General features: G+C 45.8%; 10 protein-coding genes across 16 annotated transcripts; 4 read left to right on the top strand and 6 right to left on the bottom strand.

The window, feature by feature from the left end:
- The first annotated feature begins 2,808 nt into the window (after positions 1–2,808).
- On the top strand, positions 2,809–4,618 carry LOC129596097 (uncharacterized). The gene has a single exon (XM_055493276.1). It carries the CDS (start codon positions 2,977–2,979, stop codon positions 4,279–4,281), a length of 1,305 nt encoding a protein of 434 aa, XP_055349251.1. The 5' UTR covers positions 2,809–2,976; the 3' UTR covers positions 4,282–4,618.
- Positions 4,619–5,067: 449 nt separating this feature from the next.
- On the bottom strand, positions 5,068–9,666 carry LOC129596096 (4-hydroxyphenylpyruvate dioxygenase-like). Its single transcript, XM_055493275.1, has 13 exons — positions 9,409–9,666; positions 9,169–9,195; positions 8,420–8,482; positions 7,862–7,966; positions 7,762–7,804; positions 7,386–7,468; positions 7,227–7,316; positions 6,629–6,735; positions 6,222–6,299; positions 5,853–6,087; positions 5,656–5,772; positions 5,472–5,594; positions 5,068–5,388 (listed from the first exon to the last, which is right to left on the bottom strand). The coding sequence occupies exons 1-13, from the start codon at positions 9,649–9,651 to the stop codon at positions 5,314–5,316; spliced, it is 1,389 nt and encodes a 462-aa protein (XP_055349250.1). The 5' UTR covers positions 9,652–9,666; the 3' UTR covers positions 5,068–5,313.
- A 1,220-nt stretch (positions 9,667–10,886) lies between these two features.
- Positions 10,887–17,279, top strand: LOC129596088 (transmembrane channel-like protein 7). The gene is made up of 11 exons (XM_055493261.1): positions 10,887–11,761; positions 12,481–12,623; positions 13,114–13,451; positions 13,839–14,059; positions 14,602–14,749; positions 15,021–15,197; positions 15,402–15,725; positions 15,799–15,896; positions 15,994–16,165; positions 16,354–16,484; positions 16,706–17,279. Exons 1-11 carry the CDS (start codon positions 11,367–11,369, stop codon positions 17,013–17,015), a joined length of 2,457 nt encoding a protein of 818 aa, XP_055349236.1. The 5' UTR covers positions 10,887–11,366; the 3' UTR covers positions 17,016–17,279.
- Positions 17,280–17,392: 113 nt separating this feature from the next.
- On the bottom strand, positions 17,393–21,213 carry LOC129596095 (N-lysine methyltransferase SMYD2-B-like). Of its 5 annotated transcripts, none has more exons than XM_055493272.1 (7): positions 21,142–21,213; positions 20,255–20,608; positions 19,938–20,072; positions 19,403–19,759; positions 19,225–19,338; positions 18,720–19,060; positions 17,393–18,016 (listed from the first exon to the last, which is right to left on the bottom strand). In XM_055493272.1, exons 2-7 carry the CDS (start codon positions 20,453–20,455, stop codon positions 17,707–17,709), a joined length of 1,458 nt encoding a protein of 485 aa, XP_055349247.1. In that variant the 5' UTR covers positions 20,456–20,608; positions 21,142–21,213; the 3' UTR covers positions 17,393–17,706. The 5 variants fall into 5 exon arrangements, with proteins under 5 accessions (XP_055349247.1, XP_055349246.1, XP_055349245.1 ...); XM_055493271.1 differs by lacking the exon at positions 21,142–21,213 and adding an exon at positions 21,053–21,132 and having other exon boundaries at positions 20,255–20,656; XM_055493270.1 differs by lacking the exon at positions 21,142–21,213 and adding an exon at positions 20,831–20,904 and having other exon boundaries at positions 20,255–20,656.
- A 1,591-nt stretch (positions 21,214–22,804) lies between these two features.
- On the bottom strand, positions 22,805–25,959 carry LOC129596094 (uncharacterized). Its single transcript, XM_055493268.1, has 7 exons — positions 25,456–25,959; positions 24,920–25,072; positions 24,555–24,673; positions 24,216–24,474; positions 24,032–24,145; positions 23,524–23,864; positions 22,805–23,379 (listed from the first exon to the last, which is right to left on the bottom strand). The coding sequence occupies exons 1-7, from the start codon at positions 25,654–25,656 to the stop codon at positions 23,076–23,078; spliced, it is 1,491 nt and encodes a 496-aa protein (XP_055349243.1). The 5' UTR covers positions 25,657–25,959; the 3' UTR covers positions 22,805–23,075.
- Positions 25,960–34,612: 8,653 nt separating this feature from the next.
- Positions 34,613–37,203, top strand: LOC129596092 (uncharacterized). Its single transcript, XM_055493266.1, has 7 exons — positions 34,613–34,967; positions 35,129–35,290; positions 35,386–35,498; positions 35,562–35,820; positions 36,081–36,194; positions 36,276–36,625; positions 36,815–37,203. Exons 1-7 carry the CDS (start codon positions 34,764–34,766, stop codon positions 37,122–37,124), a joined length of 1,512 nt encoding a protein of 503 aa, XP_055349241.1. The 5' UTR covers positions 34,613–34,763; the 3' UTR covers positions 37,125–37,203.
- Positions 37,204–37,383: 180 nt separating this feature from the next.
- Positions 37,384–40,433, bottom strand: LOC129596099 (uncharacterized). Of its 3 annotated transcripts, XM_055493279.1 has the most exons (7): positions 39,895–40,433; positions 39,448–39,606; positions 39,101–39,213; positions 38,755–39,023; positions 38,421–38,534; positions 37,986–38,330; positions 37,384–37,917 (listed from the first exon to the last, which is right to left on the bottom strand). In XM_055493279.1, exons 1-4 carry the CDS (start codon positions 40,084–40,086, stop codon positions 38,759–38,761), a joined length of 729 nt encoding a protein of 242 aa, XP_055349254.1. In that variant the 5' UTR covers positions 40,087–40,433; the 3' UTR covers positions 37,384–37,917; positions 37,986–38,330; positions 38,421–38,534; positions 38,755–38,758. The 3 variants fall into 3 exon arrangements, with proteins under 3 accessions (XP_055349254.1, XP_055349255.1, XP_055349253.1); XM_055493280.1 differs by having other exon boundaries at positions 37,384–38,330; positions 38,416–38,534; XM_055493278.1 differs by having other exon boundaries at positions 37,384–38,330.
- Positions 40,434–41,716: 1,283 nt separating this feature from the next.
- LOC129596093 (uncharacterized) lies at positions 41,717–44,450 on the bottom strand. Its single transcript, XM_055493267.1, has 7 exons — positions 44,139–44,450; positions 43,792–43,941; positions 43,327–43,439; positions 43,001–43,262; positions 42,719–42,832; positions 42,305–42,654; positions 41,717–42,235 (listed from the first exon to the last, which is right to left on the bottom strand). Exons 1-7 carry the CDS (start codon positions 44,337–44,339, stop codon positions 41,923–41,925), a joined length of 1,503 nt encoding a protein of 500 aa, XP_055349242.1. The 5' UTR covers positions 44,340–44,450; the 3' UTR covers positions 41,717–41,922.
- A 209-nt stretch (positions 44,451–44,659) lies between these two features.
- Positions 44,660–49,834, top strand: LOC129596091 (uncharacterized). Its single transcript, XM_055493265.1, has 7 exons — positions 44,660–44,997; positions 45,165–45,326; positions 45,615–45,727; positions 45,810–46,065; positions 47,695–47,814; positions 47,907–48,256; positions 49,267–49,834. The coding sequence occupies exons 1-7, from the start codon at positions 44,794–44,796 to the stop codon at positions 49,574–49,576; spliced, it is 1,515 nt and encodes a 504-aa protein (XP_055349240.1). The 5' UTR covers positions 44,660–44,793; the 3' UTR covers positions 49,577–49,834.
- A 944-nt stretch (positions 49,835–50,778) lies between these two features.
- Positions 50,779–55,866, bottom strand: LOC129596090 (uncharacterized). The gene is made up of 7 exons (XM_055493263.1): positions 55,392–55,866; positions 54,844–55,005; positions 52,437–52,549; positions 52,107–52,380; positions 51,783–51,899; positions 51,354–51,703; positions 50,779–51,187 (listed from the first exon to the last, which is right to left on the bottom strand). Exons 1-7 carry the CDS (start codon positions 55,590–55,592, stop codon positions 50,878–50,880), a joined length of 1,527 nt encoding a protein of 508 aa, XP_055349238.1. The 5' UTR covers positions 55,593–55,866; the 3' UTR covers positions 50,779–50,877.
- Between the last annotated feature and the right edge of the window lie 10,399 nt (positions 55,867–66,265).

Below are 66,265 nucleotides of genomic sequence, written 5' to 3'. Positions count from 1 at the left end.
TTTATTAACCTTGTAGTGTGTAGTGTAGTGTCAGTGTTACGCAGTGTTCCCGGTAAGGAAACACTAAATCGGATGAACTATAATTTATTGCTTTTGTCGGCCTAATACAATATAATGGGCAATACGTATGACTAAATATAACTAAACAGCAATACATATGACCAAATTCGGCGCGTTACATGAGCACCATGTACAGCCGCAAACGTTAACCCCAGCCGGCTGACGGCAGCGAGTACAGGGCACAGGGAAGGGTGAGCTCGGCCTTTGAAAGCCCCTTATATTGGTGTTTAATTACCACGTTGTACAAGTATTATGTACCTGCATTAAAAGTGCTTCTTCCAGGTTTTGACAGCTACTCATAGTAAGTCTCTCGCTTGATGGGTTTGATGCTTCGATAATCCGGTGCATTTATTTCTCAATGTGTACAAGGCGAGCTTCACTCAACAAAAATGATCAAATGAAGCATTTGTCCAAATTAACATGGGAAGGGACTGTGCACAATACACTCGTAGCATTAATTATATAATATGAGACAGAACCATCAATATTTGTATAAAAGAAGAGAAGAGTAAAAACCTGTTGTCCCAATTGCTTGCAAAACGCTGCATGTACTGCGTTCGTAAAGATAAAAATTGGGAATGTCGGAGAATATTACAACATAATAAGCAAACAACTCCGGAGTTCATTCAGTATGCCGATGTAAGCGTTCCAGGTTTTACCAATAACATCCGTTTTTCGATGGCTCACCCAACCGATACCAACGCTTGGTGCCATCCAGATGGAACAAATCTGTTCCCGACAAAGGGCATCTTTATTTACCCGTCCTGCACGTGTTGCGCACCATTTTGTCATACCTGCAAAATCAACCACCACTGTCCCGAGAAACTCGTCTCTGGATGGATGGTTCCAGTTCCACACTGTAATGTGCAACGTTTTATGGGTAATCTCAATAGGATCGATTCCCTGAAAGATAAAGGTTTCCATCCCACGGGATCCAGAGCGTGGCTAGTGGGACGCGTTCGGCACTTGTATTCCCTATAATTATAGAAAACCGAAATCACTTTTCCTCTTTATGTGGTAAAATCTAGACCCTATTAGCGTACAATCGTCCCGGCGCAAGGCAGAGTTTGCAGTAGATTTTGGGAGACCCGGGCATGTTGGCCGGGCGTAGATTGCGAGCTTGCAGTACTTGTACGCTGAGAGTGCAGCTGTAGTAGAGCATGCGCAGAAGAATGTCTCCTGTGGCCGGCAGAACGGAGGTTAATGACGGCAACTGCAAAGCATGCAGGGTATTTAAAAACATAATTTCGATGTTGCTCACTATTCCCTAGTCACTTTTTCTGCTCGGCAACGCAACGGCAACGGTTACAGTGTGCAAAATCACACACGACAGCATTTGCGCATACACCACCAAATAAGGCACGGATACAACGAACGGCTTCGAGCATACATTGCTAGCAGCGTTATCGATCCCGTTGTCCCCGACGACTAGCCCGCGTAGTACGGAGCGGCGCAAAGAGTAAGACTATGTCAAAATGTGAATCTGTGCTTATGTGCATGCCGGTTAAATATAATGAATTCATTCACTAGATGAATGAAAATTATTAACAGACGTGTGAGAGAAAGCTGCTATCCAGCATGCATTTACAGGTGCAAAGCGAAATGCAAATACTCTAACCTCCAAAATTTCCGTTACGACGATCGACTATTGTTTATAAACGAAAATGTATGTGTTTTGTGAAGCTCTGGAAAACCGTGTTAATCTCTTTAGTATTTATTGGTTTGTAATTATTTCTCTTTGTGCAGAAATTTTCTTTCAATAACACTTCAAAGGAGTATCTATCTTCTAATGATAAATTTTACTGTACGAGGACATTTGGGTGCTGTGAACATACCCTGCACGATTAGGCTGCGATGAGCAGCCGGGCTAAATTTATAGCCGTTTGCATTCAGACTGTGATATCAGTAGCGTTGCGAGCTACGGCTAACCAGCTGTTCATCGCAGCCTAATCGTGCAGGGTATGTTCACAGCACCCAAATGTCCTCGTACTGCAAAGCGTATTCTATAATTTTCAGGTATGGTGCACCTCATCTGCCCCTTTGCTAGACTCAATAGCTGGCAGTTTAATTATCCATATTCTACTATCTAGCTAGAGCTGTACGTAATACTAATATATATTGTACACGTCGGTCATCGCCATTTGCTGCATAGCATCTACCATGGTCCACGTATACCGCCAGGCTATTAAATGGCTTCCCTCATATCGATTGTTTTTGCTTTTTTTTGGAAATCTCAGCGTTAATATGCAATAGGCGTACAGGCTCCAATTGAGTATAATGTTAGCAATAATAGTTTTTTTATGAGAGTCTAACAGTAATTATCAAATAAGTTCTAATAGTATGAGAGTCCACAATGCTCGTATATACTAGTAGATAACTATATGTACACACAAGAGAGTAGCTTTTGTGGTGTCAGCCTGCAAAGCTATAAAAAGGCAGTACAATAAACAAACGTTTCAAGGTTGACAGATACAGTTTAGTAAACAGTCGCCATCGTTCAAACTGAAACGTGACAAGCGACTATTGCGCATCGCAGTATTCGCAGAGGTATTCCTATGAAGGACGGTTACCTAGACCCTGGTTATCGTTATCTTGGACAAGCTATCTTTGATATTATGTGTACAGCTTTTCCCACCCAGAGTCTAGATCATTCAAAGCAAAAAATACTTCTTCCCATTTCCGTGCATCGTGATAGTTATTAGTCATGGACCATGCAGTAAGAGTTAACACGTGATGTGGTTAGTTTTCTTCGATGCACATCGCCATGGTACGACAACAGCAATAAAATAGCTGTCCTTGGTACACTTATGGTTAGAGCGCCCCGCTGGTAAACGACACGATAAAAATTCGAGTTTTTTGCCGATAAACCTCAACCTTTTTCTGTCAATTACCGCCCAGCTCGTTGTCAACATAAGAATGTTTTCTCTTGTTCCGCTAAAGCTTCAGAGATTCTTTTTTGAATTAAAGTTACGTAATGGTAAACTGGAGGAGCCGTGTATGTGTCTTAATTATCAAGTCAGCGACCTCGTGAGATGCAGTAATACGTGGAATATCGATTGTCACCATTCACGGACGCATATCGTCAGCTGGGTAGCACAAGTTGCCAGAAATCTTGGAGGAAAACTGCAAGATCTGGTAATCAACTGTCACGGCAACGATGGCTATTTTGTTCTGGGCGCCGAATCCTGGCAACTGGACAGCAATGGAGAATGCGGTTTCTTATTGCCATGGAAGGGCTTAATTGGAACCATATGGATAATGTCCTGCTCCGTAGCTGCAACGGAAAAAGGTGAACACTTCATGCGCAAGATAGCGAAAACAGTAAATTGTGATGTGCTGGCTGCGGTAACTGATCAACCCATGACGTGTAGCGGAAAGATGTACCCTCGCTTCGTCCGCCCACCGTATACAGGCAGCATCAAACTGGCAAGACCTCATGCGGAGAATATCATTGCCCGACCCAATGCGACGGAACGCTTCCACTTTGTCGACTGTTTTTGTCAGGCTCCTGCTTACCCGCTGGAAAACTTCGTCCCATGGACGGAAGTGAGACGAGAACTGACGAAATCCACAACAACATACCGGTTCGACGATAAGATTTCCCCGGATGGCCGTATGGTGTCCATCGCGTCACCGTCATTTGTGTGCAACTCGGGCAACCGTGTGGCGCTCTTTGCACACCAAAAGCTTGAACCTCCCGCGGATTGGTCGCCAGAGCAGTTTATTGAATGGGTCGTCACCAAAGCGCAGGAAACACCGCGGGGAAAATTTCGAACGCTGGTTTTCAACTGCGATGCTGATTCCACTGGGTGTATTCGTCTTGGAGCAACGGGCTTCGACATTAACAACGTGTATCTTTTTACAAAGCTACGAGGGTATGTCGATGTCATCAGAATATTGGTGGAACACTTTGCCCGCTTTGAGCACTATGGATCGCGGGGATGGGAATTTGCCGAAAGTGTTAGCTCCTATTCAGGATGTGTTGTTGTACTGAACAATGATGGCTTTAAATCCCCCAGTGCCGATTGTGCGGTGCACCGCTATATTCATCGCTTTATTCCAGCTAGTTTTGGAGACTACATATTCGTTAGTGGCAAGCTTAAGGCTTCTCCGCTTCGCTCTGAATACCTTGTAAGGGATCAGCTGCAAGAGTATTTAGAGAATCCGCAAATGATTGACTACCACCAGGGTAATTTTCTCAGCATTGGATTCGAAGAATAAACTAGAACCGAATGGGATTTTAGCCTACGATAAACGATGCACCTGCTTGACCGGCAAATTCATACTCCATAATAACACTTTACGAGCGTGTGTCGCCTTCCTATAAAGAGTTTTCGTAAAGGAATGGGAATTTCTTTTAATCTCATGCAGTATGTACCACTACTACCATTTCGAATATAATGTAACATTGTAACCGTAAAATCAATGTTCCTTTTATAGCTATAGCTTCCGGTTTTATAATCTTCTGGGTGATTAGAAAGTAAAAAAAAACTTCGATCGGCTACATAACATAAAATGACTTTATTCTCTGATTACCGATTTTTTTTACTTGCGATTGAATCCTGTCAAGTTGCCAACTGATGAATTTGACACGCAATTATGTTCAATAAAATGCCATCCCAACATACTGTAGATAAATATTAAAGAAAGGTACAGCTTGCGCGCTAAACGCCGCGCGGGATTTTAAGTGAGTACAACTTGAACTGTACATACAGTTTAGGTTTAGGTTTGAAAACGACCTTGAGTTTCTTTGCACTTCAACGCGGAAATGCGATATGGGCTCTTGTATGTTTATGTAACTGGCACGCTTCCTGCCCTAGATAGTACACAGGAAATGTTTTTTTGTGAATCGCTGCTTTCTTTTTAACCGCTTACGATAAGTACATGCTACATAGCACAGAAATTTTCGCATCATGGTGTCTGCCTGTTAAGGAAATACGGAAATGCAGCATAATACGTGACGGAATAACAGTGAAGGAATTTTGGCTAGCGCGGAATTAATTGCGGTTTACAGTAGTAACAGCTATTTATTATGCTTTCTAGTCATTCGGTTCGTTTGCCAAAATCTTCTGATTAAATACACCAACTATAACATCTTTTTTATAATCAAGTCTCCAAAAGCTACATTTGCATATTAAACGGATCCAAAAGTGTAAATAACACGCTAGCCGCGCATACGCATATAAGACAGTAGCACGGTAAGGTTGGATTCCAATTAAGCAATACGGGAACAGTTCTTGTGGCGGGTGCGATTTATAAGTTACCGCGAGCATCCTGATCCGCCTCGATGGCCTCGAATAAGGCCTTGAAATTTCCGGCTCCAAATCCCTGTAAACCGAAATTCTACAGTCAGTTCTAAGATGTATACAAAGAAATGAAATGAATAAATATTTATGCTAAATAATTCTTACACTGTGATTATGACGCTGAATGCACTCGAAGAAGAGGGTCGGACGATCCTGCACCGGTTTGGTGAAGATTTGCAGTAGATACCCATTATCGTCATAATCAATTAAGATTTTCAGCTTTTCCAGCTGCAGACAAAGCAATGCATGCGTGTGTAAGTCGGGCAGCACATTGTATATCGACCAGTACCTTGTCCAAATCTTCGGTGACCTTTATCTTCGCAGATTTGAGGCGTTCTCGCAAGTTATCGTAGTAGGATTTCGGCACTTCCAAGAACTGTAGCCCCCGTGCTTTGAGATTGGTTATCTACCGGCAAAAAAGTGTGCACGTGATAAAATTCAATTTATTTTCATGCGATCTCTGGAAAATTAAAAAACCATTCTTACAGTAGCAATGATGTCGGACGTGTTGAGCGCAATATGCTGCACACCAGCTCCTCCATAGTAATCCACATACTCCTGAATCTGGCTCTTCTTGAAACCTTTAGCCGGCTCATTAATCGGCATTTTGACGGTCTCCTCGTAATTTGCCACCACGATGGAGCGCAGGGCGGAATACTGGGTGTGGATCTGGCTGTCGTCCACGGACCAGAAACGATGGAACTGCAGCACCCTCTCGTACCTGGATGAACAGCAAACGGGACGTTAAGAATGCGGCATAGTTATTTTACACCTGGTGTGGTTGCGCAACATTGCGCTGAATTTAATTACATAGTAAATTATTAATATTGTTATGCTGGTTCTGCGAATACTTACCATTCGGCAACCGGGGTCATTTCTAAATCCGGCTGATTGCCCACGACATGATCCACGAAATCCAGATGACCTTCCGGACTGCAAACCGGCACACAGAAACGTTAATCGGTTTTACACGTAATTAAGGTGTTGCCGCTGTAAAATTTTATCGCTTATCATTATGCTATTATCCAGCAATAGGTAGAAGTACTTATACAACAGTGACACAACAACCAGTCCGCTTTTATATCGGCGCGTTCTATCTCTGCAGATTTCTGTTACTGTGTAATTGCTCACTTTCAATTTTCGTAAGAAAAACTAGTAGAATAATTATTATTATATATAATCGTTTCTAATTTTAGTTATTTGCTACTTAATTATTTTTTTCTTGTTAGATTTTGTTATATAGCACATATTTAGTCGCTTACAGTTGTCCCAGAAGAGGATCGTTGGCGATCGGTGAGGGAGCGAAGCCGGGAAGGAAGGTACCTTTGTAATTCCCCCGTTCAACTAATGTGTGCGTCGTGTCTCCATACTAAAGTATACAAAATAATTTTGGCTTAATCTGTGTCATACAGCAGTATTGTTTCTTCGGTAGAAAATAATACCGTGTGTCGGTAAAGCATTACTGTAGCTTAATGACAAATAGAGTGATTATAACATAACCGAAGAACGGGATGAACGTAGTGCAGTGACAGAACAGTGTGTCAGGGCTTCTAGACAGAAATCTCGTCAAAAGCTGGCGAAAATAATCGGCAAGTACTGTATTCGTGTAAGTACGTTGCCATTTAACCCGCGGGCGGAAAGAGATTTTGGTTAGTTTTTAATGTTCAAATTTTAACTGTAGAGTAATGTGCCCGCGCTTGCACTTTTTGTTGTTTTGGCGGCTACTGCCCAATAAAATTTATATTCGGCAATACGAAGTAATAATTGGCCGGCATTCGGGTAGTTTATTTTTTTTTATAATTGGCATTACCCGGCATTTTTAATCTAAATTGGTGTTACAGGATTTATGCTACTTCTTACCGTTTGCACCGTGGCGAACCGCACCGTGCCGTATTCGTCGGATTCGGTCCAGATATCTTTGACGACGGTACCACCTCTTTCCTTGGCTTTCTGCCATAGTGAAGCGGGTTACTAGCGGTTTTCTGTGTTTTATATGAGCTTAATTTTATTGATGCTCACTTGAACAATTCCGTCCAGATCCTCGACAGCAAATGCGACATCCTTGGCGCCGTCGCCGTGTTTGATAAGATGCTCTCCATATTCTGCAACCGGCACTCGCATAATCAATACCGCTGCTGCTTATCAATTGGTACTGTATGTCTACGTTATGTTAAACAAATTAAGCATATTGTGATAAATAAATTAAGTCTGTATGCGAATGCATGGTGCGCCTAATACAGTACATTTTAACTGATTTGTAAAATAATAAATATTTTATTTCAGAACAATTACCTATTTAAAGTTATGTTAACATGTTTCAAGTTATTTCGTATAATGTTTTAAGCAAATTATGAACACGCTTGTTTTGTATAATTATTTCCTATTTGGACATTACCTTGATTTCCGGGATCATAAGGCGATATAAACACTAGACGAATCTATCAGATAGAAAAACGTATAAATAATTATTTTCTGATCATTTCAATCATTCTGACCTTGTTCTGCTGGACAACATGTGCTGCGATATCCCGAGAGCCCGTCTCCAGACCTTTGTAGCCCACCGGTTTGAATCCCATGCGGGTGCAGTAGAAGGTGGCCGCCTATGTACATACGCGGCGGTTTAAGTAACTTAATCGCTTAGTAATAATGCCTGAGAAGATTACTTCCCAATCGTAACAATAATCGCGATCGTGTTTTATTGGAACTAGTGAGTAATATAAAAAACAGAAGCCACCAGCGCCCGACCAATTTATAAATGTTAGCGAACTGTGTAGCTTTGCAATAAATACGGCAAACATGGTGCATTAGACCTGAGCAGACGAGTGCTAACTGCACAAAACCGTACACAGGTACCATGCATGAGTTATGATGCATTACACAGAATAGTAATTAATATTACATACAATGATCACGTATAAAAATTAACTATTCCGATCAAAGTCATTGTGAAAAATTAATAAGAAAAGCCTGAGAAACCAAAACATAAGAATAACCCTTGGGAAAACATATACGGTAGATGAATTTTACTCCAGTGGAAGACGGAGATTGCGTACCTGTAGCGCATTGCCGACCCAGAAGGAAATGTGGTCAAAGTTCAAGAATTTTCCTTTTTCCGGCTGCAGAAAAAAATTTCATATTTTCAATGGAAAAAAGATTAGCCAAATCCAGTAAAATTTTCATTATTACTTGCACTTTACTGTAAGTGCGATTACTATGGCTGCATGTGCGTGCCAGTATTCTACGTCCATAGTCCATAATTATATGGTATGTATCTGTACAAGCCGGTCCGGAGTTAAAGCACGACAGAGAACAGCTAACGCATAATAAGCGCGATGTTAGCATTTAGTACGATGGCCACTGCACTACGTCTACCGCAATGCGTAAATGCGCTCCGCAGTTAAATTGTCCCTTACTGCACCGACTGTTTTCTAGCCACCTTCCGCCAGGCAATTACGATTATACTCATTAAAATATACGGCGTGCACCAAGCCACCAGCCAGCCAAAAGCATGTTACGTGGTTAAAGTGTGTGGCGTGTCGTGGCGTAGTACGTTGTTTGGCGTAACCCATGAATTTAAATTGTTCGCTGTTCTCTATCGTGCTCTAACTCCGGACCGGCTTGTACATACCAAAATCGCAGGTTTTTTCTGCACAGCAACGCCATGGTTTTTACAAAATTAATATTCCCGCTTAAGTTAGCCATGCAGAACTGAATTGTTTGCATTAGAAAAACAAATTCTCTCAAATGAATCTACGACGATATAAAAACCAACTCTGGTACGAAAATCCAAAATTAAAATCACCTTTGGTCCTTTGTCCGTGTAGGTGGTCTGTAAAAATGCAAAAAAAGTAACGAGCGGTTTAGAGAAAAATCTACAGTTTTTAAATAAACCCAAACAGCATACGATAACTTATGGAAATATGGAAATTCATAACAACAATGCACGTTATTTAAACAAACCACAGCAAAAATATGGATTACGGTATCACCCGAGTAAAAACAATAAAAACCAGGTAAAAACCAAGTGTATAACAAAATTTACCATTTTCAAAATAAATTGTGATGAACAGAAGTGTTTCCTCTCAATCAAATTCAACAGCGGAATAAATGATACAGGATAAAGGTCACTTGCAGGAAAATTCTCCTCCACTACACTGCTTAAATAGCCACACTTCCGGCTGTACCCGCACCGTTCAATGCTGTTATACAGTGAAGTAGCTGCGGCGTGCAATGAGCGCGATAATGCAGTTTCACGGAAAAATGAGGAAATCCAGCATGTGAGCATTTTGGTTGATGCCGATAAACATCAGTAAACCTCGATTGGATCAACTGGTGGGAAGCGTTGTACAAGTACGGCTATACCGCACCGCTTATCGTTAGCATAAGTATGTGCAACCGGAAGTCAGAATGATTAAGCAAAATTAGTTAATTTTCAGCTTACTGAGCGTTGTGGTGTTGGTGCTGCTTCATTTTCTCTAATTGTAAGTAATGTGTGGTTGCGGCTGATGTTGCGTTTGATTATATTTATCTTGATGAAATGAACTGATTATTTATCTGTGCTTTTCGGTTCGTAAATGTGGAAGACATTCAAACAAACCCAATAAAAGGCGCTTCGAAGGCATATCTTATAAATAATGTGAAATTTAAATGGTCTTAATAATCATCCAAACAAAAAGAAATGTCCACTTTTGTTATGAATTTTTATTAATTATTTTTTATTTAAAAGAATAATGATAATGATTAACAGAATGATAATACCATAATAGTTACTAAAAGTGGTCCTTATTGCATCTTGTAGCTAAGGAACAAAATTCAAATAATAAAAATGTGTGCACGTTGGTTTATACACAAACCGTATCATTGTGCCGTGCAACGCTCATCACAGAGTGCATTCTCAATTTAAAGCAATTTCCTCTGGCATCGCGCATTGGTGTATGACAGTACTCTGACACCACAATACTCCCTTAAGTTTCGTGGGATTTATTTTATTTAAGATTGTTTGGGTGTGGTTAGATCAGCTATTTGTGCAGCGAAATTTTTGTAGATTGTGTATTACTATCGCTATTTAAGAAAATAATAACAAACAAAACTAATGAAACGACAACAATTTTAAAATGAAGAGAATGACGTAATGATTAGCACCACCGACCTATAATACGTACGTTACTATACATTAACATACGTACATATAGGGGGACAAACAAGTCTACTCGGCCCGGTTCCCTGTACTGCTGCCGTCACCCGCCTGGAGTGTGACGTTACGGCAATACATACGGTTAAATCAGGCGCGGTACATAAGCGCCACGTATAGCCACAACGTAAAACACCAGCCGGCTGACATCAGACGTACAAGGGACTGGTTCGGATAGACTCATTTTTCCCCCTATATACGCGCTAAGCTATCAAATGTATTTTCTTGATTAGTGGTTGTTTCATCAAATCGGACAATTAAGTAATTATGCCGGGGAGATACAGCAGCAGCGATAAGATTATATTCTGTTTCTACAATACTCCGTTGACGACAGCACACACACATATCGGCAAAACATATACACAGCTCATCGAAGCGACGCTTAACATCAGGTACCACCAATTACACGGATTACTGCAGCGCGCGAACTACAGCATGGAATTGCATCTGGATCCAAACAGAAATATATTCCCAGCTCCTTGTTTAGAGCAGCTGACATCGGAATAATTTGGCTAAAAAAATGTGTCCTTCGTAATGCCATTTACATTAGCATGCTTTATAACTGACTGTAATTTTTGCGCCACTTCAAACTCGGAATAAGTTCTTGCTAAGCCGCTTTACTACGTCACACGCTGTTTTGTTTCATCCATTGCGACGGTGCAATATGATGAATCAAGCCAGACTCTGATCCTCACTAATCACTTTTTATTATTTAATTCTTTATCCGGGAATATTATTGGATTCCGCGACTGTTTACCAATCGTTAACCACCCCGATAAATCACAGCGACACATGCACCGTCATAAAACATGGCGGTAAACATTCCCCTACAGCCAATTCGCAGCGGCTTTATCAACGCCTACGATCACCAACAACCGCCTGTTAACGACCGGCAGGATACCGGTGAAACGTATTCCGCCGTGTCCAGTATCCGCTCCGAGGCGGTGTCCGTTCCCAGCCTGCGCTACCGTGGGAACGACGCCATGCTCAATGAGAATTACCGCTCGGACGAGGAGGACGATATGGAGGAGTTGGATGAAGCGGACGCGGGGAAATTACCGGTGGAGGAAGTGGAGGAGCGCCGGGAGATCCGTCACCATGTGCGGTTGTACGGGAAACGGCAGTGCTGGGCGAAATACTGTTGGGCGGATCCCAGCAGTGAAGCAGCGCATGCGCATCCCTTGGAAACGCTCAAACAGAACCGGTAAATACTCCATGGGTCATTTTGTTTAAAAAAAGGAGGTAATACCAAAATGCCCAAAAACGATACTGAATTATTATTAAAACAATATTAAAATATTTAAACTATTAAATTGGTTTATTATATACCGCAACGCTTTTTTGGCGGATTCTGTGGAAGCGCTTATTATGTTTTTATTGTCATAATAATTGTTTTAACGATAAATTGACGACGTTTTGTTCAATTAGCGTTAAAATCAGCAAAAGTTATTGGGGTAAACTGGAATAGAATATAGAGATATAAATGAGAAATCATTTTGAACTGATTTTTTTAAAAAATGGGTTTCTTTATTTTTCTGCTGTCTTATTTAATTTACCGTTGTTTTCTAATGATATCGTGCCTAGCTGGTTGTAATATGTATAATGAAGTATTTTTTAACATAGCTAAACAAGCTGGCGTTTTAATTTTACGCTTCTTTTAATATTTTTTCTGTTTCGTGCTTTGACCATAAGCAAAAGTATTATTGCTACTAAAAAATATTCTCAAACCAGTGCAACCGTGCGCCTTGAAAATATGGTTTCATGAAGTGCTTGTTTTCATTTTAAAAATACGAGTATAACTTTCGTACACGCTTCACGCCGCAAGTGGTACTTCTTGAATACTGTACTGTATTTATCTGAAGCCTAGGATGCACTCGAAACCGTTGCACTACAATTTCTAGCAATTTTATTTCTTCGTGACAGGGTAAAGTTAATGGCCCAAGGCGATACTGAACAGATGATTCGACGGGGATTTGTGCGGCGATTTACTTATTCCATCGCCGATACCGGAAAACGTTTAATGCGCACCGTCAATTTTTATGAACCTGTTTACCAACGTATCCAAGGTACACACTTCAGTATTTAAATATCGTACCTAATATCGCACCTCGTAAATGAGGTACGTAGAAATATCGTACCTCGTAAATGAAGTAGAATTGAGGAAAATGTAGATCAACAAATTTTGCTGATCTACGTTTTCCAGTTAGGTAAAATATTATTGTTCACGTAATATAACCTTATCCGCATATTATGACCGATACAATTATAAAAAGTGTACAAAACTCATCGTAAATTTACAAAACCAAAGCAATGGTGTATGTATTCAGGGGCGTATAATAACAATAATGTGTTTTTACAGTTTTACAAGGGTACTAACATAATTATTTTGTACTCGTATAATTATATTTTTAATAGCATCTGAGCATTGTTCTACAAGTATGTACAAAGGATATGTCAAAACAAGAAAGGAAAATAATTTACCTGTATTTACCTGCACAACCTAGCCAAATAACTTCCAAAGTTATTTTTTAATAAATGATAAGAAATTCTGTACAGGATATTTCGGTAGCGGTATCGCCAGCTACGTGACCTTAATCAACCGTCTGCTGCTGATCAGTGTCACCATGTTCGTGCTGGTGGGCGGTCTGTTCATAGCGCCGACCATTGTGAACGACTTCCGCTACCAGCATATTCTCCAGCTCAACACATCCGTGCACCACGCTAGTATACTCGAGCAGGAAGTGCTGGACATTGTCGCCAGGGAATCCGGGCTGGCCGGCGCTGAACTGAACGCACAGTATTTGGCCAAATTCGCCTCTGTGGACGCCGTATTCCTAGGCCAAACGCAGACCGAACAGTATACCACGGCGGCATTCCAGTTGCTACAGGGAACGGTCAGTACTCCGGAAAACTGTCAATTTCCAGTTATTTCTTTAGGAAACTAGTTCGGTTATTATAGTACTGGAATAAAGGCAAATTTATATGCAGTTTTCGTGTGCACCACTAGAACGCCACTGCAGGGCTAAGTGCAATCTAACTAACAATTATCGTAGTGCACTGGCTTAAGAACGGTCGCTTAATTGGGTCACTATGTTAAGTAAATGGCGATGGTCGTTTAAGTGGACCACCCAAAAGGTTCAGTTTAACACTGGATTTTCTTTTGCTTTTCTCCTTCATCCGATTAAACAAGATGTACCCCTTACAAAGTACTTGGAAATTTTTAAAAAATTGAACCGATCTAGATTCGTTCGAGACTTTGATGGGAAACGTGGTTTTCGTAGGGTTGGCTGGAAGCGTCCTGGCTGTATTTGGGGCAATACGTTGACCGTCTAGAAATGCTTAATAAAACTCGAAATTCCACCTTCTTCGAGCACCGACCAGCCGAAGCGCTCAGCCTACTGAAGTCATACTTGGATGAGGGATTTCATTATCGGTTGCCCTTTGCGTTTCTGTCCAGTATCGTAGCCGGGCTATTGGTCAGCGTGGTTATTCTCATATTCAGGTAGGATGATTATTTTTTATGTACAAATAGAGCGTCACAACGTGGCAATACGTGCATTGCAATCTGTAACGCAAACACTCGTACGACGTACGTATATTACTTTAGAAAACACTATGATATAACGAAATTATTATAGAAAAATTATATTCCGAAATCATTACGATTATAAGCAGGCCTGTTATTGTGTGATGAGTTTTAACTATCATCAGCCCTAAGAACAAAGCCAATTTGGGCACTCTCGGTGCAGCCAATTCACTACGAAATTCATACATTTTCTTGAAGTTTCCCACTGAGGCTGACTGAGCGGATCAGACCGTTAGTTCTTTTTCGAAATTTTTATACAAGATACAGTTCGGTGTGTACTGGTGCCGTTCCACGAAGAGTGTTCACATCTTTGTGATAAATAATTTCTGCGATTCTCTAAAGATACATATACCGTACATAAAGGGACCAAATCAACGATACTTAATCACAGTAAATACCGAGCCGGAAGCACCGGATTTAGCATAAGAATAACGTTTGGCATTCCATCATATATACAGCTCGGCGAGTAGTCTGAAAGAGAGCCTGAAAGGTCGTCATGCGCGCGTCAATCCGTTCTGTGAAGTGGCGTTTGGGAGTTGGTCGCATTTACTCACGGTACAGACCGGTGTGGACAACCAGAAACTAACGGAAACCAGTCAACTAAAGGTCAGTTAACTGAATAACATAAGTGACGCAACTGTTTTATCGTAGCTACGAAGACAAAAAATTGATCGTGATGTAAAACTAAAAGGTCATTTACCATATTACTATATCCAGAACAAATTCTGCGCTACCGCAAATCAATATTACGAGTATTTTCCTTTCTGTTTATGTTTTGGGACAGCTTTATTTAGACTGCACTCACTGCAGTTTTGTATACGAATAAAGAAAGCGTTCTCAGGATCAGCAAGCTGCTAAAATATTTGCCACACTTCAGATTCTACTGGGCGGAAGTGCTCGGCGAACCGTGAAAGTGCGGACACGCAATCAGTTATTCGTCCTGTACGCCATTCGCGCCGGCGTCTGGCTGTTGGTCGGGGGTATTCTGGCCGCGTTTGTCTGGCTGCTGTTCGAAGCCATTTCCAATTGGTCCAGCCCAGAAATAATTCAGACGGTACAGATAGAAGCCAACGGTGGTTATATAGATATGTAATTTTTTCTGCTGTATTCAGCCATCATGTATTAATTTTATCTTGCTGATTTTATCTATTGATTTATTTAATAATTAATAAGGTTGGTGCTTTCGTTGTTCAAATTTACCTTCCTTAACATTTCTAATCCGTAGTAATACCCTTTCTTGATGAATTACTTGTGATAGCTGGAACAAAAACAGGCCAACGCTACCAGCACTGATCTATTGCTGGAAGCCGAGATTCTCGTGCGCAACTTTATCCCGTCCATCATCATGGCGGTGTTCAATTTCTTGATGCCGTTTATCCTGGGCATTATGGCGCAGTTTGAAGATTACGCGACGGTGAAAGTAGAGATCCGCATTACGCTCATCCGCACGGTGCTGCTGCGGTTCGCTTCAGTCGCGGTGCTTCTAGTGTCCCTCTTCGCAAAATTAAGCCTGTTTGACTCGAAAAACGACGCAGTTAAGGTCTTTGCGGTGAATAACACGGGCGCCAGTACGGATATACCGGTAACCAAACAAATCTCTCAGTATCGGTAAATTTGAGCGTTTGTCATAAATTTGCCGATCGGTGTGTTGTCAGTGTTTTGAAACATATGTCGGACAACAAATCTACAAAGTCCTGTTATTGGATATCTTAATATTCCTGGCGGTGTTCTTCTTTCTGCATTTGCCACGAGCGTGAGTACTGTTGTTATGCCGCTAAAAAAACAATAAAAAGAAACCTTGGAAGTCAATTCCGACGCCATGCTGGTGACCTTTTTGGCATGCTATCCAGGTTGCTGTATAAGAAAACCAAAATCGACATGCTGCGAATGGAGTTTGATCTAACGGGCAACATCCTGTCGGCCATCTACGTGCAGTGCTTGTACTGGATGGGTGTGTTCTTCGCCCCGATGCTGACGGTGATGGCGCTGATCCATTTCTTCCTGCGTGCCGTTCTGGCTCAGGTATGTCTGTTTTGCCGGTTAAATGTACAGTACGAGTATCTGTGTACTAGTACATACATCAGAAATCTAGTTAGGGTTCATCGGTTTTTCGAAAACAGCCTAGCAAAAAGCCATTATAACCGGTCTTGTAATTAAATACAGGTATTAAGCGTATGTCAAACTGTCAGTAGTGCTTTCATTTGCCAAAGGTGGGATTATTTATGGTGTACGAGACACCAACGAAGATTCACCATTCTAGCGGCAGCGATGTCTTCTTTACCTTTGTGGCCATGTTGGCATTCTTCTTGTCGGTCGGCATTATCGGGTTTACCATGATCAAGTAAGGAATCCAAAAAGAACAATCTGGCTTCTGTACACTTTCATTCGTTGCGATACATCGTATCTTGGGCTATCAACATTCTGCTAATTTCACCCTTATCTCATGCTTGGTGTTGAATGCTTACTCACCTAGGGATGTGACCTTTGCGTAGTAAAAAAACTAAATGTTTAACTTATTAACAAAGAAGTTCTAACAGATGTACATAATTCCGTACTCTGCAGAATCCAGCCATCGGCGGTATGTGGACCGTTGCTGTTCGACGTGGACTATTCGACCATGTACGACTACTTCATGGGCACGGTGGACAACTACAGCGGGAGCTTCCGCTGGATCTTCCGTTACATCACCAGCACCGTCGTGCTCTTCCCGGTACTCATCGTCATCGCCGTCATTCTCTTCTACCAGATCGCTACCTCGCGTGCCAAAGCCAACGCGGTGATGATCCTTAAGAAGAAAATCGAGGAGACGACTGCGCAGAAGAAATTCATGGAGCGGAAGATTCGACAGTTCCAACAAGAAAACATGAAATAGCGCAGTTAAACTTAGTGATAGATTTATCTAGTCAAATGTTTTTCGAAACTGAATTTCTGTTAACGAACGTTATGATATAGCATGTCCGTATTTCCGTGCTACGCAAGCTTGAAGTACGCAAGAGTTTTACCTCGAAAATACGCTACACTTTATGTTGCAGCTTTTCACCTTCTTCACGTCAGTGTTTCCTTGGCCGCAGTACATGTATGATGTAACCACATACATAAATCAGAAATGCATGCGGCGAACAAGCTTGTCGTTCCCTGTTGCGATTCTCCTGCACGACGGCAGTGTACAAATACACCGTCTTACACAAAGCACCTGACGCAGCTCATATTCAAAATATTTTTATTCCGCAGCTTTGGTCAATTCGGAGATTACCTAATTAAAAATTTATAGGTGACAGAAGAAAAGAAAGAAAAATGAAAGATTTTACATGTACAGTCAAAATGACACGAGTAATATACTATAACAGATTCACTGCTACCATAGCATATGACACAACAGATTTCATTTGACCCAGTTACCCGGGTATCCGGTATAAAAACTCAAGGGTTATAAATGTAACAAATTCTGGCTTGCCACTTTAAAGAACATCCAGGGAAGCAAACCCTTATCCTCGGCCGGTTCACATACACGTCGAAACAAAGTAACCTTGCCGTACGAGAATGCCACCACGGCCTGGAACAAATCACTTTCGGCTGGTCAGTACTTCTCGGTTATGCAGAGCCGTGCTCTGGACGCCTTGATAGAATGCTGCGGCGATTCTGGCGTCGCGCGATTCCTCTCCGTTCAGCACCCGCAGAATATGAATGGCCTCGCGACAGTAGCCGAACATCACCGCCGATGCCAAGGTGGACATGGTCTTCCATCGTTTCTTCTCCGCCGTCGACATCTTCCCCGCCTGAGCCAACACATGTTCATGAAGCGCTCCAGCGGCATATCGTGTGGCCTTCATCAGCAGCACCGCACGGTACTCTTCGTACTTCGGATAAACCTCGCTATAACACAAGATCCCTGAATCAATTCGGCACTGATGTTACTTATCCCAGAATTAGTGTGAAACACTTCAGTCTTTTTCATAGTTCGTTTGCGTAGACAGTACGTGTTTTCGTAACTTCGCTTACGACTCATTACGCTGTTGCACCTGCTATCGAGTTATTTAAATTCAGTTTGTTCTTCTCATGAAAGCCCAAAAGTGAAGATGCTCTGTATAACCTATGAGCTAAATTTTGGGAGGAAAGTTTTTTATTAACAAAAACGTTAATTTATCATTCCTGAACGATTATTTATTCTTGTTTATTATTTTTTCTAATAACAATTATTATTTATTACGAGTACTATTATTTATTATTTTTACTAATAGGAACCCTTAATTATTACTGTTTAATGTTAATTTATTATTATTAAACGCTTATTTCTGAAATCTTCGTTCTGTAAAAATACCAGCATACGCGGGTAATAAATTTATGAGAATGTACAGATACCGGTATAAACAATTATAACACTGATATTCTATATCGCTTACGCCAACGAAAATATTCGATACACCTTGTCATAATTTTAAAACTTTTACATTTTTTACACAGCGGTTTTGCCATTAGAATCCGTTGTTTTTACCAGACAGGGACTGACGTCCTAAATTGTTTCCTCGCGTAACCGAAAAAAATCAACTGTTTCACGATTAGAAATACGGTGGCTTACCGCACACAGTTAACCAGCTCCTGCGTCATCTTCCAGCCCTCTTCAAACCGACTGGCATCAAAGTATCCGCGCGGCAATTCCCACCCGCAGACAAAACGGAAATGAGCAACCGGCTGCAGAATGCCGGCCGCGTCCAGCTCCAGGCACAGCGCCATGGTGCGCGATTCCGTGGGGGCGTTCGGCATCATGGCCTGGTGCCGCTGCAGGAAACGGCGGAATTCTTTCAGACGTTCACTGTTGACGGTGCCGCATGCCGAACACGGGTCCAAAGCACGCTGATCGCTGGGGATCCGATTGCTGCAGCGGACATTCATACACTTCAGTGGATTGATTTCAGCATCCTAAAAAAAAACGTTCAGAAACCGTGATCGATTTCACGAAGAAGCCGGCATATGCACGTCAATTCTAAGCAGCAATATAATTTTTGAATTGCCAGCAAATTCCGTTAGAAAGTGATACGGCGCTGACAGTTTTGATTTCCCTACAGTGTTTATGAAAAACATACATATTCTTCCGTGCATTTACGGCAAGTACACGGGAATCCGTGGATTTTCTCAAAACAATTCCGGCGTCGCTCTCTAGTCAGGAAAAACGGCAGACGTATGTCGCTGTATCGCAACTGTAAGGAAACACCAAGTCTCACATGGAGTCAACGGATATCATTGAGGGAAACCCAACCGTACATCTTTCATCCCGGTGTACACGGGAATATCTTCCGTAGCGTGAATGAACATGCGTCGTCCGCGGAAGTTGATGACCACGTTGACATCCCAACACACCGGCGTCATGTGATGCCGCGGTGTCACCGGGTACACCGCGAACCCAATCTCAACGCTGCCGGACATGGTATGGTACATGGGCTGCGCGTTGTAGGCACTAATTCCGCTGTATGGTGCGTCCTGGACCACGGGCGAGCTGCAGCCTGGAAAAGCGCAGCACCGGCGCTCCTGTTTCGGCGGCGTCGGATCGCGCGGCAGCATGTCCATAAACTCCTGTGCTGAACGCGGTCCTTGACCAGGAACCTCTACCGTCGTACTCACCTAGACGTTAAGCACAATGTTGTTGACAAACCCATGGTAATTAAAAATCTTAACCAATAACCCCAGTTAAAAATGCTTTGGTCATCATCTCAGTTCACCAATTTCCACGCCAACAACGGTATACTGTTGTTATCAAAAGCATACAAGGACGAAATGGTAAAAGCTAAACTGGGTTTACCGCGATTTTGCTGGCCATCTTGCCGGCTAACACCGTATACACAGACGAGCTGTTGCCTGTCGCTGCTTCTTTCCGCGTCTTCATGTCATCGAGCGTTTTGCACTCCAGTTTGTGTTCCATTTTCCAGTCGGCTTTCTTTTGAAAAAGCAATAATGAGTCACAAGATATATTACCAAGTGATAGCCGAGATTTATGAGCAATAAAACAATTTGCACTGACAAAACGGTTGCGATTTCCATAAAAAACGGATAAAGATGTAAAGCTTGCTGCTGACGAACGAACATGAGAATAAGTGATGCACTCATAAAAATTTATACCTGACACGACTTGTTGCAATAGCGGTGCACACGACACCCGGAACACGTCAGCAACGAGTCATCCTGGTGCAAACAGTAGGCACAGCGTTGTTTGTACTCGCCGCTCTCCAGGGCCCACACAAAGGGATCACACGACAGGATAAGATCCCCCGCGGCAAAGGAGCGACAGTCTGTACTGGGCGCAGGTCCACAGCTATCCATGCTCGAAGAGGAGAAGTCGCGGAAGCTCGTAATCCTGCAAGGAGCCAACAAACTGCGCGCAATGGAACTTGGATTAAGCTGCCAAGAACGAACCACGACGTGGTCTTGCACAATATTCCTTCTGGCTGACAAAGCTGCCTCGAATTTGAGCAGCTTATCGATTAATCAGTATTAACAGTAACAGGCTGATGCGCTAAGCATCTTCAGAAGCGATTACGATTCCGATTAAGACATTTTATCCAGAAAATGTCTTAATCGCTCGGGTTTTTAATCGGTTTATTAATCGGTTAATCACAACAGGTGCGCAAAAGCGATTGAAAAATCAAGCGATACGAAAATTTCACGAAGCCAAACGAAAAATTCGGCAATATGGACCCCGAAAAAGCGCCCCGGACCAGTATCCCTAGTTAGGCCGTCAGACATCGTAACGGCTAGCGAAACAACCCCAGAATAATCGCTAACCGATTAAGACTTTTACCGATTAAGAAAATTCCGAAAATTTCTTAATCGCTTTTGCTTAACCGATTGCGATTAAGATTTTGTGCAACCGGAAGTGTTTCAGATTGCCCAATAGACGCTTTCGGGAGGTGCGGTCACATGAATCAGGATGAAAAAACATTAATCGGATCGGTTTCTTAATCGGTTTTTGAGCTTAGCGCATCAGCCCCTAATACTAATTACGGAACTGTAACTGTCCACTTTAATAGGAGAAACAGCAACTCGAAGGCCAAAATGGCTGGACAAAAGCAAAAGACGTGAAAACGTAAACGTGAAAACGCTGTAATACTGAGAAAACTGCAATGCAAACACGTGCATCCTGCTCGTTGGACGGGGCGAGGCCACACCACTGCTGAACTGCGATTGGACGATAGCGCACTAGCGCGAGACAGTGTGGGTGTGGCCAGTCCGGATAGCGTCTCAAGCGAGTGCAGATTTATAAATCTGCACTCCTCAAGCACAAGGGGAAAAAGGCTGAACTGCGCGCGCTCAGTGGTGAGTCATGCGGCGCACATACAGATAGAAGTTATCATAGAACGAATACGCTTAAATTAATGGTACATAATTCCCAAATTCGCGTTTGGGACCACGCAGTGCTCGAAAAGGAAACGAAAGAAATGTGGGCAGCAACTGGCAACGATGACCGAAGTAAAGCCCGTCTAAACGCTATCAGCACCAAGTACGCCGGTGCGTGGTTAAGTGCTTTGCCATCGAAAGTTTTTGGAAATTGGCTGGACGATCAGTCATTTCGCATAAGCATCGGCCTGTGGTTAGGAGCCAAAGTTGTTGAGCAGCATCGTTGTCACAATTGCGGTAAGAATGTCGATGAAACTGGTCTCCATGGGTTATCCTGTAAGAAGGCTGGCGGTTTATGGCGCGAGAGACACAACGGCATTAACGATATTGTGCTGCGTTCTTTGGGTAATGCGGGGATCGAGTCGTATGCGGAGCCTGCTGGTTTTGTACGTGAAAACGGTAAGCGTCCAGACGGTGCAACACGTTGGAAATGGTTCCGAGGACTACCACTCGTGTGGGACGTTACCTGCCGCGATACGATGTGTGACACGTATATAGAAGCTACGTCCCGATTAGCAGGAGCCGCCGCCGAACAGGCCTTCGTGAAAAAGATGAATAAGTACCGCAGCATTTTGGACAGATGCAATTTTGCACCTTTGGCATGCGAGTCTTTTGGCACATGGTGTGAAGGCGCCGTTGTTGTTTTTAAAGAAATCGGGAAAAGGTTGTTTGTTCGAACTGGCGAGTCCCGATCTACCTCTTTTTTGTTTCAGCGGCTAAGTTTAGAGATTTGGCGTGGTAATGCTCAGTTGGTTTTGGCGACCGTCTCCTCACGCTCCAACTGGGATCATTTTTTTATTTGATTAGTGAATATTATTTTTGTGACGCTGTCCACTGTACTCAAGGTTAATAAAGTTGGATAAGTAATTCCCAAAACTGCACTTTTAATCGAGTTCACTCACACTTAAACCTTAACCTCACGCCCTTATGTTAGCAAAATTGATAACAAATTTTTTGAGATTAACTGGCCGACTGTCAAAATTTTTTTCCACGGCCACTTTGTATGTTTTGTCACTTATTTTGTCAAGCGAAGCTACGGTAAATGCCGGATAGGCAACAAAGTTAAAAAGTAAAAGCACATGTGCACGTAAACCAGAAACTGCGGAGCCAGTTTCCCGGAGAAGCAACTTGTTTGCTCATGTACTGTTTTCCTATTCATACGTTATGCAATACAGGAAAAAAATATTACCAGTTCTGGCCACGCCGGAGTGCAGAATACGTAAACATACGTAAATCCGTAAAAGTGATTTAATTACGTTCAATTCGACAGGCTGATGTGAAATTCGGAAATAACACAGCAAAAACAGATTAAAAGACGAATTAACTAAGTTCTCCACAACCACATGCACAGCCGAAATGGCACGAATAAAACATACTTCACAAATGACACTTATTATAAGTGGTGCATGAGCACTCTGAATAGAAAAACCCAGAAAAAAGCAAAGAAAAGTCTAGAGTAAAAAAAAATTTGTGAAAGCGCATACCCAGTCCATTGTCGGCAGCTGTTATAAGTGAAATAACACTGCACGACTTCCGCGGACTATTTTTAACTGGCTAGCTTATCTGTGACAATCGGGGCGTAATTCATGATGTGTTCACACAGGTCGACGGCGGTCTTGACCTCGTGAGATGCTTCTCCATAAATCACAATCATAATGTTTATGGCCTTCAGACAGTAGTCGCAGATAACACCAAATCCTGCGGTCGACAGTGTTGCCCGTCGTTTCTTCTCCGACACTGACAGCTTCTCAATCCCATCCAACACATGCTTCTCGAGAGCGAAAGTGGCAGATGTTGCGGCCAAGGTCAGCAAGACGGCGCGGTACTCTTCGTACTGGGGATAAATGGCGCTAAAAAACCAAATTATTGTTATAATAATTCAGGAGGAACACATTAATGTAGGACATTATGCTTTTCCGTCGCACTGACAGACCATAATTATTCTTGTCCACCTAACAGGACGATAAGATTACGTCATAAGAGGATACGCTTACAGCACACACTGAATCATCTCCTGCATCATCTTCCAACCCTCTTCAAAGCGGTCCTCATTAAAATATTTGCGTGGCAATTCCCAACCGCAGACCAAACGAAAGTGCGCATCCGGTTGCAGAATACCGGCCGCGTCCAGCTGCTGGCACAGCGCCAAGGTGCGCGGATCCGTGGGGGAGTTGGGCGGCATGGCCTGGTGTCGCTGCACGAAACGACGGAATTCCTTCAGGCGTTTACCGTTGACGGCGCCGCATGCCGTACACGGGTCAAGTGCACGCTCATCGCTGGGGATCCGATTGCTGCAGCCGGCAGTCACACACTTTAGCGGATTGATTTCAGCATCCTAAAAATATTCCCCATTAATTCACGTGTAGGAAAAACTGTATACGTTACTGTACATTCCAGGCAGATGCAGTGCGTTTCTGCTGTCATCGGCATGATAGCATTTCGTAAAGGCATTGAGTTATAAATCGTGTGGCAGAATAGTAATGGTTTAGAACAGACACGTACATATTCTTCCGTGCATTTGCGGCAGGTGCAGGGGAATCCGTGCATCTTCTCAAAAAAGGCACGGCGTCGATCTCGGGTCAGGAAATACTGTTGTCGGATGCCACTGAAGCGCAACTGTAAGAAAACCGTTTCATATGGAGGCAACACATGTCATGCATCGAAGCATCAAGAAACCCAACCGTACATCTTTCAGCCCGGTATACACCGGAATGTCTTCCGTGGCATGAATGAACATGCGTCGTCCGCGGAAATTGATGACCACATTGACGTCCCAACACACCGGGGTCATGTGATGCCGCGGTGTCACCGGGTACACCGCGAACCCAATCGGCGCATTGCTAGAGATCGTGTGGAACATGGGCCGTGCGTTATCAACGACAGCTTTCTCATACGGCAGGGTATCCATTTCGGCCGGCCCAACTTCCGGTTTCAGAGCAGGTGAGCTGCAAAGAAAGCCGGAGCTGTCACTGAACAAGCGGAAAAACCAGACGAATACGAGTGTACGACAGCCCACAGGACGGACCTCATCGGCTGAAACTGGCGTTCCTTTTCCAGTCGCAACGGATCTTGAGGCAGGATCTTTTCCACGAATTCCTGCGCTGAGTGGCGTCCTTTGCCGGGGACATCGACCATCGTGCTGCACTAAAAACGATAATTTTTAAAGTGACGAAACAATGTGTGTCGCAACTTGAAGTATTGTTTCATCATCTAACAACTTCCGTTGCTGAAGGATGAAATATGAAAACAGCTCAAGAAATGAACTTTAAGGAGAGCAAATAGTGGTATCCTTTATCAGTCCTGTCTCTCGTGGAAGCTGCTTATGCTATTAGCAGCAGTAAAGAAGTGAAGGAAAGAAGTACAACTGCAATGTATCGCTCCAACACTTACACTAATTTTGTTGATCATCTTGGGAACCAACACCACAGGAATAGGATAGTTGTGGTTTACTACTGGCGCTGGTGCCGTCTCCATATCCAATTCCGTTCTCAGATCTTTCAGCATACCGCATTCCAGTTTGTGCTCCAGTTTCCAGTCGGCAGCCTACCCAGTCAAAACCAAGTTTCACGCATACTCGAACAGGAATTACATGCAATTATGCAAACGATATGGCCATGTGAATCGTCTTTGCAGTTGGCAGAAAACATCGTCGTGTTCCATCGGGTACCCGATGACGTTTTCTCGTAACAACCATAAAGAAGCAATTAAAATTGTATAACACTACAGTCAGATAGTATTTGTAGAACAATAAAGAAAGTATTCCAATGAAAGAGCGATTCTAACCAAGCTTTCGCAAAGTACTCTACTTCGAAGTACGGCAGTCACCAGTCGCAAACAGGCAAAGCCTGCATGGCGAACGAACCGTTTCTCTTGCATCGGAACTCAGAACTTTGTACACAATACACATAGAAAACCTCTTTTCGTACCTGGCAAGCGAAGCTGCAGTAGCGGTGGAGTTTACATCCTGAACAGAGGCGTAGTTCTTGGCTGTCTTGCAGACAGTAAGCACAGCGTGTTTTGTAGGCGCTGCTCTCCAGGGCCCACACAAAGGGATCACACGACAGGACAAGATCCCCCGCTGCAAATGATCGACAGTCAGGATTTGGTGCAGTTCCGCAGCTGGCCATGATTTTGTTGAATAGTCGGGAGTATGAGTACAGTATCAGAGAAAATGAAGGTCCACGAGACAAGTGGCAAGGTTTACGTATTTAATGGTGAAACAAGCGATTCAGCACGGAATTCAGCTAATGATGGCAAAACTGCTGGCGATGCGAAATAACAGGATGTATAGAAGTACTGTACTTGTATCAGTTGTATGTATTTTCTCGCTGGGATTTAAAAACTCTTTTCTAGGCAGCGCGTAAAGCAAGTTGGAGATAGTCCAAACTGCTTTCGTTGTTTACAGAAATCACCATAGAACTCGGCATTACATAACCGTAAAGAGAATTTGATGCGGATTCCGGATTCCGAGCCTTGAAAGTGCAGGCTCACACAGCTGCCGGCCTGTGGTGGACGCACGGCGATCACAAACCAGCATCATTAGCAATTTAGCATGCTGCATGCTGTTACACGTGGTGGCGTGTATAACGGTCCCGTAATGGGAAGATCAGACGGAAAAGACAAACGGGAATAAAACTGCGGTTTTATTCGTATACAAAAACATCATCGGAAGGCACAAATCTGCGCGAATCGTAATGCGCAGGAAAATCATAAAAATCAGGGAAAAAATGCAAAATCAGAATATGATCTCATAATCGAAAAAGCATACTCGACTCGCTCGGATAAGCCGACGAGGAGAATCGAAACAGGGAAATGTGCACGATGCGTCATCTACTCTAAAATGGTGGAGATGCGGGGAGCAGTCGGCTCTGACTGCACGGAACCCCGTTCAAAAAACAAAACCACGAAAAATAAACAAATAGTCAAATACCCTTATGCGGTATACTTAAAGCAGACAATTATGCGATTAAAATGCGCTTATGTGAAGGAATAAATCGCGGCAAAAAATGCTTAACTGGAAAAATGCCCTCTTCATGCGGCAGTGTCCGTGCTCGTTGCTCACAAAATCTCCGGGGAGCTTTCATGTCCGGATCCGCGGGGCACATCTGCATGTCCCATCTCCGCTTCCTGCTGAGGCAGCATCTCGGCCGGTCGTCTGGCGCGCTTGCGCCCTTTAGTTGGCGCGTGTCCGGGGGCAACACGGCGCAAGGTGGATGCGGCGTGACGGACGCGGGCGCTTTGTTGGTGAATGGCAAACGGTGCCTGAGAAGTCACGGTGTTGACAAATCCGTCATTGAGACGCACACGCTGGACGCGTGCGTATTCCCACTCAGCTCCAGGTGGCCCGTCGTTTATGGAGACCACCTGGAAATATCCCTCCTGATGGGCGACTTCCACGATGTCAGCCATCCCCATGGTGTTACGCTTTCCCGGGCGGACTCCGGGAGCCTCCAGGAAATCAGCGTATGGTGTGAGGCGGTCTTCAGACACTGTAATTTTCTTCCCAACGCCCATGATGTCCGCCAAGGTGTAGGTGGGATGCTCCCCTGGACTGCCTTTAAATCCGTGGTCGATAACGATGAACCGGCGTCCCGGGCGGGGTTTGGAGTACACGTCGGACATGTTCAGCACCACCTGGTCGCCGAGGCCAAAACGGTATCCTTCCGCTGGCGTCTTGGGCTGTATGGCCTGCATGACATCGGCATGGTACTGTTCCATAAGGCCGTGGATGTCGGTAAGGCGGCGGGCACATGTTTCGTTGTCAGCGCTCGAGGCACACGGGCGCGCTTTGACACTAACCTTGCGCTTGAGTTCCGACAGTTCTGCCGCTAATTGCGCTACCGGATTCTTCGGACATTTGGCCACCACATGCCCTGTCTGTCCACAACAAAAACAGGTCCGCGAAGAGCCTGCAGGTGGGGTTGGGGCAAGGATTGGTCGGTGGCGCGTGGGCGAGAAGGACGGCATGATGTCACCGTCGATATCCCCGTAGACGGTGGTCGGACGAAGAAAGCCCCAGCGGGATGCATTTCTGCCGGCCGCTGCGTGGTGATCACGGCGTGATGGCTGGCCGTATGACGGGGATCGTTCTCCCTCTTCGCCACCATTATCGCTCGCGAATCGTATCGGCTGACGATCCATGGCGCTCGAATCAACTAGTGTTGATAAAATCGGGTTAGTATACGGTAAACTTCGGAAAGTATACGGCAACAGACTGGAATTCGGTAAACGTTCAGAAACTTGCGAACTACTGACTGCTGATTGCACTACTGGACGGTAAATGAAGTGTGCACACAGTGCAGTAGACTGGCTGGCCTCTTTATGCTCGAATGCGATTGACGCGGTGTTGGGTTGGGGATTTCCACTGGCCGGTACCTTTGATGTGCGGCATCCGTACAGCGGGAAATCGGCCTTCACTGCCAAACAAAAGGTCGGTAGTGTCGGGATGGCACTTTTAAAAGGATTTTCACTGGATGTGGATACAATCAAAGGAAATACAGGATTGACGGTGACGTTTTGGACTTGCTGGTCAACGATAATTTCGGGGCTTTCCAGATATGGAATGGCTTCGGTAATAATGGACATCTTTCTGGGTTTGCGCTGGCGGCGGTTTCGTACGGCATGAACACTCGGTATCTGTTGATGGATTTCCGCTGCAGGAATTTCGCTACATCCAAACGGTAAGATATCTGCTAACGGCAGCGGTGGCGGCAATCCGTACTCGTCATCACACTGTGGAAGCAATATCGGCTCCGTATGTTCCGGTGGGACTGACAGCGCGTTCGGGATGCCAAAATCCGATTCTTTCACGGTGGTAGACGGGCATTCGGTCTCGTACTCTTGGGGCGGTTGGCCATACCACAGCTGCGGCTTCTTTCTTTCGTAAAACGGTTTCAGACTGGCTCCGCTAACCTTTTGCATTTGTTCGTTGGTCTGAACGTGGACAATCGAAAATGAGTTTTCTTTTATTTTAACACGGCGGTTATTCGATACGGTCCATGGTACTTCGGAAGTAGTTTTTTCGACAGCACCGGTGGTTTGTGCCAAGATTCCAGTAAAACCAGGTCGTTTTCGCGGTACATTGCGGGGTTACATTTGCGGTCGTGACGGTCGCTGGACTTCTCCTGCATGGCGGAAATTCGGATTTTGGTCTCTTCGTAGATGTGAGCCATTCTATCCGCGAAGCGCTGCACATGTTCGGAGTAGGTGGAGAACTTGGCTGGTGCAATGCCTTCGACAATGGCGTCGACCGGTAAACGGGCTTCTCGACCGAACATAAGGAAAAACGGCGTCATCTTCGTGGTGGAATGTACGGTGGTGTTGTACGAAAACACGGCGGCAGTCACATAACTGGACCAATCTCGTTGGTTATCGGTGACATATTTCGCAAGTGCAGCGGACAGGAAAGGCATTCTGGCTTCGACATTGCCATGCGATTGGTGGTGATGTGTGGTCGTAAAGCGGCGTTTCACTCCAATTAGTTCGGTAGCATCCCGGTGTGCAGCAGCGGTAAAGTGGGTACCAGGATCACACATCAGCATCTTCGGTGGCCCGTACGGTAAAATTACACTTTCTTCGAGAAATCGGATGACCTCTTTGGCTGTGTTGCTGTACAGCGGCTTCGCGATCGTGAACTTGGAAAACAGGTCGGTGTATACGGCGACATACGTGAAACCGTCGTACGATTCGGGAAACGGTCCCAAAAGGTCAATGGATCCGGCGGATTGGACACTTTCAACGGGAACATGATCCAAATAACCGGTGGCGGCGTTTTTGTTCGGATTTCTCAGCTGGCAACGAGGACACGTGCGAACGTAGTCACGTACTTCCGACAGCATGGTTGGCCAGTAGAAGCGGCTGGACACGGTGTTCCAAGTACGGTCGAATCCAACGTGTCCGGCGCGAGGAACGTCATGCGCTTGGTGTAAAATACGGTCGACCGCTGCTCTAGGAATGGCCAATCGGGATCGGACTGTTCCACGGCGGAAAGTGCGGCGATACAGCAAACCATCAATCAGCGAGTAGTGCTCGGTCAGGCGTAACTGTTCACGGGACAGTTTGGCCGGTGGATCGGACAACAACTGGACAACCTTGCCCAGTGTTTGATCGTCACGCTGCGCGGCAGCGAAGGCACTTCGGGTGAATTCGGCTTCGTCGATGGTCGTTTCCCCGGCTAGGACAGCGTCGGCACTGACTTCGGCGACGGCCGCTCCAACAGTGGGAATTTCGGCGACTAAGGTAAAGACATCGGCAAACAACGGTTCCAACATATAAGTATCGGCGTAGTTTGGTACATCGTACGGGTCTGACTCCGGTGCTTCGTCCAGTGGTGATCGGCTGATGGCGTCGGCGTCCGTATGCTGGTTTCCTTTGCGGTATATCACCTTGTAGTGATACTTGGACAGCATGAAGGCCCATCGGTTGACTCGAGCGTTACCGGTGCCGGTACGGCTGTACGAAAGCATGGTCTCCAGGGCTTTGTGGTCGGTCACAATGTCGAACTGGACGTCTTCAAGGAGATGTTTGAATTGGTCGACTCCGTAGATTACGGCGAGGCACTCCAAAGCGGTAATCTCGTAGTTCCGCTCGTAGTGGTTGGTCTTTCGGCTTACGGCTCCGATGATGTGTCCGTCCTGTTTAAGGATGGCTCCAACGCCGTCCTTGGACGCGTCTGTCACCAGCTGCGGACGTGGTCCATCCCGGTCGAAATGGGCCAGCACTGGCGCTGAGCTGAGAGCCGTTTTCAGACATTCGAACGCAGTCTGCTGGTCTTCACCCCAGTGGAACTTGAGCCCTTTCTTGGTGAGACGGGTTAACGGTTCGGCAATTGTGGAGAAATTCGGGATAAACGTGCGGTAAAACGTTCCCATTCCAACGAATTGCTGGACGTCTTTCAGACATTTCGGTACTGGAAACTGGGCAATCGCGGAAATCTTTTTCGGGTTTGGTCGGACACCGTCTGGAGACAGGGTGTGGCCGAGAAACTCGACTTCCTGGAAAGCAAACCGGCATTTAGAGGGCTTCACGGTAAGGTTGTACTTTTCCAGAAGTTCTAAGATGCGGTCGAGGCGGGCGCACAGGTCTTCAAACGTCGCGGCGAAGATAAGAATGTCGTCGATGTAGACGATACAGGTTATCCACAATTCGCCGGCGAGTACGGTGTTCATCATTCTTTGGAATGTGGCTCCGGCGTTGCAGAGCCCGAAAGGCATCCGGACAAACTCGTACAGTCCGTCCTGGGTGCAGAAGGCGGTCTTGTGGCGATCTTTTTCAGCAACCGGAACTTGCCAATATCCGGACATGCAATCGAGCGTAACGAACCAAGCGGCCGGTCCAATAGCGTCGATTGCGTCGGCTATGCCTGGCATCGGGTAAGCGTCCTTGACTGTCTGGGCGTTCAGTCCTTTGTAGTTGACGCAAAATCGTTTGGTCATCTTCTCATTCTCGAATTTGTCGACGAGGACGACCGGTGCAGCATACGGGGAGGTGGAGTCGGCAATGATTCCATCTCTTTTCATTTCGGCGACCTTTTCGCGGATGAAGGCACGGTTCGTCCACGAAGTGCGGTACGGCTGTTGGTGGACTGGCGGTGAGTCCCCGGTTTCAATGGTGTGTTCGGTTGCGGTGGTGCAACCAACGGGACGGCCCGGTGACGGGAACGCTCGGCAACGTCGGCGAAGTACGGCGAACAGTCGCTCCCGCTGGGTGGCCGTTAAATGTGGATTGATGATCATGGATCTGAGCTGTTCCTCCAAGGCAGGAGAGACAGGCTCGTAGGCGGAGTCGGCTGCTGCTGGGTTACTGTCCACGCTGAACGACAAGACCGGTGCATCAGGGTTTTCCGTGTACATCTCCAAAGTTCCAAGCGGGCTGGATCGGCGGAGGGTTATGTCACGGTCCCAGTAGTTCTTTGCGAACGTGTACGCGGTTCCATTGTGGACGGTTACGATGGCGTGTTCGAGAAGGATGTCGCCGCGGGAGAGCGCGTCGTTGTGCTGCGGGTGGCCGGACGGCTCAAATGGGGTGCGGGAAGGAATGAACACGTAGTCGCCATCGTTGGCAGTGGTCAAGGGAAACGCCAATGGGATCGCGAGTCCGGACATGGCTGGCACTATGACTTCCTCGGCAAGGACCACCGGAATCGAGACTGTCTGGACGCTGCTGGGGCTTGGCGCACCGTGTGCGACTGGTGACCTTTGGGCGGATTCGGTTTCTGTAGGCACAGAATAATCCTGTTGGTCAGTCGCAGTGCAGTAGCTGGGTGAGCGTTCATGCAGTTCGGCTTGGTAGTCGGTTCGGAGTGCAGCTTGTTCCGGAACAATGGTACGATCCTGGCAGCGAATTTGGAACGGTTTTCCCTCCATGAAGTCCATGCCCAGTATGATTTCAGGCATCGCGTTGTCATCACGGAGGAAAACAGTATGCCGGTACGGTTCACCAAAGAGATTGACAGTTATATCGGCACAGGTGGTCCCAACTGTCCGGGTATCTCCGTTGCAACAGGTCACACTAAACGACTGGTGAGGTTCGGGTAGAGGTTTCGGTATGGCGTGCAGATCGGAACAAAAAGAGGCTGGCATGATGGAAGTGCTGGCTGCGGTGTCGAAAACAACTGGGCGTGGCACACCGTTGATGGTGACATTCTGGCGCAACATCGTTGAAATCTTTGGCTTGCCATCATGCACGAATGCTTCATGAGACATCATTGGGACGTCGAAGGTTGGCCCGGACGGTGGTGGTTCCGGTGTGGGATCGTTAGAGGATACGGCGTTGACGTGACCCACTGGCGTCGCCGCTAGTGGTTTTTTGGCTGGTCACTCTTCAAGTACACCTTCTCCGTAACCGGTCCAAAATCCGCTGGTTTGGTTGGGCAGCGATCGCTGTGATGACCCGGAACACCGCAGAACCAGCACTTCGGTGGTTTTTGCAGGTAGGGACGTCGGTCTTGATCGCCGGTACGGGGTGGTTTTGGTGGCTGCGGTGGGCACCACGATGTGGACTGCTCGGCCGGCTTGGGATTCTCTGCCGGTGTCGGCACCAGTTCGCTGTTGCGGGCCGAAAACGACGGTTTCGGTTTCCATGGCTGCTTTTCCGGCTTCGATTCCGCGGTGGGTTTTGATCGCCGACTCAACGTTTCGTCAATGGCCACGGCTCGGCGCATGCGGGTCTGGAAATCATGGATGGTGGCCGGTGCAAAGCTCACGATGCTGCGGTACAGCTCGGGTTGGCCTGCCAGGCCGTTGGTCATAAACCCGACTACTTCCAACTCTGACATGTCTGGGTTGACGGCAAAGGTCAACACTTGGATAGCTTCAATGTACTGGTCCGGTGTCTCCGAACCGGTGTACTGGCGTTCCTGTAGAGCCAAACGGGCTTTCCACGCACGGTCCTGGTCATGGAAGCGGTCGACCAGGACTTTCTTCAACTCGGTGTACGTCCGGTCCGGCTTCTGGGCATCAATGCGCATGAACACTTTCAACGCTTGACCTCCAAAATGGGATGGTATTGCTGCCAGCTTCGCGGTATCGGTCCACTGATTGGCCTTGGCAGCGCGCTCGAACAGCACGAACCAGTGCTGAATGTCCATATCGGAGTCATCGAACGTTGGCGGTTTCACAAACTTCAGGTTGGACTTCGGTATGGGCTGATGCGGTGTTTCGGTGATATAGACTGGACGCGGTTCAGCGGCAGCTTGACGCAACGGCGGTGTTGGACTCGGCGTTTGCGGCGACTTCTTGCGCCGTTCCTTTTCGAACGCCTTGGCCAGGGTATCCGCAAGCTGTTCCGGGTCCAGCACTATCAGATGTTGGTCAGCTGTTGGTGACCGCTCGGGGCGGTTGGCGCGGTATTCCGGAGACTGTCGGGAAACCACTGTTTCAGCCATCGGTGAGTTACTGCGACTACCGGACAGACGGGAGTTCTCTGCGGCCAGCTTCGCATTCTGGGCCTGCAGTTGGGCGATGTACGCAGACTGGTCCTGGAAAACACGTTCTTCCTTCGGGATGGACGAACGGCTCTGGGCGGTTGGCAACACCGCAGAAATGGCGCTGCCCGCGGCTTTGATGGCGGATGAAAGGAAATTTCGGACTGTGGCCAATGATTTGCCACTCTGGATGGACCCGATTGAAGAGTCGGATGATCGGCGGGATTGTTGAGAATGAGCTCGCGGAGGTTCGGCGTGAATGTCAGCCACGGTGATGATAGGGTCGGGATTCATCCTGGGACTGGAGACTGCACTTACTTGCTGGCCCGGTGTATTCCGTGCGTGCTGATCTTGACGGCGAAAGGGCTGTGGTTCTTTATCGGCCATGGACATGATAGACGACGGACGCGGATGGCTGATCGGTGCAGGTTCGAATCCGTAGCGGACGGGTTCCTTCTTGTTACGCGTTGGCTTCGACATGGTTTCTGAACGCCGATGAATCGTGAACGTGATTGGCCCAAAACACTTCGAGCGGGGTAATTCTCAAATCCGATTGGTCGGTCACTGGCTCCGCCTCTTCTCGAGTCCGTGGTAGACGTTACGTGAATGTAGGGAAAAACTTCGGAAACCTTCGCGGTTTTGACTCGGTGGTTTCTTTCCGCTGGTGGAAATGATGCCAGAAATAAACGGCAAAATTAAATATCGGTTCCAGGATAAAATCGGAAAGGAAGATGCGGAAGATTGAGTGCTTCGGATAATGGTTCCTAGATTATTCCTCGCTGCGAGCTGGTAGGCTCAAGCAACGCGGTAACAACTAGAGGCTTGCGTTCCCCTATGTTACAGGTGGTGGTGTATGACGGTCCCGTAATGGGAAGATCAGACGGAAAAGACAAACGGGAATAAAACTGCGGTTTTATTCGTATACAAAAACATCATCGGAAGGCACAAATCTGCGCGAATCGTAATGCGCAGGAAAATCATAAAAATCAGGGAAAAAATGCAAAATCAGAATATGATCTCATAATCGAAAAAGCATACTCGACTCGCTCGGATAAGCCGCCGAGGAGAATCGAAACAGGGAAATGTGCACGATGCGTCATCTACTCTAAAAATGCTCACAATTTTGTCAGAACAGTTCATGGCACAAAAGCCACAAATCGTTTGCCTGGGTTTTAACTTTTTACGAATCTCGCAGCTGTTCCTGAGGATTTCGCGAACCATATTCCAAAATTTGACGTATTTTATTATTTTTTTAGTCTGAATAAATTTGGACTGCCTGTCTGTACGATCCGTATCCTACCAGCTGGTGCAATGGGGACCAAGGAGCCTGCGCAGGGTGCTGATGGCAGCCGATCGTTCGCGGTTGGGGATCTTATCATGTCTTGTGATCCCTTTGTCTGGGTTCTGGAGAGCAGCGCTTATAGGACGCGCTGTGCTAATTGTCTGCAAGAAAGCCAGGATCTACGGACCTGCTCGGGGTGCAGGCTGCACCGTTACTGTGACGTTGCCTGTCAGGTGTGGCGTCTGTTTGCAAATTCTCCTAGTTTTCTTACTCGTACTTGTTAGCTGTAATCTGTCTGGTTATGTGACGGGTTATTGTCGCACTGGAACAAGCGCGGTGATAAAATCAAAACGGGACGAAAAATATAAAACCGCGGCACTGTCATTTTGTTTAGTCGGCTGATTGGAAAGCAGAGCATAAAGTGGAATGCGCCCTGCTGAAGAAGAAGGGGACGGGCAGCGGCATGGAGACGGCGCGTGGGCCGTCAAACTGTGGCACACGGTACACTATGGACATATCCCCCGATCTCATTGCCAAGGTGGACAACAAGATCAAGGTATTTCTGTCGTATTTTTGACAGTACTACGTGAGCTATAATTTGTTATTGCCTTAACTTGCGGTAATTTCTAATGACCGACAGTCTCTTTTTAGCTAAACGCGGTAGTCGATGTGCCTGGATTGGGTCCGAAATCAGCCAAAGAACTGTGGAACACGCTCCCGTCTAACCCGAAATCACCGCGCATAAATGTCACGTACCGCGGGAGGTCAGTTATTCCGCAACGCTCGAGGATCCTGATGTGATGAGACTGAGAGTGTGTGTTTTGTAGATCGGAGGAAGTGATGCGGCAGTTGGGCATTGACGTTCCCGAGATGATGAGTTACTCTGGGAAAATCGCCTACAATTCCATGGCCATCATTGATACGGTGAAGGAGACTGCCCCCATTGGTCTGGCACTGTATCCCCCGGTATCGGAACAGCTCATGACGCCGGTGTGCTGGGATATGAATGTGGTGTTGAGCTTCCGCGGACGACGTTTGGTTATCCATGCTGTGGAGGATATTCCCAATTATGTCGGGTTCAAGGACGTAAGTCCTGTCGATAAAATTCAAAGATTACTTTTTTTGTTTTTATGTAATAATTTAATGGGCAACATCCAGTGCACTTATGACTGCGCTTTCGCAGGTTCACGCTAATTTGAATTTTAAATAATGAAATTTTGAATTGATTTAGAAAATGATTGGGGGAAAACAACTCGTCAAAATAAAAAAAATCTGTGTAATTATTTTTTGCTTATGTTTTGATGGGATTTCGCCAATGTGATGTGCTTCTATGCGTTTATTTGCAGTTACGGTACGCTGATATTCAGGAACCGTTTTTTCTGACACGAGCCGGACGTCGCCTGGAATTCGAGAAGATGTACGGACATCCGTGCACTTGCCGGAAGTGCACCCCCGAATATGTAAAAATCAAAAGAATTTGCTGTACAAATTTATAAAATTTCCTGCTGGCTGCGTTTAACGGCAGTTACCTTGTGTTATAGGAGGCCGATATAAATCCGTTGAAATGCGTGACCATTGGATGCGCAAATCGTATTCCGAGCGACGACCGCGCTCTGCAACCCTGTGCCAGATGCGGAGCGCTCAATGGAGAACGGCTTTCGCAGTTCCGTCGTTTCATGCAGCAGCACGAGACCATTAAGACGGGCTATTCGAAGGAGTTGCACGGGGCCATGGTCATCGATCTCCTGCAAGAAATGGACGCTGCCGACATCCTGCAGCCGGATGCGCATATCCGCTACGTGTGTGGCTGGGAATGGCCGCGGATGCTGTACAACGAGAACCGTTTTGAAGAAGGCTGGAAGCTGATGAAGGAGCTGATTGTCTGTGCACGGTAAAAAATATTACTTTAGGTGGCGTGTCGTTGTAGGAGTAAGGACCGTATTCCTTTCCAATTTCTGTCACATTTATCATTAAAAAATAATCAGCATTTATCATTTATCCTTAAAAACATTCTATATAAAGAAGACAAATCGATTATGACAGGTTGTTAAATTATTACTTTTATTGGTCTCGTTTTCAGGAACATTTATCCGAAATACCATGCGTTTCGCGCCATGGTTCTGGCACTGGCTGGAGTATCGTCCGCTTTGGCTCTAATGAATCGCGTAATGGAAAAAATCAATCAGCTGACCGGCGCGGAGAAGCAACAACTGAAAACCTCGTCGGACACCGCGAGTCGGATATTGCTGGGTTATTCCCGGGAAGCGCGGGACATCTTTGTCCTGCTGTATGGGGAGCCATCCAAGGAGGCTACCGCCGGCAAGAATTTCCTAGCACGCACCAGTAGTTATGTGCGCCACACGCAGAAAATGTGTCAGAAGCGAAAGTAGCCTAGACGGTCCGTCGTCTATTTTGTCTCCAGTAGTTTTCTCGACGAATAGGTTCTGTTTTTCTTTGTTGTTTCCTTCATCTTGGGCTGAAGATAAAAACCTTGCCTACAAGATTTGGTTGGGAATGTAAGAGAAACGGTCGCTTGTAAAATCAGACTCAACGCACTGTACGTTACCAATATTCTGATTTGTCGTCTGTACCGATCAGTTTTATGGTTGTAGTAAAATTCCTCTCCGTGGAAATTTAGTTGTAGTAAAAATAAAAATTGGTCGTAGTAAAAGAAATTAATAAAAGGAAAGAAATTACACACACTCCACGCATAAATCCCCACTGGCAGCATGTGGTTAATTTCGCCTGGCACACATGTCAGTTAAACATCTTATTAGAGCACTCCTTCTAATTGCTAATTAATCATGCTCAGTGCATAATGGAACGATAACAGCATTACACTCAATTTAGGAAAAAGACAACGTTAACACCCATTATTTGCTGCCGCGAGAAGCCTGTTCGATGGCACGCATTTTTTCTGCCACCTGCATAAACATAACGCGACCGGTCAAAACCTCTTTTGACGTCTTTCCAAACAGCACAGACAAGATATCCGTAGCTTCGTCATAGTATTTGATGGCGAGGGAGCACACCTCCATGGCTACTGTTTCCGGCTCCTTTTTCGCCGGTTTCAACTGCTGCTCCGAGCCGCTCAGCACGCGTCGGTGCAGTCCTAGAACGGCTGACTTCCCCGCTGACATCAGTAAAATTGCACGCATAACCGCATACTTGGGATGGATCTTCCTAAAGGCAACCCAATATGCCCATTTGCTTTATAAATTTACATTCCGAAATGACAAAATTTGCCGCACACAAGCAACCATCTCCTGCGTCATCTTCCAACCTTCTTCAAACCGGTCTTCATTGTAATGTTTCTCCGGTAATTCCCAACCGTAGACGTAGCGGATATGCGCATCCGCCTGCAGGATGCCGGCAGCGTCCAGTTCTTTACAGAACTCCATAAAAATTCCCCCTGGAAGCTTCAGCAAATAACGCGCCATAATGGTCTCGTGCAGCTGGATGAACCGACGGAACTGCATCAGCCGATCACTGTTGATGGCACCACATTCCGAGCAGGGTTGATGCGCACGGCTGTCGCTGGGAATTCGGTTCGTGCAGCCCACCGTTACGCAGCGTAACGGATTAATCTCAGCATCCTAAGAACAACCGCACACCGGAAATTATTAGACAAAAACCAAGCGCAGCCGATAATAGACATTCGGATGTTGGTACAGTAAATACCGTACGTATTCTTCCGTACATCGGCGACACGTACACGGATAACCGAAACGCCTCTCAAATCTAGCGCGGCGTTCCACCCGTGTCAGACAGAATGGCTCCCGATTGTCGCTGTATCGCAGCTGCAAGAGTCACAAATTTTAAAAGTAGCCCGTTAAACAGCCATAAAACGTTTCTGAGCTGAAACCATATGCATATTTGCGAAACTTCGAAAGGTATGCCAGTGATTCTGCGGAAAACGAAGAGGTTATTAACTTATCACCGTTATCTGTGGACCTGTGGTTACTGCATCCTAAGCGCCATAAACCTGTTCCTGTTAGACGGTTGTACGCGACTACGTACATCTTTAAGTATATTCCTGAATGTTTTCAACGGCATGTATAACCAGCCGGCGTCCGCGGCAGTTCAGCACCACATTGATGTCCCAGCACACCGGTGTCATGTGGCGCGGTGGTGCCTGCGGGTACACTCCCAAGCCGATGGGCTCGCCAGCGCCAGAAAACGTATCGTAGATGGGCAGAATGTTGTAACGCAGAATCCCGTAGTACGCCAGAAACTCTGTGGCTGGTAAGCCGTCTATCAGGGAATTTCGCGCCTCCATTGCGGATAGTCTATAAACAGGACGAGCAGCCTTGACAAAATTTGGTCTATACATGGTGAATCAGAGATATATATGCTCCATGCTTACGCTGGACGCAGCTCATCTTCGACTTCCGCTTGCGAGGGATTCGCTGGCAGTATGAACAGCAGATCTTTGGCCGATTTCCGACCGATTCCCGGAATGTCCATCATCGTGTTCAACTGGAAAAGAATAAATCGGGAGATTACGAGTTGCATACCATTAAACAGGCGTTACCAAGAACAGCGAACATATTTTCTTTTAATGCTGCTGCGTGTCGTAAGTTTTATTTTAGATTAACAAGATTATATTCACAGGCTCCGATGCTTCATGATCTTTGGCCAAACATACGAAGTATTCTCAAATCTCAGTTACCATAAACAGCTTCTGTGCCTTGTACAATACGATGATCCTACCCTGATTTTATTGGCCAACTTGGCAATCATACCCGTAGGCACAGCATAGTTGCCTGATACCGTTTCTCTCAAAGACCAATGCTCGGTTCCCGGGCGCGTTCCCGTGAGCGTCTTCAGCAGGGCACATTCCAATTTGTGTTCCACTTTCCAGTCAGCCGTCTGTATTAAACCAACCACACAAACACGCTGACTACATAGTACATACAGCGTAACAGCGAACTTGCAAACCGCTGTGGACACTTGGGCCTCCAACATACTTAATCGAAATTTCCAAGTAATGTACAGTCTACACTACTGCTAGCGTGCAGCGCAATCAAAAACAGGCTCTACAGATGCGCTGACAAATTGTTGTAAAATCCAGGCTTACACGCTCTCAGTTTCGTTTTCTAACTGCATAACAATTCAAAGCATCGCAGAGCTTCTCACACCTCAAAGTATTCACCGTACCTGACAGACTGAATTACAGTAGCGATGCAGTTGGCACCCCGAACATGTTCGAAGTTCCTGGCTTGCCTGGAAGCAGTAAGCGCAGCGCACCCTGTACACGCTGCTCTCCAGTACCCACACCAACGGATCACAGGACATTACCATGTCACCAACAAAGTAACATGGTCTGGCGCCGCTTGTCGGAGAATCCATTTTCAGTCTCGTGATTAACGCGAATGATCAGCGATTCAAGTCCAAAACATCATGGACAGAGCGGCGTTCAAAAACTTAGCACACTCATTAAACCGAAAACTTGGGGGTTTATCAGAGATAAGTGTGTCAAATTAAGCCGAATAACCGAATAACCGAATCATACACTATAAAGTGTGACAGAAAATTCATTAAAACCAGAATATCCCAAGCCGCCAGGATGGAGCACAACAGTGTACGGCTTCTTGGATTTGCTACTGTATTGGAGCAGTCAGCGCCTTCGTAGGAACTAGGAAGCAAAACTAAATCTGGCAACGTGCGAAATTAAAAACAATGGAGAAATGAGCCGAGTAATGTAAGTGCCTCCGGAATAGAAATACTCAACCAGAACTACTTCAGTATCAAATTATCAATGTAGTTCTATCGATGTTGTGCTGCTAGCCTGCAAGGGGCCATCCATAAATTAGGTAACGCCAAAATTCTCGGTTTTGAATACTCCCCTCCCCCTGTGTCACCAATGCTAACAAAAGTGAAATCCCCTCCCCTAAGCGTCACGTAATAAAATCAAAACCCGTCCATAAGCTTTACCATTGTGACGTCATAATTGTAACATAACGTAACAAATTTTTTAAAGCCCCCTCCCTTCGTCATAAATATTAAATGGTAACGTTTCAAAGACTCCCCCCTCCCCTTGCTTGCGTTACGTAATCTATGGATGGTCCCCAAGGCATCTGGCATCAGTGGCATGCCGATGCGTATCGTATATTAAATTTGCGTGCTGTGCTCAGTGTGCTGTATGTACTTGTACTGTACTCCAGCTGCCAGAGTTGTGCCCGCCAGCCGCGCCAGGTGGTGATAGTGTGTAAAAGCCGAACTTTGTGGGTTTTGCGCACACTGGCTCAAATACAATTCAGTTAGTGGAGCTTTATATCTGTCTTCTCTCGGATCGATCAATGCCATTCAATGGTAGCGTTATTTTTTTCCCTTTAATGTTTTGATTATTAGCTAAAGTTTTAAACACCACATTCAGAAACATTACAAAACAAAGTGCAAAGTAAATAGCATTAAAAAGCCGTCCGAACGTTACGGACAACGCCATTTTCCCCTTGTATTTCAAATGCTAAACTATAATAACAGAAAACTATAACAACAGCAAAAACTCAGGACACAAAAATCTATAATAACAGCAAAAACACAGAATACGGGACACAGAAAACTATAATAACAGCTCGTTACAGCTGTTTGGATCAATTGGATGTACACGCTTGCCGAATATATTGGTATTTCCGGCGCTTTTCATCTTCCACTTTCCTAACGTTATCGTTGCCATTTAACCCGAGAGAAGACAGAAACGCTGTATACTCACTCGATCGAGCTTTCGGCACAAACCAACAGCGATTCGTACTGGGCAATCGTTCAAAAAATTTTCAGTGATGCTGTTGGGAGCACTTCCAGCCAGACTGCGTTGTCCTTCGTGCTGACAGCTCGCAGCGGCGCCTGGCTCGAAATGTCGGATTGGCTAATTTCGATTGAATGTTAATAGTTACCTTGTACGAGTACGGAGTACTTATATGTTGTTTTGCGGTTTTCTTGTCCATAATCGACAGGAAAGTCGGTCGTGTTTGGGAATTATTATTGCAACTTAGATCATGGCCGACAAGAAAAAACGCTGTCCCAATAAGAAACTTCAGTATAACACTGCCAGAAAGCAGATAACTAGTTCGGCTAATTAAACAACACCATCGAAAAGTATTCCTATAACAGGTTTTTAAAGCAATCCTTTACCTTAAAAAAAACATAGCGCAACGCTAAATCTAGCAGAACGGCATCAACCAGCAACTATTTTGTGGTGCGAAGAATCTGCTGGATGTGGAGCAGTTTCCTATCTGCCTGCTTACAATCCGCATCGCATTTTTGGACTACCTTAGACTGCTCACCAAATATTTTTACAAAAATGCTCCTAGCTTCACTACAGTAATCCATATTGACAGCCACCACTTCATTCGCTGATGCTTCCAGCTTCCTATCTGCCGGCCTCGACGTGTGGTCCATTCCACTGATCAGCATCTGATGGTGGAGAGCATCAACGGCAGTCAGTCCCGCAGAAAGCAACAGGCGAGCGCGGAACACTGCATACTTTGGATATATCTTCCTGCAGACAATCTATATTGCATATTCGAATACTGATCCACCAACCATACTCAGGACAAAAATAATTTACCGCACACAGTCGACCAACTCCTTCGTCATTTTCCAACCGTCTTCAAAACGGTTATCCGCGAAATATTTCTTCGGCAATTCCCAGCCGCAGACATAGCGGAAATGCGCATCGGGCTGCAGGATGCCAGCAGCGTCCATCTCCTGGCAGAGCTGCATGGCCAGGACGTCCTGGAGCTCCAGTGAGTACCGCGTCGTGTTGGTCTCAAACTGCTGGATGAACCGCCGAAACTGTTGTAGCCGGTCGCCGTTCAGGGCGCCGCATTCCGAGCAGGCTTGCAGTGCACGACTGTCACTGGGAATCTGGTTCATGCAGCCCACCGTTACGCAGCGTAACCGGTTAATCTCGGCATCCTAATATAAATCGTGTAATTTAAATACTTGTAAATGTAAGAAGAATCAGGCGTGAAGATGTTACATATTCTGGCGTGCATCGGCGACAAGTGCACAGATAACCGTAACGTTCTTGAAATACAGCTCGACGCTCGGCTCTTGTCCGGCAGAAAGGTTCCTGTAGGTCACTGTACCGCAGCTGCAAAACGCGCGATTGATACGAGCTTCATTAAACTGCATTTTTGAATATTCGCTACAATCGGTTGTATTTAACATTTTAACCCGAAATGGCAAATGCAATGCATAATGAATTACTGAGTCTCAGTAGTGGTAAATCTGGTGATCCGAGAAAGAGCATGCGACTAACATCTCGCAGTCCGGTATACTGTGGAATGTCTTCCGCGGCATGGATGACCAGTCGCCGTCCCTGGCGGTTCAGCTCCACATTGATGTCCCAGCAGACCCGCGTCATCCGTCGCGGCGGTGCCTGCGGATACACTGCCACGCCGCACGCGGTTCCCAGCACGTCGTACATGTTCAGAGCACTATAGCGGAGAGTTGCGTAACAGGCCACAAAGACTTCGGCTGGTACGCCCGTTAATATGCTCTCCGGATCCCAAGCGGAGACTCTAAGAACACACCTGTTAAGAACCAAGGTTCACTGTTTACACTTTCAGAAAGCAAGCAGAATACCCTGGTAACAGCTGCCGTTCGATTTCTGATTGTGCGGGATTTGTTGGCAGCTTGAGCAAAAGATCGCTAAAAGATTTCCGGCCCACTTCCGGGATGTCCATCATCGGGTTTAACTACAGATACATACAGTAAAGTGCGCACAGAATACGTATACTTCTACGAGCAGAATTCATAATAGTGCTCTCCATCTCTTTAGTACAATACAGTATTTCCACTTTCCAGCCATGATTGAAATTTCTTGCTAGACGATCACCCTAACCGAAAATGAGCTACCTATCTGCTCTGAGGCGAGTTAAATTAAGATGAAATTTAAAAAATTAAATATTTTCCCCTCTCTTGCAGAACTGAGATCACAGACTTAGCAAATTACGAAATTGCCCGATATCATTCACAGCACCCTGTCATAACAAAATTAAGGATTCAGCTCAAAGAACGCTACAGATAAATTCCTGTTAAGTGACTTACTTTGATTTTGTTGACCAGCTTGGCGACGAACTCTCGCGGCACGTCCAGCTTGTACGGCATGCTGCTGTCGCGCGCCATCTTCGTATTGCCAACAGGCGCCGTCTTCAGTACGGCGCATTCCAGATTATGTTCCAGCTTCCAGTCAGCAGCCTACATGAAAAGCCCGATGTGGTTGATTTCTTCTGACTTGTTAATCCATCTTTACAATGAGCGACCATAAACGGTGACTGTCTCGGTAAATTTACGAATTTCGCTTGTGAAATTAGTTCGCAGAACGTCCCGCATGGCGCATGCCGTCAGCAGCCCTGATGGTCGATAAAAAGAGGAAAATATCCTAGACGTTATACCTGACAAGCCACGCTACAATAGCGGTGGAGTTTACATCCCGAACAGGTTCGTAGTTCCTGATTTTCTAGCAGACAGTAGGCGCAACGAGTTTCATAGGCGCTCCTCTCCAGCGCCCACACCAAGGGCTCACAGCAAAGTACGACATCGCCGGCCTTGAATGAACGGCAAGCGTCCTGCACAGCCTCCTTTGTACCCATCATGAATCCACGGCTTTGAATAAGATGTACTAACAAGTAACAATGAACAATCGTAGAATAAAATCTAAAATAACTGGCCGAGAGACGGTAAGCTGACACCTACTGCAAATTTGCGAGAGATCTGGTGTGTAAAACTAAATCGTACTGGTACTACTTAATAGTAACTGGAGAATCCAAACCAGAGTGCAGTAACAGGCTTACAGCTGCCTGCCAGAGGTGGTTGCAAGGAGCAGTAACAGCTGACTGGTTAACCTAATTCCTACGTAGAGTTGAAGCTTGAAGAGTTGAAGTGTGGCACGTGCGAAGTGATTGGATCAACGAAACACAAACCACGAAATTTAATACGAGTTTGAATTTAATTGGATCGTACTTAACAGCGACTTTTTGCCAGTTATTTGGTTTCGAATGGTTACCTAGTTAATTGGGGTACTAGAACTAGTAACTTCTGACTTGTGCCATGGAGACCAAGAAGACTACGCAGGACGCTCTAGAAAGCCGTTCGTTTGCAGTTGGGGATCTTGTAATGTCGTTTGATCCGTTTGTTTGGGTAATGGAGAGGAGTGCTTATAAAACACGTTGCGCCTACTGTCTGCAAGAAAGTCAGGAACTACAAACCTGTTCGGGATGCAAACTGCACCGCTACTGTAGCGTTGAATGTCAGGTGTGCTTATGGAAGCATCATACGGCGATTTCTGCCTGTATCTATCCTTTAGTTGCTCAGTTCGCATGACGAGATGTTGTTACACGTAAACCGAACTAGTTTCATAGTTTTGCGAAAAGTTAGTCGAGAGAATTCTTAAAATTACGATGGGTATTTTTCTTATCTAGACAGCTGACTGGAAGGTGGAGCACAAAACTGAATGCGCCTTGCTAATGAAGATCGGGCTGGGCACTGGCATTGAGAGGAAGCCTGATCCCTCTGGCTGCGGTATTCGGTTCAGTTTGGACGTACCCACAGATCTCATTGCCAAGATTGTGAACAAGATCAAGGTATTTCTTCAATAAATTTTTTAGAATACCAGACAGGTTGTGCTGGTCTTACTGTAGGTTTTTTAAACCTATTTTGTAGAGCTGCTCAAAAGCGGATTTTGCATACGAAACACTCATCTGTATTATCAACCATTCTAGCGCTTAAACGCTAAGATAAGCACTTGAAAAGAGCAGCTGCCGAATGCGAGGAACATTCTCCTCAGCTGGCTCAGCAGCTAACGAGATCGAGTCAGCAGACTCCCGTAACACTCCATTATTCTCACTGTTACTTACTCAGTGTATTTTCAGCTGAATGCGGTGACCGATGTGATTGGATTGGGCCTGAAATCAGCCAAAGAGATGTGGGACATGCTGCCGTCTAATCCGAAATTCGCGCGCATGGACATCAAGCATCATCGGGGGTCAGTGGTTGCTTAAAGCCTTAACGCTCCCTAGCGGTTGCACGGGATTCTTGTTCCCCGGAATAGGCATGTTCGTTTACAGACTAGATGTTATGCAACGAGAGTTTGGCCTTGACCTACCCGAAATGGAAACGTATGCTGCGAAAATCGGTTACAATATCATGAACATCGTGGATATGCCGATTATGGCACCCATTGGTATGGCACTGTTTCCCCCGGTGTCCCCCCAGCTTATGACGCCGGTGTGCTGGGATGTGAATGTCGTGTTGAGCTTCCGCGGACGCCGCTTGTTCCTCCGTGCTGTGGAGGATATTCCGAATTACACCGGACTAAAGGATGTAAGGGATATGCTACAGGCGATTTGTACCGCCACTTTGTGCCAACATAGTCACGATTAAGGACCATGACTAGAGAAATTGTACCAAATTTGTTTGCATATACGTGAACTTTCGCTTCGGCGCATTTCCAAAGCCATTTTGCGTCGCTTTTAAGACATTCTGTAGACAACTGATTTGCATACACTGTAGACTACTGGTGTACAAGCTTGTCGACAAATTGAGTATGTAAAGGCACAGGTAGAGCGATGTTGACGCTAACCAGGGCACATTTTCCGGGTCCAAATTCAGAAAATTCCCATCTTTTGCAGGGAAGTAGTTTATACCCATAGTATAATTAAAAAAATAATTTCATGTGCTGACACTCAAGGGCGTGGCCAGCAAAAATAAATGAATATCATAATACTACATACTAATGATACTATTACAATGCGCTGTTGCAGTACTCGTACAGGCCATTTTCGTACTGTAATAATAATTCAGAAAAATCTTCTCTTTTGCTGAAGGGTACGAGTACTGAAAGTCTGAACGACTTCGAAATGCTTAAAAAATAATTTCATGTGCAAATGTTAATAAGGCGCCGCCAACCATTACAAATTTACAAAAATAGACTACGGATACAACAGTTCTGCAGGTATTCGTCTATTCGAGCACATTTTCATTCTATTTCGTTTTTATTAACTGACCTATCTTCTGATAACTATATTGTTTTAGGTTTGCTATGCCGCGTACCCGTGCTTTGAGACAAGATTAGTTTGCTAATTAATAAAATTTCAGAAACACAATGTTGTCCATATGTTTGCCGTCCCATTCAGCTGCAATATTAGTGTACTCGTAGTCTCGTACCTGTAATCTGTTTTTAAAACTGTTATTCTGGGCGAAGCCCTCTGCACATGCAATAAATTTTTTAAGCATTTCGCATTTGTACACAACCGTTCGGCAGAAGACTACATAAACAGCTTGTGCAGTGCATTGTAATACTTGTATGTATGTAGCGTTACGGTGTTCATTTATTTTTTTCTGGCCACGCCCATGAGTATCAGCACATGAAATTATTTTTTAATTACACTATGGGTATTTACTAATTTCCTGCAAAAGATGGGAATTTCTGAATTTGGACCCGGAAAATGTGCCCTGGTAAGTTGGCGCATGATTCGCATGAATGATGGCCACTACACTTCGTTTATCTTAAAAGGGAAAGTTTTCAACTTGTCGCGCGATTCACTGCCCGCACATAGTATCCTTTTGAAACCCGAGAAACCTTTTGCAATATAACAAATTCCATAAATTCCAGGGAATCTAATGATACTATGTGCGGCCAGTGAATCGCGCGCCCAGTTGAAAGCTTTCCCTCGTTAATACCGAAATGCGCGAAGCAGTTAGATTGTCCCTTACTTGCACAGTTGCACCAGTCGCTTTCTAGTCACCATCTACAATTAATCTCTTTCAAATATCTGGCGTGCACCAAGCCAACAGCCAGCCAAATGCATGTTACGTGTTTAAACAGTGTGGCGTGGCGCGTCGTAATATGGATTTGAGCGTAACCCGTAAATTTGCAATGTTCGCTGTACTTGCGAATACTCAATTTGCCGACTAGCTTGTACCCTTATGTGATCGATTTATTTCTTGCAGCTACGGTGCAATGAAATTATGATGACGGACCCGTTCTCTCTTACACGTGCCGGGCGCCGTACTACGTTCAAGAATCTGCACGGATATCCGTGCACATGCCGGAAATGCACCACTCAATATGTAAAGATCAACAATATTCATTTGATTTTTTTCATATTAATGGTGTATAAAATACACTCCCTCCATTTAATGGCGACCATTTTGTCTTGTAGGAGGCAGAAATTAATCCGTTGAAGTGTACTACGGTTGGGTGCACGAATCGCATTCCGAGCGATGAGCGCGCTCTGCAGCCCTGTGCGGAATGCGGCGCACTTAACTCCAAACGATTGGCGGAGTTCCGTTGCTTCATGGAAGATCACGAGGAGATTATGACGGGCTTCCCGGCGCAACTGCACACAAGTATGACTGCCTCTCTCCTCGAAGACGTGGACGCTGCGGACATTCTGCAGCCGGATGCGCATTTCCGCTACGTCTGCGGCTGGGAATTGCCGCGGAAATTATTCGATGAGAACCGTTTTGAGGAGGGCTGGAAACTGATGCAAGAGTTGATCGTCTGTTCGCGGTAAGTAATCGTGAACGGCCTGGTCGCCGATTGGTAGACGACTGTAACCGCCCAGAACGTCAGGAAATGAATTGTACGCACAGTTCAAAATGACTTGTCACGAATTTTACAGTTAAGCAAAAGCGAATTTACTTGATTTTACAGTTAGGCAAAAGCGAAGTCCGGATGCGAATGTTACACTCATCCTGTTTCCCATCATAAACGCAATATTATTATTATTATTATTACATCAAGAGCAGACAACCCGATTAACGGAACTTCAACATCTGGTCGGTATAAAAGGAAAGCAACATTCGAATTACGACAGATCATTCGAAGAGCAAATTTGAAAAAACCAACACCATCAACAAAGCGTTGACGACGCTGAGTATCTGCATATTAACCTTTTGTATGCGCTCGAAAACGTCCCTTAAACGCATGGCCGACGTGCTTTCTCCGATCTTCTTCTTCGCTTTGGCTTCGATTCTCTTTGGCTTCCGGAGATTGTACCGCATTGTGACATCCGTGAAGTCAAATATGTCGACCAGGTACTGTGGAGGATGGCACGCTTCGTGGTTGTAGATCTTGTACAACCATACTGCCTCGGACTGCTTCCAACGGTCGTTCACCGGCAGGAAGCCGCAGGATGCGCAGTTTGTGGTACCGCTCGGGTGGTACCCGCTCCTCGTAATCAGAAATCGCCACAGTGCTTTCCGCTGTGCATTAGCCAGTTTGCCGCGCGAAGCCAAAGATGCCGGTGACCACGTATCCGACCCGTAGTCGAAGTGTAGCTGCACACAAGCATGGTAAAGGCTCCTACGCTGGGGCAGATCCAGGCCGTCTTTCACGTAGTTAATCTAATACTGGTAATGTGTGGACAAACTTTACGGCGAACGTATTGGACGGTTTAAGGGCTAGACATCCGCCGGATGTTATAAACGTCCGTACGTTTTAAACGGTTATAGACTAACCATGCGTCGGCATGCGAACAGGGAGTCAGGCTATTAAAAATAGCATGCATGCATTTACAGGAATATTTACCCGAAGTACAACGTGTCTCACGCTATGGAGCTGTCGTTGGCCGGCGTATCGGCGGCTTCGGCTCTCAAGAATCGGGTCCTGGAGAGGATTAAGCAGTTGAACGACGAGGAAAAGAAACAACTGAAAACCATGACGGACAGCGCGTGTCCCGTAATGCTGGATTATTGCCGCGAAGCACGGGACATCTTTGTCATGCTGTATGGGGAGGAGTCGAAGGGGGCTGTTGGTGGGAATATGCTGCTTGCCCGAACTGAGGGCTTTGTGCGCCAGATCGAGCAGGCTTTTCGTGGCCGACAGTAATGTGGACAGTTCGGTAGGTTGGTTTGCGTTGAACAACCTGTACTCATTTGTCTCCAGTAGTTTGTTCAGAAATTGGCGCGCTTCTCAACTGCTTGGCTTAATCCTGCTTTCAGTATGAAATACCTTTGTCTTGGAAAATGTAGTTGTTTATTTGGGAGCAGCTTTCGCTTTTGTTCATTCTCCTGTCGCACTGTACGTTCAGAAGTCTTGTTTTCTCATAGTAGTGACAAAGTTTCACGGCTACAATAAATAGATCATTGTCTGCTTTTTTAATACCATGAACAGAAAATTTATTTGATAAAACGACGGAATGCGATTAATTTCGTCCGACGAACAGATTACCAAGTTAAAAATAAATAATAATGCAGTGAAAAATTTTTCTCGTCAACAACAGAAGTTGTACAGTAATGCAAATTTATAAGAAAAGCGCTAAAAGAAATTTCGCAGGAAGACAACGATATTAAACAGGCCTTACTTGCGACCGCGGAAAGCTTGCATGATAAGGCATATTTTTGCTGCCGCCTGTGTACACACGGGATATCCGTTTTGAGACTCGGTACGTAAGATTATGTCCGACCACAACGCAACGTAAAACACATACTGGGTGGAGGCCGCAAGTGCAGCTGAAATAAGCCCTGTCATTCCCTCGTAGCTACAGTAATGGCTGTTGTTGGATGCGCAAATCGTGTTCCGCGCGACGACCGCGCTCTGCAACCCTGCGCCAAATGCGATGCCTTGAATGCAGAACGGTTGAAGCAGTTCCGTCGTTTCATGTAGCAACACGAGACCTTTAAGACGTGTATAAGAAGGAGTTGTACGGGGCCATGGTTATCGATCTCCTGAAGGAAATGGACGCTGCCGATATCCTGCAGCCGGATGCGCACATCCGCTACGTGTGTAGTTGGGAATGGCCGCGGATGCTGTACAACGAGAACCGTTTTGAAGAAGGCTGGAAGTTGATGCCGGAGTTTGGGATGAACCTAAGAACCTTGCCTATAGAATTTGACTGAGAAACGTTCGCTTCTGTTATTAGACTCATCGCGCTGTATGTTAATACTGTTTCAAATTTATCGTGAATACCGATCAGTTTCATGGTTGCAGTACAACTCCATTCTGGTGCCCCCACTAGTAGCTCGCCACATAAATCACCGCTGGCAGAATGTGGTTGATTTCGCCCGGTACATGTGCACATTAACCAACGTATTCGAGCACTGTTTTTAATTTGCCAGTAAATCACTCGCCAGCCAGTTAAACGATGACAGCAGTACACTCAATTTAGCAAAAAGAAAGCATTAAACCCATTACTTGCTGCCGCGGAAAGCCTGCTCCATGACGCGTATTTTTTCCGCCACCGGCTCAAACATAACGTGACCGGTCAGAACCTCCTTTGATTTCTTCCCAAACAGCACAGCCAAGATATCCTTGGCTTCGTCATAATATTCGAAGGCGTGATGGCACACTTGCAGGGCTAATGTTTCCAGCTTCTCTTTCGCCGGACTCGACACCAGCTGCAAGTCATTCAGCACGCGCCGATGCATTCCTATAACGGCGGATTTCCCCGCAGACATCAGTATGATAGCTCGCATAACCGCATACTTTAGGTGTATCTTCCTAAAGACAGTAAGCAAAACCATGATCTGCTTTGCAGACAGCCACACATGCAAATAGGAGAAACCATAAACTTAGGCAGGTGATAATCAATAAAAATATTGTACTATATCTAATAAATCTGTTTTGCCACGATTATAAATGGAAGATGTGAAATCACATAATTTACCGGATACAAGCAACCATCTCCTGCAGCATCTGCCAGCCTTCTTCAAAGCGGTCCTCAAGACAGTATTTGTGAGCCAGTTCCCAACCGTAGACGTAGCGGATATGTGCATCCGGCTGCAGAATACCAGCAGCGTCTATTTCTTTACAGAACTCCATGAAGATACCCCCCGGAAGCTTTAAGGAGTAACGCGACATAATGTTCTCGTGCAGCTGGATAAAACCACGGAACTGCTTCAGCCGGTCACTATTGATGGCACCACATTCTGAGCAGGCTTTCTGCGCACGACTGTCGCTGGGAATGCGATTCGTGCACCCCACCGTTACGCAGCGTAACGGATTAATCTCAGCGTCCTAAGAAACACCGAGACTTGTTTATTACACGTAGTCAAGAATCTCAACGATATTCGTAGTTTGTTTGTAGCTACCGTACATATTCTTCCGTACATCGCCGACAAGCACATGGATAGCCAAAACGTTTTTCAAATTTATCGCGACGTGCTGTTCGTGTCAGACAGAATGGTTCCCGGGCCATGTCGCTGTATCGTAACTGCAAAAATCACAGATTTCAAAGAATACTTTGTGGCAACCGGGGTGGAAGATGAAAATTGCCACCAAACCAGGTTCACATTTCCGAAATTGTGAAAGGAACTGTGTTAAATGGGTGTCTGTTCGTATTGTAAGCGCCATATATATTTTTCGGTTGTATGCGCCTACGTACAAGTACAAGTACAAGTGTGCGCCTAAGCCCACGTACATCTGCAAGTCCGGTGTATTCCTGAATAACTTCAACGGCATGTATAACCAGCCGGCGTCCGCGGCAGTTAAGAACCACATTAATGTCCCAGCACACCGGTGTCATCCATCGCGGCGGCGCCTGCGGATACACGGCTAGGCCGATCGGGATGGTGGGGATATGAAACGTATCGTAAATGGGTAGAATGTTGTAGCGCAGGATCCCGTAATACGCCAGAAACTCTGCTGCTGGTAAGCCAACTACCAGGGAATTTTGAGCTTCCATGGCGGACAGTCTACGAATAGTACCCCTTCTCAAGAATTGGTCTAGACATCCTGAGAGAAAGCTTACGCCGGCTGCAGTTCCAGTTCGACTTCCGCTTGCGAAGGATTTTCCGGCAGCATAAGCAGAAGGTCCTTAGCAGATGCCCGACCGATGCCCGGAATGTCCATCATCGTGTTTAACTGGAAAATTATCAGTATGAGGCCTATGAGGTACCAAAATCACTAACTGGCTAGTGGCTAATGCTTTTTCCCAGCCGGTCCGGAAAATCTTAATTTTTAACCCTAGACTGAATGAAAACCGAATGCGGTACATTCTGGTCTCCTCTGTGAACGGTATACGTCTCGTGTGTGATTACTGCTCAAAAAGCGATTTTTAACCTCAGCCAGCAACTATTGCAGTTTTTTTTTGAATAAGAGATTTACTTAAACAGTTAAGCACCGAGATGACAAACAAATCACGCCATTGCACTTAGGACTTAGGTACCGGCTAACAGGAAAAACATTTCGTATCCTTTTTAGGAAGCCGTGTGCAGCAATTAGTATAGTGAAAAAAGGTTTTGGAATCGGATTTCTAGTAAGCATTTTTTAAGTAAAAGGGAGAAAAGTGTAGTATACTGAGTTCACGTGTTTATTGTCCTTCTAATACTTTCCTATTTCTGTCCTTTGTCCTTGTCTTCTTAGCAACTTCTCTTGTGTTTTCCCGGTTCTCTAGTTACGATTCCTCAGTTTCCTTTCAGTTGTTTTCCTGACCATTACGATACAATAAAGATACGATTCCTACACATGACAATACATGACAATGGCGTGAAGCTTGTGTAATACTGTAGATCTCTATCATTGAAGTGTACGAGTTCTTTATATACGGCTTAACAGCGCTAGTTCGCTTCTTAATTCGTTCGAATATGGCGACACCAGAAACTCATCCCATCCTACGGTTTAATCCCGAGTCGATGCAGTGGGATATGTGGAAAGAAAACCTCCACAGCTATATCGAATTCGCCGACATCCCCGTGGAGAAGCAGAAAGGGCTGCTTCTGAACTCGCTGGAGGTCAAGCCATTCGAGATGCTTGTCTCGATGTGCAGGCCGACTGCCATCACGGACAAGAAACTCACCATAGAAATGCTGCTGGCCAAATTGGATACAGTGTACAACAAGTACACATTCAAGGTCGCGGAGTGGGCACACCTGTTCCGAACTGTCCAAGGGAAGGACGAATCGCTGGCGGCATACTCCAGCAGGTTACGGTACAGGAGTACCGTATGCAAGTTTCCCGCTGACATCATCGACCCGATGCTCAGCGCCGTCTTCATAAACGGCATCCAGTCGGATTCCGTCCGCCGTCACCTACTGATAAACGAATACCAGACCCACGAAGAGACCCTGAACGCCGCCAGGAAGATGGAAACCGGCATTGAAGAAGCTACGGCCAGTACGTCCAGCCAAGACCGTGAAACTGTGATGAAAGTCACAGCTAGCAGAAGGTCAACGGTTGTCAAGCAAAAGACATCCAATTCCAGTGGTCAATCCAGTGCAAATGGAAGCCACAAGCCACCCACCAGCAATCAAAACGAGTCCGATTCCGATTCCAGTTCCCCTAAGCGAAGATGCGATTCCTGTGGATCAACCGATCACATGCGCGAGCGCTGTTTCTACAGGAAACACGTATGCCATAACTGTGGGAAGAAAGGTCATATAGCAAAGGCATGCCGCTCACAGAAGAAATCCGACGTCGCTACGAATAACTACATTACGGATTACGCACCGCGTCCTCCATACGACATACTGTGATTCCAGTTCCGGTTCCTACGACGCTTCGTCTCAGTGGTTCAGAGTTCACTAACTATATGGTTCTGTTGCCGTGGTTCTTGTTGCTATGGTTCTATGGTTTGTATGCTGCTAAATATATGGTTCTGATGCAATGGTTCAACCCAGCTCTTTTTGGGCGAGGGAAGGGAATGTAGTATACTGAGTTCACGTGTTTATTGTCCTTCTAATACTTTCCTATTTCTGTCCTTTGTCCTTGTCTTCTTAGCAACTTCTCTTGTGTTTTCCCGGTTCTCTAGTTACGATTCCTCAGTTTCCTTTCAGTTGTTTTCCTGACCATTACGATACAATAAAGATACGATTCCTACACATGACAATACATGACAAAAAGGAAGATCATAGGCTTCCTTGGAGAGCCCAGTACTACAAACGCCGTGATGTGAATGAGGCGATAGATGTCTATGACTCTATGCCTAACACTGGATAGTCAAGAACTATGGAATTGCTGTTGCTATCCCAAAACGGCAAACCAGGTATCAGAAAAACAGCAAGGTCTGCCAGACTGCCAGATAAAATCAAAAACGATATCAACAGCACGGCGAAAATGAAGTACTGTAGTCATCCTTGTATATCAGATCAGGACCTGATCAGATACACATTCTCGATTAAAGGACAGCAGCCCAAAGGTTCATTCCAGGATAATCTTACTTTGATTTTATTGGCCAACTTGGCGATCATCTCCGTAGGAACGGCATAGTGGCCCGAGACCGTTTGCCTCAAAGACCAGCGTTCTGTTCCTAGGCGCATTCCCGTACCGATTGTCTTCAGCAAGGCACATTCGAATTTGTGCTCCACTTTCCAATCAGCGGCCTGTGTTAAGACAACCACACCATATTAAGCCATATGGCACACTGAGTCGCTGACCACAATGAAGTTGAGAAACGCTGTGAACGGTGTGCAAGTGCAGGATCAGCGCTGGGGAACCCAGCATGCGTGATTCACAGGGAAAGACAGTAGCTCCAGCGATGCAGCATCATCAGAAACGAGTGTTAAGCCGACAATTCTTGTGGAAACCAGGTTGGCTATTACCGATACCGACTAGCAGGATACCGATTTTCTAGTTATGGTCTATAACCGGAGCAAAAGCCCCATCATTGTGCCGCAGTTATGCGCTCTAGATTCGTTTTTGATTGCACAGTAACTCAAACCATTTGAAAGCTCGTAAAAGCACCGTACTGTCAGTATAATCACCGTACCTGACAGACCGGATTACAGTAGCGATGCAGATGGCATCCTGAACATGTACGCAACTCCTGGTTTTTCTGGAGGCAATAAGCGCAGCGTATCTTGTAAGCGCTGCTCTCCAATATCCACACCAACGGCTCACAGGACATTATCAAGTCGCCAACAGTGTAACAGCGGCTGCTACTGCCTGTCATCGCTTGAATCGCTTCCATTCCCGTCCGACGACTAACGCAAAGGATCAACTCAAAAAGACTCAGGAAGTTCCGTTCAAAAATAGATCATATTCATCTTTAAAACATCAGCCTTAGGGAAGTAAGGTTTAGCAGCTTGAGAGCGGAGAGACCTCACTGTCAGTATCGTGCCTAAGGATGGGCCGCAGATTCGCAGCAAATCTACAGGGTGCACATGCCAAGTTGTCACCAAAACTTTGCTTATTTATTAAAAATTTCCGACAGACTCTAGAATTTTTATTTAATGTTAACATAATCGTAATTTCTCTCCTGCATCATTTGAACCCAAAACTGCCAGCAAGTAAGCGTTGTTTGACAAGTTATACCAGAAAACTCGAACGCCACCTGCTTCACGATACGTCCCGACCCGTCTCCCGTGGTCGCCTGCCGTGCGCCCAAAATTTGTTTAAAAATCAAGGTCAGCCCTTAGGATCTTAGCTAATCCGTGACAAGTGAAAACTCTTCAACATCCAATACTGTCTCGGGATGTACATCATCTGATTCTCTTCGAACCCCTGGGAGGTCACAATTGCGACTTAGAAAATAGCACTGTCAAAATGGGGGAAGACGCCCTTCTAGCGATCCCCACACAAACGAGGAATGCCACCCCTAACCATCTTTGACATAATATGATTGCGGACATATGTGGTATCAGTTTAACGGTTGCGGTTGACCAGGTAAATGCGGCTCATTCCGTTCCAGCGGCTCCCCATTGGGCACATAATTTTTGTTGACGAACGCTTTGTTGATTTTTTCCTCCACTCGTCGGTGGTTCACAGTAAATCGGGAATGGCATGTATGTCCCTGTTAACTTTAAAATCGCTTAGAATGATCCCTTCCACACATTTTTTAACGATCATTCGAACACCTAAAGGTTCCAGACATTTACGAAAAAATTTTCGCCAGTAGTACCGTATAGCATTATAAAAGCCTGACAATCTCCAACAAAAATTTTTTAAAAATAAAGTAAGGGTTCCATTGAGTTGGTTCTCTTCTCAACGCTTACTTAACGTATTTTTAGCTTGCTAAACCTAATTTCAAGAGTAGAAAGTGTTTTCCTGTTTTTCTGATGAAATGAGTATACTGGCCAGAAATACACCACCAGGGATCTTACTTCTGACCTTGTTCCCGACTTCAGTTTCAACGCCAACGGTCAAATGTCGATTTCAGTTAACGCAGAATTAAATTCTGTATTAGAAACAAGTATTAAATTAAACCAGAGTAAATGAACTTTTTCTAATTTTTAAAAATGAATTTAAGCGATGGTGACAACTTGGCGTCTGCACCCTGTAGTTACCACCCACCGAGCGGCATCTACCGTTCGGATTGCAATCGGAAGGACTAGCTGCCGCCTGCTTATGGCTGCCCTGCGCCCTGGTAACTCAATGTGTTGGTCTCCAATTCTTGTTTTAAAATAAATTTTAGTAGTCCTACTCGAAACGCGCTTTAGATGCGTTCTGTAAGATACAGAGCCGGGAGTTCTGTAAAAGTGAATCTAGCAGTGGTGCATGGCTGAATCTTATAGCGTTACAGAGTAACGAGACCACGGACTCTAAAAGCGCCCAGTTACCGTATCTGAACTGGTCAACGATTTATTTATTTTTCACAACAATTTTGTGGCCGTTTCCTTTCTGTTTGCTGGCGATTTTAAGTTTTGTCAAGTTGAAGAAACCGAACGACTGGTGAAAAAGGCAAAACGCGAAGGCAGTTGCACGTAAAGTATGCCGAGGTGGAATTTTACCATTCCTCGCGCTGACGCCTATGGCGAAGTTGCCTGTTGCCATCGATACAAAATCAAACAGGCACAGTCGGAGGCAGCTGAAAACAGTGAACAAAGCAGAACTGGAAAGTTGATTCGATAGAAACAATCAAATTCCCGTTAATTACACGGACACCTTCAAAACTTGAAAACTGAAAATAAGACGTGAGACGTACAACGTACTGTGCATCCGCATCAAAAAACAAATTTGACCTAGCAAGAAATGCGAGTTCTGTATCGTAACGGAGCCAGGAGAGCTCCTTTTAGATCCAGAACACTTTAACTCGGCCGTCCAATCAGCGGTAAGGGTGTGGTATCAAAACGTTACAGAACTTCCGGCTCTGTATGATACAGAAAATGCCGATCGAGGTAGGGGCGGAGATTCGCCGGCAGCATGGCCAGCAGATCTTGAACAGATTTCCGACCTTCTGTGATGTCTATTGTCGTGTTGTGCTGAAGAAAGCAACGTATGACTACAAAACACATTACTTATGCGCATAGTTTCTTGAACGCTTAAATTAACTTCGACAGCAGTCACAAACACCATTGTATGCCATGACGGTCTTACGATGAAAACTGAATAATTATTCGTACTTTAATTTTATTGGCCAGCTTAGCGATCATATCCGCATCGACGTTATAGTTGCGCGATGCTGTTTCTCCCGATGGCTCATGCTTCGTTCCAATCCCGATCTTCTTTAGCATGGCGCATTCCAGTTTGTGTTCCGTTTTCCAGTCAGCAGCCTGTGTTAAACCAACCACAAAATGAGAGTACAAGTACTGCAAGATGTTTGCTTGTGACGTAACTATCGTAAGATACAGGAATTTTGACAAACAGTTCGTGCGGAAGCCGGGCACTTCAATTAGTACGACGTGAATTTCTTTCTTTTTTGGGAGCAGAAGCCTCTCTAGCAGGTCGCCCCGCTTCCCCTTGTCCTTGTTGTTACTCTCCTGGCAGAATCGTTCGTTGATCACTCCGAAATTCAAAACTGCTAGAATTGTTTTCAAAATAATCACCGTAGGCCGTACCTGACAGACAGTACTGCAGTAACGATGTAGTTGGCATCCCGAACACGTGCGTAAGCTCTCGCTTTGCTGGAAACAATGAGCACAACGCCTCGTGTATTCGCTGCTCTCTAGTGCCCACACCAACGGATCACACGACGTTATCAAATCGCCAACAAAGTAAGAGCGCCTGCCACCGTTTGACATGGCCTTCATGTTTTATACAGTATTTCGGAAGAGGAATACACTGAAAACGATCAGAGAGCCATGTATATAAGTGAAACAGATTCACTAAATAAAAAAGGTTTGGTTGACTGAGGTTGAGTTATTTGAGCAGCAATGAGTCTAGTTCAGACAACCGAAGTTTTTGCTCAACTGGCAGTGATGCACTGCTACTCGGAATTCAGTCAGATGCCCGCTATACACCCCGACAGTGGCCAGTGACCGACGATGCACATAAGCATTTGCACATCCGGCTGTAGAAGTAAAACATTTGCAAGTTGGGCCGGTTACCGTAACTGAATTCCGCATAAAAGTCACTTTCAAGCGAACTGGCTCAATTTCTTTGTGATGACATTGTATCATTTATGTACGTACATACCGGCTGTCAGAAACTGGAGATAGCTACCCCCGAAACTTTGATAGCGGAATACGATCAAAATCAAAGCATCTAGAAATGACTAGAATAGATTTTACATCATCCGTTTTACGGTGTTCTATGTTTTAAATCACTCGTATTACAGCCTCTAGAGTACATTCGAGAGGCTTTGTCAAAACACACCTTTCTCAAAATACGTATCTGTACAGGCTATATATGAGTGGCCTTCTCCTTCTCCTTCCGCCTTCTCCTTTGCCTCCGCCTTCTAGCCAATAACCTTCTCCTTCGCCTTCTCCTTACAAGTTTTACGCCTATTCCTTCTCCTTCGCCTTTCTGTTTTTACGCCTTCGCCTTCTGATTGTGTTTAATGTGATTTGTAAAAGATGTCGCAAAAATACCATTTTTTGCACATGCATCATTGGATGGAAATGTAGCATTATCATTTTTTTATTAGTTAAACAGTGAAAACTACGCTACTACTGTCAAAAAGCGCACAAAGCTCACATATTCTAAGCTCCGTTAGTAAAATTTAACACGGTTTTTATCTAGTGTACCAACCTGTATCGCCTGCGAAACCTGTTAGAGCGCCCTACTTAAACAATACTGGCAAATCTTAACGTTGCCGATTAGGTAGGTCAGAACGTTTTGTTGGCCTTGAATACAGCAACTGCAAGCAAATCAACTTCCGGAAACTCTTTTACGACTGGGTCCAGACGTGCTACGCTAGGATCAAAATTGGGGTGCCGTTTCCGGATGCAGTTCACTTTCATGCAGTATCGTCTCGGTTTTGCTTCGGAAATTACGTCCACATTGCTTCCCTGCTTATAGTCTAGTTCCGAACGCTTAACAATCACGCTGACATCCGGCATATTTCTAAAAAGCTGCTTGCAACCTGCACACACAGCTAACGCTGGAATACTCGTTTCTTTCGTGATGAGGAAGGGCGCTTTGCCACGGTTCCATGGCTTGATACGGGTCAAATTGGTACAGCATTCGCAAACATCTAATATTTACCAATGAATTATTGCCTGAATTACCACTTATATATACGTTTATATATGAAATAAATATATACGTATAAATATATGAAATATATACTGTACCGGGCGAAGCAGCTCGAGCTCTTTGCAGCGCCAATAACTTTTGGGCTTGTGGGTGCTCCGTTGTAGTGACCTTTGAAGTAGACGGGCCATCAAACTGCAGGTTTGATCGATTCGTATAACCAGTGGTTTTCTGTGATACCCGGTGTCCGGTTTTCTTCCCACCACCCTTCTGGGAAGGAAAGTTCAAAAACGCGGTGGAAGAGTCACCTTCCTTTAGAAAGCTTAAAACAGCTGGAAGCAGCTCCGCGCTATGAGCAGATGCAATCACATGTTTACAAATACGCCCTTTGAACGTTTTTGACCATTCGCACTTGCAGGTGAACTTTCCGGAAACCACCGAAATGGATACGTGATACAGCTTTTCTTCGTCTTTTTCCGAAACCACAGCAAATTCTGATATTTCACTGGAAACAGTTTGCCTGGGCCATTTGGAAATTTTGTGTGGATTGAGAACATAATGGGTGGCATTTGAAAAAGCAACCTTGTGTTGGATCGACAGGCCGGATGAACCGTAAATTTCAAGCAGAGCAGACGGATCAGTTTGTGCAGCATCGTCGGTTTTTTCAGCTACAGCTTTCCATACGCTAAGAGTTCTTTCGGGATCAGGGTCACTGCCGAAAAGTTTAATCAGGCACTCCTCAACTGCTGGCATGTTGTTGCGGTTGTTTCTTGTAACAACAAAATCAGTTTTGGTAACTTTATAATCTCCAAGTTCAAGAGCGGCACGAGAAACATCCTCACAGCGGTTGTTGATGACTCCCAAAACTCGCTCTGCTAGCTCACATTGGTTGCAGTTGTTTTTACCGGCTTCCAGTCCTAGCAAGTTATTGGTTCCTTCCACGTCGTTGGTGTGGGGAAGGTTGGGAAAGATTCCCAACTGTTTTCTTACTTCCGGTCCCATTTTCTCAGAGAGCTTTTTCAGTCCATTGCGCGAAGTCACAAGCCACTGGAGCGCCGCCGGACACTCATCGGCTCTTGCAAATTCTTTTGCATGTGATTTCATTGCATCCAAAGAAATCTCGTCCACAGTACCATGATGGTAAACCGCACTTTCATGATCGGGCTCGCCGAATAGGTGCCGAAGCCAGGCTTTAATTAGCTCTTTGGATGCTCCTTTTGTTTGTAAATTACGCTCAAACGTTTTGCTGAGGTGGACGTAGCATAGGACATGTACTGCCTGCAGTATTGAATATTATTAAGCGTTGACGACCACTAGTACCGCATAAAATTACCGGAAAGCGTTCAGGTAGTAAATGCGAAAAGAATTTTGATGAAAAATTAATACATAGGAAAAAAAACAGGTAAATAAAAGTGATCAGGTTAATTAAAAAAATAATTACGGGGTACAAGTGATTAGAAAATTGTTTTATTAAAGCTCACCTTAAAATGTTTCACGAATGGATTGTAAAGCGCCGGCTCGTCATCGGTCTTGACCTTTAGATTAAAACTTCGGTCTTCGTGTATAATTTCCACATCTCGCTTTTCCATCTGCGCTTTAAGCCAGAGCACAATTTCTTCATAAACTTCCTCTTCTTTAGATTCGGTGATCGCAATCAAGCAAATCATGACAATCGGGGTTTTGCGCTCCTTATGAACAACAAACGGAAGTCGGGTGGTCATCACTACAGTATAGGCATCCGTCAAATCGAACTTCACGTCCACATCCACAGGTACAGAGTGTGCTCCGAGCTCCGTGTGGATCTTTGTCATCACTCCGTTCGAGTGGCCACCTCGACAAGGCGTCCGCATTGTCGCAGAAAACTCCTGGCTTGTACTTGATGGTTATGTCCCGTCCTTGTAAAGCCAGTGCCCATCGTGTTAGTCGAGGGTTGATGCCAGGTCGGTTTGACTCGCGTCTGAGCAGGTTCTGCAATGCTCGATGATCCGTTTGTACGGTGAAAGGTCCATGGTCGATGTAGTGCTTAAATTTTTGCACTGCCCATACCACGGCCAAACATTCCCATTCTGTGACTCCATAGTTGAGTTCAGGTCCGTGTAAGACTCTGCTGGCGTAGGCGATCGGATGTCCGTCCTGGGATAACACCGCGCCAAGTCCGGCTCCGCTTGCGTCACATTCAATGACGGTCTCTTTCGTCGGGTCGAACTTCGCCAGTACCGGCGCTTCTGTTAACGCCTTTTTGATTTCGTTGAACTCAGCCGTGTGGGCCTCGGTCCAATCCTTTTTGATGTTCTGGTCCTTCCGTAGGAGCTCATACATCTTCGATGTCTTCTGGGCGTATCCTCGGATGAACTTACGGTAGTAGTTAGCCAATCCCAGGAACGACCTCAGTTGGCGTTCCGTCCTCGGGTAGTCTTGTTGAGCTATGGCTGCTACTTTTTCATCGTCGGTTTGGACTCCGTCTTTGCTGAGGACGTGTCCAAGGAACAGCATTTTATCCGTTCCGACCTCGCATTTGGAGGGTTTAATGGTAAATCCGGCATCTCTGAGGCATTCGAGGGTCGCTCGGAAAGCCTCGACGAAATCTTCGAAAGTTTTACCAAAGAAGATGATGTCGTCAATGTACGCGAACACGCCTTTCTTCCGGGCTGATGCCGTGATCTTATCCATATGCATCTGGAAGGTCGCTGGTCCGTTGCAGACTCCAAATGGCATACGGTTGAATCTCCACATTCCCTCCGGTGTTACGAAGGTTGTGTAGTCCTTGGAGTTTTCATCCATGGGAATTTGCCAAAAGCCGGACTTACAGTCTACTTTACCGTAGTACTCCATTCCGGCGCACTGGTCCAGTAGCTCGTCCGGGTTCGGTAACGGGTAATTATTTTTCTTTGTTACTGCATTCAACTTTATGTAGTTGATGCAGAAACGAGTTCCAACCGTACCGTCTCCGTTCCGTTTCGCGGCTAAGACGACGGGGAAACTCCAAGCAGCCGATGAAGGTTCGATGACTCCCTGGTCGAGCATCTCCTGCACATGTTTCTGGATGAATTCCCGTCCTTTCCAGCTTGTTCTGGTGGGGTTCATCTTGATCGGCTGTGCACCTTGGACGTCGATGGTGTGTGTTACACCCTTGACATCTCCGTATGGTTTCTTCGAGGTCGGGAAGACGGTTCGGTATTCCCAGGCAACAGCCTTAAGTTGGGCAAGTTGCTCGTCGGTCAAGTTCTTACCGAAGTTCATGGAGTCGATGATTTTTCGTCGCTCCTCCTGGGATTCCGCGTCTTCTTCCTCCACTTGAGCTGAGCGTATTCTCGCTTCTTCGATTCTCTGGTCGTCCGTCATCATTTGGAACGGTTCGACTCGGCCCATGGGGGCACCCTTTCGTAAGGTGACCTCACGGTGAGTGTGGTTGGCTACCATGATGGTAAATCGTCTCCCATCATGTTTGGTTACGCCATCCATCATTTCGACTCCTCGTCTCGTTGGGGGTTGGATCCACCAAGGTACATGAGTTTCTGTCCGGTGGCTGCTGCAACATCCATTACGACGTGTACTTGGGTTATCGCCCGAGGTAGGAGTTTCACTTTCCGTTGAGCTCTAACTCCTGTCGCCTCGAAAATTTCGAATTTCGGCGATTGCTTTGGTTCCGGCTTGGGTGGCCAGGTCTTGGCGATCCCAAGTGGAAGTTCCCATTCGACGTACCGGTTGTCGATGTCCGGTTCGAACATGTCGCTGTATTGCATATGGCCAAGTTTTATACCCTTCTTCAGTATCCTTGGTTGGTGGGTCATGTTCTGGATGTTTATCCAGGCCGTGTCTATCTGAGGTCGGATCTCAATCTTAGCTTCTATTGGTCGGACAGGTCGGTGATTCCGCCGTAATGTGTAGAAGTAGATGGGTCTCATCGGGTCCATTGGTTTGGCCGTCCGTACCTTGATAGAACACGTTGAGTATGGTGGAAGAGAGACTCGCTCGCTGTTAAAGACGACTTGTCGGTCTAGCGGCTTAGAGTCAATAAACGGGTCCAATGCCAAATGGTAAAATTGTGGATGTTTGTTGACCAGGTTCAGCTCCGTAATCGAGTTAACTTTTGCAATCCGGACCTTCTGTGGGCGCGGTTGCTCCGACTTCTGTTGGTCAGTTAAGTTAACCGAGGTCGGTTGTCCGGTTGACAACTGCTGGACTGCTATGGTTGGAGGTTGGAGGTCATGCTCCTCCGGTTGGCCTCCTCCAAATTCCCGTAAGATTTGAAGTTGTTCGAGTTCCGCTTGTTGTTCAGCATCGACTGACTTTTCCTGTCCGGTTTGTTCCGGAGGAGGGTCGACTATGAGTTCAGTATGGATGAGGGACCGCAATGCTTTTGTTAGCCGGACGTCATAGATCGGTTCTTCATCCTCCTCGGACGAGTCATCCGAGTCGTCGTTCCGCGGTTTATTCGACCTGCAGTTTCGTACTGACAGGTCGAATTCTTCATCATCATCCTCTTCTTCGGAATCTTCCGAAGGTTGGTTATCGGAGTCTGTGTCCGGTGAATCGCTCGAACTTTGTACGTCCGAGCCATCCGAGTTGTACTCCTCGGAGTTTTGCTCTTTTTCAGGGTTAGCGTCAGGTGTGTTGCCTTGTCCGACTTCTGTGGTCGGTGGCACGCTACCTTCTCCGACTTCCGTGGTCGGTGCACCCTGGTCGGCCGTTTCCGTTTGTTGGGTCGGTCGACTCTCTCCTTCCTGATTCTGCAGGTCGGATGGCTGTGAGCTTTTGTTGCTCAGCCATTGGTTGACTCCCGGCTTGGTCTTCCGGCTTCGGTTTACCTTCCGTTCAGGTTGCGGAGGTGCCGGTGACGACGGTCTGCCGTCTATCCAAGTCAGGTCATGATGAGTCTTTATTGTCCGGATGACTCCATCAATGTTGTCTTTACAGATTATGCAACGGTCAGGTCGGTCAGCCTCGCCGATTTGTGTGGTTTCAGCCAGTTTAGATGGGCTGCTAACGAACTTCACTTCCTTCGGTGAATGTTCCATGGTTGGAGGTAGCGGGTCGGGGATCTTCCTTGTTATTGAGGTGTCCTCGCCGTACCGTTTCCAAAATGCAGTGGTTGTCGATTCTCCGTACAACTGTACTTGTCGCATATAACTGAAGAGTGCTCCGCCTAGTTCTTGGGAGGGTATCTCCAGGGGGCGTGGTACTGGAAGTCCGTTTTCCATGTACTGCCGGTGAATTGGGACTCGTTCGTCTTCCCATTCCCAGGCCTCATCGTTGATGTCTTCGGCGAGGGCTATTACAGGTTCGCATATCCGTTGTGCTGCCTGTATTTGGTCCGTAGTTACCGCTCCGTTCTGTTGCAGAGTGGCCAACATTTCCAACGTCCGTCGGTCGAGAAAGTGTTGAACTCCCGTAAACCAGGTTCGGTACTTCTGTTGAACCTTTAAGAGGGCATCCGCTTCCGTGGCGGATGCCTCTGGTATCGGGATAGACTTGACTACCGTCTTCAGTATCCGCTTTTGCGGACGTAGTCTTCCGGTACGTATCCGGTCTTCGTACGCCTCAATGGCGTTGTGCAGCTGTAACTCCTCGACCAGAGTCCGGTTAGTATTCCGGCAGTCACGACAGATGTTGGGCGGAGATTCCGTCGGCTGGCCAAGCCGGTTTATCCTCGCTTCACTTTCTACCGTGCCCGATGCCTCTGGTACCTAGATAGACTGCACTACCGTCATTCCTCCAGATAGTTCCGGGTTAGGAATGGGCGTTAGCACGAAGGTGAACTTGGAATGGAGGTAGGCACATCCAAGTAACACTGGGATATCCGCGTTGCTCGGTTGAACGTGGAAAGTGTGATGGCTCGTAAATCCCTGCAGCGTTACCGGTGCGGTGCAACAGTGAGTTACAGTGAAGGCGACATGTCCGCCTACGCCTAGTATCCGAGTGTAATGGCCGAGAGGTTGCATCGGCAGGTCATTTTGTTCGCAAAATCGCTGTTCGATCAGCGAAGTCTCAGCTCCTGTGTCGAGCATCGCCATAGTGGGCGTCGGTCCGATCTGGATTGCGTGTGTCCAGGCTCTGACCGTCTTTGGTTTCTTATGAGTCCCTTTTTCGAAGGTGACTTCCCGTATCGTCGGTGTGACGGGAATCAATGAGACTGAACCTTGTGTGGGTTCTGCTCCGGGGTTGACCACTTCGCTCACTTCTGGTCGGTTCGCGACTCCGTCCGTCGGTTTGTTAGTGGCTTCTGCCCGTCGCACTTGATCGGCTATCCGTTCCTCCATGGAAACTTCTGTCGGTCTCAATTTCGACCAT

The sequence above is a fragment of the Paramacrobiotus metropolitanus genome, unplaced genomic scaffold, assembly GCF_019649055.1.
Source record: "Paramacrobiotus metropolitanus isolate TYO unplaced genomic scaffold, Prichtersi_v1.0 Parri_scaffold0000086, whole genome shotgun sequence".
NCBI classification, from domain to species: Eukaryota; Metazoa; Tardigrada; class Eutardigrada; order Parachela; family Macrobiotidae; genus Paramacrobiotus; species Paramacrobiotus metropolitanus.
Note: the sequence above shows the minus strand (reverse complement) of the source record. Positions and strands in the feature narration are given on the sequence as shown.

Excerpts from the sequence above, each read along its gene's own strand:
- LOC129596097 (XM_055493276.1), top strand. The coding sequence starts at position 2,977 with ATGTTTTCTCTTGTTCCGCTAAAGCTTCAGAGATTCTTTTTTGAATTA.
- LOC129596092 (XM_055493266.1), top strand. The coding sequence starts at position 34,764 with ATGGGGACCAAGGAGCCTGCGCAGGGTGCTGATGGCAGCCGATCGTTC. Across the intron at positions 35,291-35,385 it reads AGGTGGACAACAAGATCAAG|CTAAACGCGGTAGTCGATGT; the intron begins GTATTTCTGTCG and ends GTCTCTTTTTAG. Across the intron at positions 35,821-36,080 it reads ATTATGTCGGGTTCAAGGAC|TTACGGTACGCTGATATTCA; the intron begins GTAAGTCCTGTC and ends GTTTATTTGCAG.
- LOC129596096 (XM_055493275.1), bottom strand. The coding sequence starts at position 9,651 with ATGCTCACATGCTGGATTTCCTCATTTTTCCGTGAAACTGCATTATCG. Across the intron at positions 8,483-9,168 it reads ACACGGACAAAGGACCAAAG|CCGGAAAAAGGAAAATTCTT; the intron begins GTGATTTTAATT and ends TTTTTTCTGCAG. Across the intron at positions 6,300-6,628 it reads GATCCTCTTCTGGGACAACT|TCCGGAAGGTCATCTGGATT; the intron begins GTAAGCGACTAA and ends GCCGGTTTGCAG.
- LOC129596095 (XM_055493272.1), bottom strand. The coding sequence starts at position 20,455 with ATGGATAGCTGTGGACCTGCGCCCAGTACAGACTGTCGCTCCTTTGCC. Across the intron at positions 20,073-20,254 it reads ATTGCAACAAGTCGTGTCAG|AAAGCCGACTGGAAAATGGA; the intron begins GTATAAATTTTT and ends CTTTTTCAAAAG. Across the intron at positions 19,061-19,224 it reads GTAAATGCACGGAAGAATAT|GATGCTGAAATCAATCCACT; the intron begins GTATGTTTTTCA and ends GTTTTTTTTTAG.
- LOC129596099 (XM_055493280.1), bottom strand. The coding sequence starts at position 40,086 with ATGGATTCTCCGACAAGCGGCGCCAGACCATGTTACTTTGTTGGTGAC. Across the intron at positions 39,607-39,894 it reads ACTGTAATTCAGTCTGTCAG|ACGGCTGACTGGAAAGTGGA; the intron begins GTACGGTGAATA and ends GGTTTAATACAG. Across the intron at positions 39,024-39,100 it reads GAAGATGAGCTGCGTCCAGC|ACTATCCGCAATGGAGGCGC; the intron begins GTAAGCATGGAG and ends TCCTGTTTATAG.
- LOC129596091 (XM_055493265.1), top strand. The coding sequence starts at position 44,794 with ATGGAGACCAAGAAGACTACGCAGGACGCTCTAGAAAGCCGTTCGTTT. Across the intron at positions 45,327-45,614 it reads AGATTGTGAACAAGATCAAG|CTGAATGCGGTGACCGATGT; the intron begins GTATTTCTTCAA and ends GTGTATTTTCAG. Across the intron at positions 48,257-49,266 it reads GAGTTGATCGTCTGTTCGCG|GAATATTTACCCGAAGTACA; the intron begins GTAAGTAATCGT and ends ATGCATTTACAG.
- LOC129596093 (XM_055493267.1), bottom strand. The coding sequence starts at position 44,339 with ATGATGGGTACAAAGGAGGCTGTGCAGGACGCTTGCCGTTCATTCAAG. Across the intron at positions 43,440-43,791 it reads AGCTGGTCAACAAAATCAAA|TTAAACCCGATGATGGACAT; the intron begins GTAAGTCACTTA and ends ATGTATCTGTAG. Across the intron at positions 43,263-43,326 it reads GAACGGCAGCTGTTACCAGG|AGTCTCCGCTTGGGATCCGG; the intron begins GTATTCTGCTTG and ends GTGTGTTCTTAG.
- LOC129596094 (XM_055493268.1), bottom strand. The coding sequence starts at position 25,656 with ATGGCCAGCTGCGGAACTGCACCAAATCCTGACTGTCGATCATTTGCA. Across the intron at positions 24,475-24,554 it reads CGCCAGTTTCAGCCGATGAG|CTCACCTGCTCTGAAACCGG; the intron begins GTCCGTCCTGTG and ends CTTTCTTTGCAG. Across the intron at positions 23,380-23,523 it reads GAGATGATTCAGTGTGTGCT|CGCCATTTATCCCCAGTACG; the intron begins GTAAGCGTATCC and ends TTGGTTTTTTAG.
- LOC129596090 (XM_055493263.1), bottom strand. The coding sequence starts at position 55,592 with ATGGAAGCGATTCAAGCGATGACAGGCAGTAGCAGCCGCTGTTACACT. Across the intron at positions 51,900-52,106 it reads AATACACCGGACTTGCAGAT|TTACGATACAGCGACATGGC; the intron begins GTACGTGGGCTT and ends TGATTTTTGCAG. Across the intron at positions 51,704-51,782 it reads GGCGATGTACGGAAGAATAT|GACGCTGAGATTAATCCGTT; the intron begins GTACGGTAGCTA and ends GGTGTTTCTTAG.
- LOC129596088 (XM_055493261.1), top strand. The coding sequence starts at position 11,367 with ATGGCGGTAAACATTCCCCTACAGCCAATTCGCAGCGGCTTTATCAAC. Across the intron at positions 13,452-13,838 it reads TCCAGTTGCTACAGGGAACG|GGTTGGCTGGAAGCGTCCTG; the intron begins GTCAGTACTCCG and ends TGGTTTTCGTAG. Across the intron at positions 14,060-14,601 it reads GTGGTTATTCTCATATTCAG|CTCGGCGAGTAGTCTGAAAG; the intron begins GTAGGATGATTA and ends TCATATATACAG.